Below are 66,919 nucleotides of genomic sequence, written 5' to 3' on the forward strand. Positions count from 1 at the left end.
ACTGGAAGCACCGTGGTTAGTAAACTGTTGCATATTTACAGGGCATTACTGGAAGCCCCGTGGTTAGTAAACTGTTGCGTATTTACAGTGCATTACTGGAAGCCCCGTGGTTAGTAAACTGTTGCATATTTACAGTGCATTACTGGAAGCCCTGTGGTTAGTAAACTGTTGCATATTTACAGGGCATTACTGGAAGCCCCGTGGTTAGTAAACTGTTGCATATTTACAGGGCATTACTGGAAGCCCCGTGGTTAGTAAACTGTTGCATATTTACAGGGCATTACTGGAAACCCCGTGGTTAGTAAACTGTTGCATATTTACAGGGCATTACTGGAAGCCCCGTGGTTAGTAAACTGTTGCATATTTACAGGGCATTAATGGAAGCACCGTGGTTAGTAAACTGTTGCGTATTTACAGGGCATTACTGGAAGCCCCGTGGTTAGTAAACTGTTGCATATTTACAGTGCATTACTGGAAGCCCCGTGGTTAGTAAACTGTTGCATATTTACAGGGCATTACTGGAAGCCCCGTGGTTAGTAAACTGTTGCATATTTACAGGGCATTACTGGAAGCCCCGTGGGTAGTAAACTGTTGCGTATTTACAGTGCAGGTAGCTAGTGCCATAACAGGCAGTAATTCTGTTACATGTATTTGATATATGTATTTCAACACTTTCAAAACCTATTTTGTCATTTGAATTTTGCTGACCTGAAATACAATTCATGCAGACCTTTTTGTAAGCATTTCATTATTTTACATGTAATGTACATGTATTTTGTATTTTCTAATTTTAAAAAACATACTTGCTACTTGTCCACTATAACATTCTCATTAACGGTAACGCCATCTTTTTATTTGCTATGACTGGGGTATATTCTTGTTTAACTTAGTTTCATTCACTGACTGTAAGTCGCTCTGGATAAGAGCGTCTGCTAGATGACCAAAATGTCAATGTAAAAATGAAAACTTAGAAAGCACTGCTGGGTATTATTCTAATGACCTCTGCCCCCAAACAAGGCCACATTTGATCAAAATACAAAATAGTTGAGGGCAGAGCTCATTAGAATAATACCCACCAGCAGTATGCTTTGCAAATGCTCTTTTTTAACATTTCCATTCTGGTCATTTAGCAGACTCCCTTTACAGAGCGACATCCAGTCAGCACATTCATCTAAGGTTGATTAAAAACACAGATCACAGTCAAATCAAGTACAAAGTATATTTGACTGTTACTGTTGTAGTTAAGGATACATTGGTCTTAAAAATATACTTCATTTGTAAAAATAAAAATAAAACTTTTGAATGTATCTTTTCCCATCCTGGCTAGTGCTAAGTATACTGAACAAAAATATAAACACAACATGCAACAATTTCAAAGGTTTTCCTGTTACTATTCATATAAGGAAATCAGTCAAGGGGGTGTGGTATATACTTAAGCAATAAGGCCCGCGTTGTGTCGTGCTTAAGAACAGCCCTTAGCCGTGGTATATTGGCCATATACCTCCCCCTCTCGGACCTTATTGCTTAAGAACAGCCCTTAGCCGTGGTATATTGGCCATATACCTCACCCCCTCGGACCTTATTGCTTAAGAACAGCCCTTAGCCGTGGTATATTGGCCATATACCTCACCCCCTCGGACCTTATTGCTTAAGAACAGCCCTTAGCCGTGGTATATTGGCCATATACCTCACCCCCTCGGACCTTATTGCTTAAGAACAGCCCTTAGCCGTGGTATATTGGTCATATACCTCACCCCCTCGGACCTTATTGCTTAAGAACAGCCCTTAGCCGTGGTATATTGGCCATATACCTCACCCCCTCGGACCTTATTGCTTAAGAACAGCCCTTAGCCGTGGTATATTGGCCATATACCTCACCCCCTCGGACCTTATTGCTTAAGTATACCTTACTAAAAAAAATGCATTTGTATTACTCATATGAAGGTAGTACTGCTCACTTGAACTATTTCTTTTTACATATTTTTTTTTTTAGGTCATCGGTTTCCTCAACATTTTTGAGTAGCCAGAACTTATCCAGGTTTATAGTGTACCATGCCACCCACAAAAGGTTTTTGGCGTTCCAAAATTACAGCATGGTACTGTATTCTGTGGGGGTGGTACTGAATTACAGTAAATTACTGGCAGCAAAGTAGGCAGTAAATGACCGTAGATTTACAGGAAAAGGTTTTTAGATTCCAAAAATACAGTATGGTAATGTATTTTGTGTGGTGGTACTGAATTACAGTAAATTACTGGCAGCACAGTAGCCAGTAAGTTACTGTAGATTTACAGGACACATGTAAAACAATATATGGTATGGTACTGTATTCTGTGCGGTACAGCATTCTCACTGATGGGTGCAACAAATTGCTATAATTTTACAGCAATGTAGCAGAATTCAATAGAGCCCCCATAATGTATTGCTCTTTACAGTATGGTACTGTAATATAGAATTACAGTAGCTAACTGTAAAAACAAAAAACAAAAAAATTATATGAACTTAATATGTTGCTCAAATGTAAGTATCTTTTATGAGGACAACCAAAGACAGAGAAAATAGTATGTTTACATCAAACTATTATATATATTTCAATGTTAAACTGATTATGGCAGTAGGCAGATTATGCATTAGTCCTGTAAACACCTTACTCTGCTTATCTTAATCAAACTAAGGTCAAAATCTAAGTAAGCATACGCTGATTAAAACACCTGGTTTTCTGAGCAATCTTTTAAATGATTAGTACATGTAAACACCTTTAATCTGCATTCCAGCAGTGTATTTGTGTGCACCAGCTGAACAAGCCTCCCTCTTTAGCGCCAGTGAAGTGTGTTTGGAACAACTGAATGTACAGTATGTGTCTTAGAAGTAGTTGTCACATGCAAACTTTATATGTCCGAACTCAGAATCAAATATGCTTCCAAAAATAACATGATCGCTGTGGTAGAACTTTTCTTTTGATTACCGATTTTCTGCATTGCTCTGATTATGGGTAATTGAAATGTTCTAAACTTTATGATTATTTTACACAATGTTGTATGCATGTTTGAAGGGGAAAAAAAGTATACTTCAATGTTAGTATTAAATCAAATCAAATTTTATTGGTCACATACACATGGTTAGCAGATGCTAATGTGAGTGTAGCGAAGTGCTTGTGCTTCTAGTTCCAACAGTGCAGTAATATCTAACAAATAATCTAACAATTCCCAACAACTAACTGATGCACACAAATCTAACAAGTAATCTCACAATTCCCCAACAACTAGCTAATACACACAAATCTAAAGGGGTGAATGAGAATATGTACATATAAGTATATGGATGAGCGATGGCCGAGCGTCACAGGCAAGGTGCAGTAGATGGTGTAAAATACAGTATATACATGTGATATGAGTAATGTAAGATATGTATACATTATTAAAGTTGCATTATTTAGAGTGCCATTGTTTAAAGTGACGAGTGATCCATTTATTAAAGTGTCCAGGGATTGGGCCTCAATGGGCAGCAGCCTCTCTGAGTTAGTGATTGCTGTTTAGCAGTCTGATGGCCTTGAGATAGAAGCTGTTTCTCAATCTCTCGGTCCCAGTTTTGATGCACCTGTACTGACCTCACCTTCTGGATGATAGCGGTGTGAACAGGCAGTGGCTCGGGTGGTTGTTGTCCTCAATGATCTTTTTGGCCTTCCTGTGACATCGTGTGCTGTAAGTGTCATGGAGGGCAGGTAGTTTGCCCCCAATGATGCGTTGTGCAGACCGCACCACCCTCTGGAGAGCCTTGCGGTTGAGGGCGGTGCAGCTGCCGTATCAGGTGGTGATACAGCCCGACAGGATGCTCTCGATTGTGCATCTGTAAAGGTTTGTCAGGGTTTTAGATGACAAGCCAAATTTCTTCAGCCTCCTGAGGTTGAAGAGGCACTGTTGCGCCTTCTTCACCACACTGTCTGTGTGGGTGGACCATTTCAGTTTGTCTGTGATATGTACGCCCAGGAACTTAAAACTTTCTACCTTCTCCACTGCTGTCCCTTCGATGTGGACAGAGTCAGCGTATAGATCAATGTCGTTCTCTGATTTCTCAGAAAGACTGCCTTTAATCAGTGGACACCACTCGTTTTTATTACAACACACCTGTCATAATTGTTTTCTTCATTGATAAGGCTAGGCGTCCCGCTAGCGGGACACCTGTCGACAACATCCGGTGAGATTGGAGGGCATGCAATTCAAATAAATAATCGTAATATTAAACATTTATGAACATACAAGTATCTTATATCGTTTAAAAGCTTAAATTCTTGTTAATCTAACGCCATTGTCCGATTTACAATAGGCTTTACAGCGAAAGCATACCATGCGATTGTTTGAGGACGGCGCCCCACATCAACATATTTTTCAACCAGCGCAGGCTTTATAAAATCATAAATAGCGATTAAATAAATCACTTACTTTTGAAAATCTTCCTCTGTTTGCAATCTCAAGGTTCCCATCTACAACATGAATGGTCGCTTTGTTAGATAAAATCCTTCTTTATATCCCAAAAAGTCAGTTTAGTTGGCGCCATCGATTTCAGTAATCCACTTGTTCAACATGCAGACAAAGGAGTCCAAAACGCTACCGCTAAACTTTGTTCAAACAAGCCAAACTACGTTTCTATCTAATCCTCAGGTACCCTATAATGTAAATAAACTATAATATTTCATACGGGAAAAAGTATGTTCAATAGAAAAGTAAAATTAGCAGGTGCGCCTCCTCTTCGTCACGCGCCGACAGACTGATTTTCCACTGTGACTCTTTGGACCAAAACTCCAAATTCTTCCTCGTTTTGGAATAAACAAGTCTGAAACCTTACACAAAGACTGTTGACATCTAGTGGAAGCCATAGGAATTGCAATCTGGGAGCTAGAATTGCATAGGGCCCATAGCTTTCCATTATAAGAGCCTGGGACCGCAAAGGAAAACAATTCTGGTTGTTTTTTATTTGGATTTTCTCCTACCATATCAATTGTGTTATAGTCTCATACATTATTTTAACATTTCTACAAACTTCAAAGTGTTTTCCATCCAATGGTACCAATTATATGCATATCCTGGCTTCTGGGCCTGAGTAACAGCCAGTTTACTTTGGGCACGTCAGTCAGGCTGAAATTCAGGAAAATAGAGCCTAGCCCTAAGAAGTAGAGGTAAACATAATTTTTTTAGCAAGAGATAGCACTTGTATAGCCTAAGAAAGTAGCAGAAATGTGCAGAAAGTAGTTTGAATACATTTTATTGAAGGGAAACCATAACAATATTTAACTTTTTTGGCAACATAGTGATATATTCTTATATACTGTACAATGAGGAATTCAACTACAAAATACTAGTCTTCTCCCATTTTTTTTACCATTGCCCCCACCCAAAAGGTGTATAAACAACAATAATAAATAAGAATAAAATAAGATAATAGATACAAAACAAAAACGTGAAGAACATAAATCAATCACCTCTAATTAGCACATGTAGGACAGTATGCAAGTGTGTGTGCATGGACTTTGCAGATGTATTTCTCACAAGTGCCGCACATAGTATTTGTTTCACAGTCCTTCTTTTGGGGGGGCAGAATTGGCATCCCCTCCTCTTGCCTGCCCCAGCTGAAGGCTCAGGTGGATCAGGACAAGATTCAGCTCTCTGAACAGCTTTCACAAGCGCTGCAGAGGCTGCTGTGCTTTGAATATGTGGGGTTAAAAGTGCCTTTCCCAGCTGCTCCAGGAACACCCTCCTCTTGTTCTGCTTACCAGGCATCCACGTAGGGTTGATCTTGTTCCATATCACGAAGGCATTGTATGAGGACACATGAATGATGTTATGGAAGATGACCAGGGGCCAGCGGACAGTCATCCTCCTGCAGCTGTAAGTTCCAATCACCTTGTCCAGGTTGTCCACGCCTCCTTTGTTGTGATTGTAGTCCAGGATGATGGCTGGCTTCCTGTTCTCATGATCACTGATCTCAGCCGTTTGGTGCAGTGTGCTCAGGAAGACCACATTCTTGTTCCTCTTTGGGAGCTAAGAAACTAGAGTGGTGGTGGGGGTGAAGACAAACTTTGATGAGAAGGCCTCTCTCCCCTTTGTTGTGAGGAGTGCAGCGGGAGCTCAGGCTTGTTCTTTCTAACTGTGCCAACCATGGTGATCTTCCTCTTCAGGAGCTGCTGGCTGAGTTCAATCAGTAGCACACACAATTTCTCATTGTGTGTGTGTGTGTGTGTGTGTGTGTGTGTGTGTGTGTGTGTGTGTGTGTGTGTGTGTGTGTGTGTGTGTGTGTGTGTGTGTGTGTGTGTGTGTGTGTGTGTGTGTGTTTTTTTGTGGTGTGTAAATTATTTTATAACTGCCGGGTCAAAGATGACCTGAAGACAACCTTTGTTCCCTGGTGGTGTACAGCTTTCATGGAAATATGAACAAAGGCGATGTTTCACTTTTTCTAATGTTGGGGTCACTCTAGGAAAAGTCATCAAATTTCAAGTTGAAAAAATACAATTTGGGGGGTTTTCCCTGCTGTTAAACATAGTGGCGGGTCATTTTTGACCCTTAAGACAACATAAGGGTTAAGGTTTTGTCTCATTCGTGTTTGGTGGCAACTCAGTTGTCACTAGTTTTGGTGTTACAAAGCCATAGCCGCGGAAAGTACTTTGAGGGTGGGTGTGCTGCAATTTTTTTATTATTATTATTATTTTATTCTGATTTCGCAGGGGGTGCTGCAGCACCCTCAGCACGCCTACTCCCCACGGCTAGGTACAAAGCACTTCATTTTAGCAACGTCAAATCAAAGCAAATCAAATTGTATTTGTCACATGTGCCGAACACAACAGGTGTACCGTGAACTGCTTACTTACAAGCCCTTAACCAACAATGCAGTTTTCAGAAAATAGAGTTAAGAAAAGATTTGCTAAATAAATTAAAGTAAAAATAAACACAATAAAACAACAATAACAAGGCAATATACAGGGGGTATGGGTACCGAGTTAATGTACGGGGGTACAGGTTAGTTGGGGTAATTTGTACATGTATGTAGAGGTAAAGTGACTATACCTAGATAATAAAACAATAGTAAAAACAAAGGGGGGTGGAGTGTCAATGTAAATAGTTCGGGTGGCGATTTGATTAATTGTTCAGCAGTCTTATGGCTTGGGGGTAGAAGCTGACTTTGAAGTCTGGTACCGTGCGGTAGCAGGTACCTCTGCGGTAGCAGAGAGAACAGTCTATGACTTGGGTGACTGGAGTCTTTGAAAATGTTTTGGGCCTTCCTCTGACACCGCCTACTATTTAGGTCCTGGATGGCAGGAAGCTTGGCCCCAGTGATGTACTGGGTTGTACATACTACCCTCTGTAGCGCCTTACGGTCGGATGCCGAGCAGTTGCCATGATGCAACCGGTCAGGATGCTTTCGATGGTGCAGCTGTGAAACTTTTTGAGGCTCTGAGGACCATTGCCAAATCTTTTCAGTCTCCCGAGGGGGAAAAGGTGTTGATGTGCCCTCTTCACGACTGTCTTGGTGTGTTTGGACCATGATAGTTTGTTGGTGATGTGGACACCAAGGAACTTGAAACTCTCGATGTTAATGGGGGCGTGTTGGGCCCTCAGTCTTGATCACGTTGCAAAGGAGGTTGTTGTCCTGGCACCACACTGCCAGGTCTCTGACGTCCTCCCTATAGGCTCTCTCATCGTTGTCGGTGATCAGGCCTACCACTCTTGTGTCGTCAGCAAATGTAATAATGGTGTCATGCTTAGCCACGCAGTCGTGGGTGAACAGGGAGTACAGGAGGGGACTAAGCACACACCCCTAAGGGGCCTCCGTGTTGAGGATCAGCGTGGCAGATGTGTTGTTGTCTACCCTTGCCACTTGGGGGTGGCCCGTCAGGAAGTCCAGGATCCAGTTGCAGAGGGAGGTGTTTTAGTCCCAGGGTCCTTAGCTTAGTGATGAGCTTAGTGGGCACTGTGGTGTTTAACGCTGAGCTGTAGTCAATGAACAGCATTCTCACATAGGCGTTCCTTTTGTCTAGCTGGGAAAGGGCAGCGTGGAGTGCGATTGAAATTGAGTCATCTGTGGATCTGTTGGGGCGGTATGCGAATTGGAGTGGATCTAGGGTTTCCGGGATGATAGTGTTAATGTGAGCCATGACCAGCCTTTCAAAGAACTTCATGGCTACCGACGTGAGTGCTACTGGGCGGTAGTCATTTAGGCAGGTTACCTTTGCTTTCTTGGGCACCAGGACTATGATGGTCTGCTTGAAACATGTAGGTATGTTGAATCTCAAATATAAAATATATTTTGATTTGTTTAACACTTTTTTGGTTACTACATGATTTCATGTGTAGTTTCATAGTTTTGATGTCACTATTATTCTATAATGTGGAAAATAGTAAAATTAAAGAAAACCCTTGAATTAGTAGGTGTGTCCAAACTTTTGACTGGTACTGTCTGTTCAAATGTGAAATGTCACATTTTAAGTGTTCCAAAAACACGTTTTCACATGTGAAATATCACGTGAAGTGTTACAAAAAAACGTGTATGGTACTTGTTTAGATGCTGTGGTAGACCGTGGGGTGTTGGGTTGAGCGTGCAGAGATTGACACAGAGACAGGGAGGTTTTAGTCCAAAAAACAACTTTACTAAGACAGAAAATAAATATATCAAAGAAATAACTTAGGTTTTGCTCGGTCGTCCTTCTCTCTCCCATCTCACCTGCGGTGTGCCATTGTGCTCCTTTTATTTAGCCTCCACGGCTGGTTGGCACTTTCCTCTAATTACCTCCACTTAGCTGTCCGTGTCGGGGTGCCCAGCTCCCGTATTCCCAGCAGAGGGAGCCAACATCGCCTCACGTACCTCCCCTCTATTACCATCCCCCGGGGTAGACCTCCAGGGATACCACAATGGCCTGATGGCTTAATATTTTTTATTTAAATCCTGTAATTTTATTGTAAGTTACCGGCTACTGAGTTATGGTGAAATAGTGTTAACAACTATAATGTATTTCTACAGCTGAACTGTATTTTGAATATAATGTACAACAACTAACTGTATTCAGGAAGTTAACAGAAATTCTAATTCCACTTATTTTCAATGACCAGTTGTGAAGTCGTAAATACCAGTTGAATACATTCAGGTGATTTGAACTCGTTGAGAAACACCGATTGGCTAAAGGCCAACAAGCTCCGTCAACCATAAACTAAAAGTACAGCTATCACGCTTGTAAACACATGATAGAGTTCAAAAACCATATTACTAATGTTGTTACATTTAACTGCCGAAAATGCTGTTATCGAGGTCATTTCCTTAGTAGGTGATGTCAGAGGTCAGCATGTGGGAGAAGTAGGAGGTCAGGGATGATATACGTATTTCCCACTGGCAATTACCAGTTGCAGGGCAGTTGAAGTGGATTTTTCCCAGTTGTGTGTTGTAAATTCCCAATTTCCACCTGGTTATGAATCGGTACTGCAAAATCAGAATAAAATAATTTTGAAATGTACGTTTGTGCGGGCAATGTGCTCATTAGCATATTTGGGGGCATGGTAAAAAAAAACATCCGTGGAAATGTTTTTAAGCGTTTTTATCATTATTTTGATAAAGGTTGAGCACCTCTTTTGACACTGTCAGTTCTGCAATCTGTGTACAAACTTGTGGCAATCAAGAGTTGCAATGTTAAGAGATTATTGTGCTTCTTCCAACCTGTCACAGTCACTGTGGTCTGGTAGGTAAGAAGTGTAACAATAACATGTTGGCTTCTATGAATGAAATATCATATGGCTCTTTAGTATAACATACACTTTATGAAGCTGCAGACCTGACAGTATGCAAGCTCAGTATTTTCTAGCAGAATACAACAGACCAGATTAGCTGGGATGACATTCCCTCTCACGGGAGACCAAAATGAGCTAGCTGAAAAGCCACGCCTTGAATAAGCCACTCTTGCAATCTTCTAATAGGCCGCCGCTGATAAAGTATGCTGCCAATCAGCAAGGGATGTGCATGTTGTCAACAGAAACATCAGTGATGGCCCAGTAGGCTGGCAAGGATTGCTAGCGGGCAGCAAGTGTCTTGTAAGTTACATTTTGCCAATAGGTTATTGTTTCCAGTAAAAAAAATACAAATTCCCAGCAACTTCTGGCAACAAGTTACCATTAAGTTAACAGAAAAACCACTTGTAAGGATAGCTACTAAAGTTTCATAACTGTATGTTCGTTAATATGAAAATATGGCAGTTTTTTCCGTTTCCTGAAAAGTTTCTGTTCTGGAGATAAGAGGTTTTTGTCTGACAGCGATCTACAAGATGGCACCGAAAGATATTTTTGCCCTGTTCCTAGCTCATAGCCAACTTAGCAGCATTTTATTTTTTTTGTGATATTTCTTACATTATTTGCTCAGAACATTTCTTGCATTATTATCTACAGCCGAAAATAACTTTGGGATATTCGCTCGGCAGTCACTCACCAGCATTTTGACCAGAAATGTAACTTTCTTGAACCTTTGTTCGTAGCCCCTGAGGAGCTGCTACAAGACGCCGCAAATGGAGAAGAGGAATACGGAGTGGGATTTTAGTCAGACTCAGGAGGCATGCACACCATCTACTGCTTCCGAGTATATTACTCACTAATGTTCAGTCCCTGGACTTTAAAATAGACGAGCTCAGGGCGAGGATCTCCTTCCAGAGAGACAGTCTGTTTCATGGAGTCATGGCTCTCTCCACATATACTGACCCCGTCAATACAGCTTCTCCATACATTCTGTGGACAGGAAGAAAGAACTCTCCGGGAAAAGGAAAGGCGGAGGTGTATGTTGCATGATTAACTACTCATGGTGTGATTGTGGTAATGAACAGGAACTCAAGTCCTTTTGTTCTCCCGGTCTGGAATATCTCACTATCAAATGCCGACAGCATTACCTCTCAAGAGAATTCTCTTCTGTCATCGACACTGCTGTGTATATTCCCCTTCAAACCGAATAAAGCGAAATTGCTGAAAACACTACTGAAGTTTTATCAACACAACGCCTGCGCTACTTGTTCATCAAGAATTTGGGACCATTTCCCCCTTCCGGGATGGCTATAAGGTCCTCCCTCGCCCTCCATTTGGCAAATCAGATCGCGCCTCCATTCTGCTCCTCCCTTCCTATAGACAGAAACTTAAACAGGAAGTACCTGTGGTAAGGACTATTCAACAACTTTGGTCTGACCAATCAGAATCTATCACATGGACTGGGATATGTTCAGGGTTGTCTCTGAGAAAAACATTGACGTACATATACACTGACTCGTGACTGAGTTCATCAGGAAGTGCATAGAGGATGTTGATCCCATTGTGACGATTAGAACTTATCCAAACCAAAAGGCGCTGATAGATGGCAGGATTTGCGCAAAACTGATGACGCATCTGGAATACTGTAAGAATGCTGTTCACCAGACTACAGCTCAGCCTTTAACCCCATAGTGCCCTCCAAGCTCATCACTAAGCTCGAGGTTCTGGGTATGAACCCCGCTCTGTGCAACTGGTTCCTGGACTTCCTGATGGGCCGACCCCAGGTGATGAAGGTAGGCAACAACACCTCTGCTTTGCTGATCCTCAACACGGGGGCCCCACAAGGGTGCATGCTCAGCCCCCTCCTGTACTCCCAGTTCACCCATGACTTTATGGCCCCGCACGTCTCCAACTCGATCATCAAGTTTGCAGACGACACAACAGTGGTAGGCCTGATTACCAACAACAACAATACAGCCTACAGGTAGGAGTGGTCCATCCACATGGACAGTGTGGAAGGCACAACAGCGCTTCTTTAACCTCAGGAGGCTGAAGGAATTTGGCTTGGCCCCTCAGACCCTCACAAACTTTTACAGATGCACCATTGAGAGAGCATCCTGTGGGCTGTGTCACTGCCTGGTACAGCAACTGCACCGTCTGCAACCGCAGGGCTCTCCAGAGGGTGGTGCGATCAGCCCAACGCATCACTAGGGGCACACTGTCATCCCTCCAGGACATCTATAGCACCCGGTGTCACAGGAAGGCCAAGAAGATCATCAAGGACCTCAGCCACTTGAGCCACGGCCTGTTCACCCTGCTACCATCTAGAAGGCGGAGACAGTACATGTGATTCAAAGCTGGGACCAAGACACTGAAAAACAGCTTCTTTCTCCAGGCCATCAGACTGTTAAATAGTCACTATTAGCTGGCCTCCACCCAGTACCCTGCCCTGAACTTTAGTCACTGTTACTAGCCAGCTCCGACCTGGTACTCAACCCTGCACCTTAGTACTGCCCTATGTACATAGTCATTGAACACTGGTCACTTTAATAATGTTTACATAGTGTTTTACCCACTTCATATGTATATACTGTATTCTAGTCAAGGCTCATCCTATATAACTACTACTGTGCATCTTTTTTTTATTCATATACTGTCCATCATTTCTAAACAAGCACAGGAGGTTGGTGGCACCTTAATTGGGGAGGACCGGCTCATGGTAATGACTGGAGCGGAATCAGTGGAATAGTATCAAATACATGAAACATATGGTTTCCATGTGTTTGACGCCATTCCATTGACTCCGTTCAAGCCATTATTATGAGACATCCTCCCCTCAACAGCCTCTACTGATATACACCATCATATACATATAAACTCAGCAAAAAAAGAAATGACCCTTTTTCAGGACCCTGTCTTTCAAAGATAATTCGTAATAATCAGAAAAACTTCAAAGCTCTTCATTGTAAAGTATTTAAACACTGTTTCCCATGCTTGTTCAATGAAGACAGGACGGACAGCTGATTGTCCTCGCAGTTGCAGACCACGTGTAACAACACCTGCACAAGATCGGTACATCAGAACATCACACCTGCGGGACAGGTACAGGGTGGCAACAACAACTGCCCAAGTTACACCAGGAACGCACAATCCCTCCATCAGTGCTCAGACTGTCCGCAATAGGCTGAGAGAGGCTGGACTGAGGGCTTGTAGGCCTGTTGTAAGGCAGGTCCTCTCCAGACATCACCAGCAACAACGTCGCCTATGGGCACAAACCCACCGTCGCTGGACCAGACAGGACTGGCAAAACGTGCTCTTCACTGACGAGTCGCGGTTTTGTCTCACAAGGGGTGATGGTCGGATTTGCGTTTATTGTCGAAGGAATGAGCGTTACACCGAGGCCTGTACTCTGGAGCGGGATCGATTTGGAGGTGGAGGGTCCGTCATGGTCTGGGGCGGTGTGTCACAGCATCATCGGACTGGGCTTGTTGTCATTGCAGGCAATCTCAACGCGGTGCGTTACAGGGAAGACATCCTCCTCCCTCTTGTGGTACCCTTCCTGCAGGCTCGTCCTGACATGACCCTTCAGCATGACAGTGCCACCAGCCATACTGCTCGTTCTGTGCGTGATTTCCTGCAAGACAGGCATGTCTGTGTTCTGCCATGGCCAGCAAAGAGCCCAGATCTCAATCCCATTGAGCACGTCTGGGACCTGTTGGATCGGAGGATGAGGGCTAGGGCCATTCCCCCAGAAATGTCTGGGAACTTGCAGGTGCCATGGTAGAAGAGTGGGGTAACATGTCACAGCAAGAACTGGCAAATCTGGTGCAGTCCACGAGGAGGAGACGCACTGCAGTACTTAATACAGCTGGTGGCCACAGCAGATACTGACTGTTACTTTTGCCCCCCCCCCCCCCCCCCCTTTGTTCAGGGACTTGTTCAGTTTGTCTCAGTTGTTGAATCTTGTTATGTTCACACAAATATTTACACATATTACATTTTCTGAAAATAAACATTTCTTTTTTTGCTGAGTTTATATTTATATTCCGCGCTCTGACATTGCTAAGTTTTTCTATATTTCTTCATTCGTTTATTTTTGGGGAGACGATTTGTGTCTATTGACAGGGAAAGGGCATACCTGGTCAGTTGCACAACTACATGCATTCAACCGAAATGTGTCTTCTGCATTTAACCCAACCCCTCTGTTTTGTATTGTTAGGTGTTACTGCACTGTTGGCGCTAGGAACATAAGCATTTTGCTACACCAGCGATAACATTTGCAAAATATGTGTACGCGACCAATAAAATTGTATTTGACTAGTGTAACAGACCAAGGACATGCTGTTGGTCATACAAATAGGTATATGGCTCTGTATTCTAGTCTTGTCTCCATCTAGTGGTCTCAAGGAGGAAGTGCGTCTGCCAACATAATGACATCTCATTGTGGCCACCAGACTGCGCTGTTTCACATGACTTGATACCAGTTTATGTTCACGCAATGATGAAATAACACGTTGCAAAAAGCAGTCAGACTCCGTGTATTACAACGCTTTATGCTTTGTAGAACAACCACCAACTCTAGTCCAATAATAAATAAACTCATAACAATTATATCAACTTCATGTATTTTCATAAAGTACATAATTGTCAATTATAAACCAACAAACAGGCCTTTACAGTGCTTCAAAGGACCTTCTGTACAATTTCCCTGACATCAGGTGAATAATTTATTTACAGATAGACAAACAGACTGGGAAGGTGCACTAAACACCATGATTGTCAGAAAAGCATCAGAAGAGAGAGAGAAAGAGAGAACAAAAGAAAGATACGAGAGAGATGGATGTTCTGCACATTGTAAATATCGTGTAGGTCTGTTTCAGACAGCAAACTCTTATAACATAACAAAAATAAATATGTCCATATGAATTCTCTGTGAAATCCAAGCCCCTTAGTAGCATGTATCCCGTTATCAATGGGCAGAGTTTCAGATGTCAGAGTCAGAGTCGCTGTCCATTACCGAGAGGATCATCTCCGGGCTGCATGCACTTCCGGTGGGGCTGCATTCAGTCCTGGCCAGAGCGAGCATGGCTCCCGGTCGCATCCCGTGGTGCGCGAGCCTGGGAAATAACACACACATAGTTGTATTACCCATATCACAGTTCACCACCCAAATGTTTATAGACCTAGACACACACTTGGTGCAAATGTTGCAAAATAGGTAAAAGTTCTATACACATCAGTGCGTCCAATACAAGATGTTAATCCAGAACTCATGTAAAAGTCCAAAGCTTTCCATTTGGGTTCACTTTGCAGAATCAGATTTCCCGTCTATTTTTAAACAATAGCGTACATTCTCCCTGAACGGAAGTTGTGGATTATGATATAATCACGTTTATTTATGTATTGTATTAACCTGTTCTTGTTGGCGGCTGCGCGGTCTCTCTGTCTCCGGTTCTTGAACCAGTTCCCGACCTGTGTTGGAGTGAGCCCGGTGGCGCGCGCCAGCTCCCTTTTCCTCGCGGGGTCTGGGTAGGGGTCCTGGAGGTACCGTTCCCGCAGCAGGCCCCGCGTCCGCTCCTGGAAATTATCATCAACAACATCATAAACTGTAGGCTATTTATGGGAAAACAAATAATAATGTCATCCAAACAATACGTAAATAAATCGAAATTAGATGTAGGCTATCCATAACAATTAAAGTGTAGAATTGGGCTACAACTCCAGAAAAGCCATAGCCTGATGAATATTAAACACCAATGAAAACAAACAAAAAACCTTGAAGCAGTGTGTGTTCGTCTCGCCGTCCCAGATGGTTCTCGGCAAAGGGAACTTCTTCCTGATACGGTACTTGTCCACCGGGCCCAGCGACCGCCTGCGCAGCCTCTCAGCCTCCCGGTAGTGCGCCTCGAGCCACATGGCCTGTAGTTTACCGTGCGAGGCGCGGCGCATAAAGCTGTGGTTCTCCAGGATGCAGTAGAGTTCGCGGTAGTTCCCGGTGTGAAAGGCGACCACGGCACGCGCCCTCCAGACGGACTCATGCTCTGTAATGAAGCATGCACCACCTGGGGCCACCGGCAGGGACCACAGAAACCGCGCGAGCCGCTCGACGTCCCCGGTCTCCTCCAGAGTCTCACACACACCTGCCACCTGACAAGAACAACAACTGTCATCTCCAAAAGTATGACACACACCACAAACAAATAAACACACACACACACACACACACACACACACACACACACACACACACACACACACACCTGCGCTGCGGAGAAACGGAGCCCAGGGAGAGCAGAGGCAGGTGCGCAAGCAGGGAGTTCCTCCGGTAAGAGCATGCGGGGCAGGAGGAGATGGGCGGGAAAGAGCTCTAGCGGGGATCTGAACACCATCGGGTCAGAGTAGAGGAGAGAAGAAAAAAATAGAAAAAAAGCCAGTTGTCCGTTATGAACTCCGTTATGAGCTCGACAGTCTGGTGGAGTCTTTCTATAGCTCACCTGATGGGCGGGGTGGGACCCTAGGTCTGCATCTCCATTGGGTGCCCTGGTGAAAAGGGCGGGGCTGTGAAAGCAGCAATGCCCATAACAGCCTAGCAAGCAACAGACCCTTTCCCCTCCGGAGGACAAACACACATGAGGAGGAGGATGAGGAGTGGAGAGTGTTAGAAAAGGGTTACAGTTTATCCAGAAAAAGTGTTCTGAATTCAACGAAATCAATAGAAAATCTCAATTGGATTTCCTTGATTCTTCTCATCCTCTCCTCACCTTCTTTCTAAAAAGGTAATCGAGGAGAAGCAGCGAGGAGAGGATGTGGATACAAACGTGCTTGTAAGAAATTAGACTCTCATCCACTACCATGTCATCACGCAAGTGATGTTTACAGAGGTGGAATCCCAAAATACATGTGTAAAGTGGTAAAAATATATGTAGCTAGTTATGCCATAGGTGAAATTGCCACTGGGGATGGGGGGAGGTGTAGAATTTCAGGCAATTAGCTTTAAAAACAAAAACATTCACAACCCTTCCCCTACTATTTTACCCTTGTTGGCCCCCCATTCTCATTGGGTCATAGCACTGTCAATCTGGCTCAGACTGAAAAGGAGAAAGTGCATTCGTTCTGGTTTTCCTGTTGGCTGGGGGGAAAAAATGTGGGCAGCACCCCTGGTAGGTTAATCCAATCACACCCGACACTTCTGCGGGTTAAACCGAACACACCCAGCACGCCTGGCATGCTAAACCTAACGCACCAAAATAGTACCCCGTCATCATTGGCATTTCTGTCATTTGAAATAAAAATTGTTCAGAATGACCGAGATGCTGACAGAATACGGGCAGGTTGACGTTTATTGGGACGAATCTCGTCCCTGAGATTGAGTGATTTCCACTAGATGGGCCAGCTGCAAAGTCAAATTTGTAAATCTCTTTTTGGTCTTCAGTTAAGGTTAGGCATTAAGGTTAGCAGTGTGGTTAACATGAGGGTTTTTACAAAATGTCCTTAATTTAACTTGGCAAGTCAGTTAAGAACAAATTCTTATTTTTAATGATGGCCTGGGAACAGCGGGTTAACTGGCTTGTTCAGGGGCAGAACGACAGATGTCAGCTCGGGGATTTGATCTAGCAACCTTTTGGTTACTAGTCCAACGCTCTAACCACTAGGCTACCTGCCGCCCCGGTCTACCTTGGTGAGGCAGAGGTCCTGAGTTCCAGCCTCGGTATGACCTAGTGAGGCAGAGGTCCTGAGTTCCAGCCTCGGTATGACCTAGTGAGGCAGAGGTCCTGAGTTCCAGCCTCGGTATGACCTAGTGAGGCAGAGGTCCTGAGTTCCAGCCTCGGTATGAGCCGAATCAGGAGGAAGTGGTACTCGGTAAGCATGCAGCGCGGCCTCCTTTAAACAAGGAACGTCAACCCAAGTCCCTTTCATATTCTACACATGACTACTTCTGAACCGAGTGCCTACACTCCAATGTCATGGCTAAATGGGTCATCCATTCAAGCAGTCCCTGGGTACTATCCAGCTGTTACCTGTGTATGCTTTATGTTGAATGCACTGTAGCTGATCATACAAAGTGAATATACAGACAAGGGTCTACACACCAGGGCATGGGTGGACTTGAAAAGAGGTGCAAACATGCCTTATTCATGACTTTATTGTAAACATACAACCTGCAGAGGTGGTTTCATATTGAAAGTGGATCTCATCTCATTTTCCTCTGACACACTGGTTGAATCAATGTTGTTTCCACGTCATTTCAATTAAATTAAAATGAACCAACGTGGAATAGAAAGTTGAATTGACGTGTGTGCCCAGTGGGTCGATATTTATACCTCATTTGAGTGTCACTACAGTACCAGGCATTTTGTTGATGTGAATGAGAAAAAAGTTAACTCTAGCCAAGGCTGGAATTAATTGTTACATTCTTAGATTTGTGTTTAGGGGACATAGTTAGGTTAAATAAATTAATACCCTGGATTCTGGAATGTATTAATGATCAATTATAATCTCATAGACCGACACAAACTGTAAATTGGGCTCCCGAGTGGCGCAGTGCTCTAAGGCACTGCATCTCAGTGCTTGAGACGTCATTACAGACACCCTGGTTTGAATACAGGCTGAATCACAACCGCCCGTGATTGGGAGTCCCATAGGGTGACGCACAACTGGCCCAGCGTCATCCGGGTTTGGCCGGTGTAGGCTGTCATTGTAAATAAGAATTTGTTCTTAACTGACTTGCCTAGTTAAATAAAGGTTCAAATAAATAAAAGTTGCTCTGGATAAGAGTGTCTGCCAAATGAATAAACTGTCTATGTAAGATGATGTTTAGCCTTGGCTAGACCTGTGTTTTGTGCATCTCTTAGAAACGGGGTATTCTTATATGATTATCACATTCTTGATGAGAATGAATACCCATCTGTTCACTATTTGATGATGTACTGGCATTTCAATAGCAAAACAGCTCAACCGTCCATGTCCTTGTTCGTAAAAGCTTGTCCTGTTGTTATGTGACATGCATGCCCCCATTTTGAAACACCATTGTTACAGGATTAATTGTGTAAAGTCTCCCATTGGACCTTTGGCAGTAACATCAGCTGTCAAGGTCTGGGCTCTTCTTCCAGCCAGATACTCTGGTTACACCTGGCTCCTACTAAGTATGTGAAGACAGCTGTCTAGAAAACTAGCACCTTAAATGTAATATATACAGTTGAAGTCGGAAGTTTACATACCCCTTAGCCAAATACATTTAAACTCAGTTTTTCATAATTCCTGACATTTAATCCTAGTACAAATTCCCTGATTTAGGTCAGTTAGGATCACCACTTTATTTTAAGAATGTGGAATGTTAGAATAATAGTAGAGAGAATTATTTATTTCAGCTTTTATTTCTTTCATCACATTCCCAGTGGGTCAGAAGTTTATATTCACTCAATTAGTATTTGGTAGCATTGCCTTTAATTTTTTTTAACTTGGGTCAAACGTTTTGGGTAGATTTCCACAAGCTTCCCACAATAAGTTGGGTGAATTGTGGCCCATTCCTCCAGACAGAGCTGGTGTAACTGAGGCAGGTTTGTAGGCCTCCTTGTTCGCACACGCTTTCTCAGTTCTGCCCACAAATTTTCTTTGGGATTGAGGTCAGGCCACGCCAATACCTTGACTTTGTTGTTCTTAAGCCATTTTGCAACAACTTTGGAAGTATGCTTGGGGTCATTGTCCAGTTGGGAGACCCATTTGAGACCAAGCTTTAACTTCCTGACTAATGTCTTGAGATGTTGCTTAAATATACACAATATTCCTGCCTCATGATGCCATCTATTTTGTGAAGTGCACCAGTCTCTCCTGCAGCAAAGCACCCCCACAACATGATGCTGCCACCCCCGTGCTTCACAGTTGGGATGGTGTTCTTCGGCTTGCAAGCCTCCCCCTTTCTCCTCCAAACATAACGATGGTCATTATGGCCAAACAGTTCTATTTTTGTTTCATCAGACCAGAGGACATTTCTCCAAAAACTATGATCTTTGTCCCCATGTGCAGTTGCAAACCGTAGTCTGGCATTTTTATGGCAGTTTTGGAGCAGTGGCTTCTTCCTTGCTGAGCGGCCTTTCAGGTTATGTCGATATAGGACTCATTTTACTGTGGATATAGATACTTTTGTACCCGTTTCCTCCAGCATCTTCACAAGGTCCTTTGCTGTTGTTCTGGGAATGATTTGCACTTTTCGCACCAAAGTACGTTCATCTTGGAGAGGGAACTCATCTCCTTCCTGAGCGGTATGACGGCTGCGTGGTCCCATGGTGTTTATACTTGCGTACTATTGTTTGAACAGATGAACGTGGTACCTTCAGGCATTTGGAAATTGCCCCCAAGGATGAACCAGACTTGTGAAGGTCCACAATTTTTTTTCCTGAGGTCTTGGCTGATTTCTTTTGATTTTCCCATGTTGTCAAGCAAGGAGGCACAGAGTTTGAAGGAAGGCCATGAAATACATCCACAGGTACACCTCCAATTGACTCAAATGATGTCAATTAGCCTATCAGATGCTTCTAAAGCCATGACATCATTTTCTGGAGTTTTCCAAGCTGTTTAAAGGCACAGTGTACTTAGTGTATGTAAACTTCTGACCTACTTGAATTGTGATACAGTGAATTATAAGTGAAATAATCTGTCTGTAAACAATTGTTGGAATAATTACTTGTGTCATGCACAAAGTAGATGTCCTAACCGACTTTCCAAAACTATAGTTTGTTAACAAGAAATTTGTGGAGTGGTTGAAAAACAAGTTTTAATGACTCCAACCTAAGTGTGTGTAAACTTCTGACTTCAACTGTACATATACAGACCATTTTATTTATAATATATGTATGTGTGTCTGTCTTTTAAAACAAGCATATGTTCCATGGTTCAGGAAGCCTGACCTAGAGCATACTGCTGAGCCTAACTGGATCTGTGTTAATGCAGATTGAATGTGTTTATCAGACTAATGTTAGATATGATAATCTGACTATAATAGAATGGCTTAACACTCAAATGATGAATATGATAAAGCAGAACAGTGGTTAGAACAATGGCTTATAGGTAACGGCAGAACACAGAGTAACAGTGTGGTCGAGGTGAGATTCTTCTCCACAATGCCCCCGTAGCTGATGTTTGCCATTACCGGTATTAATGGGGCAAGCTGCTTAACGGTGATATAGTGGACAGAGGTCACACCCTGGACCTGCGGTTTATTTCATCATAATGATAATTGTCTGTGTGCATGTATGCGCATGTGTCCAGTGTGTGTGTGTGTGTGTGTGTGTGTGTGTGTATGTCCACTACCTTGCGATGCAGACATCACACAGTGAGATTTGATTTCAGAGGGCTAGATGAAGTTCTATATCTATCTACAGGAGTGCCCATGAGGTCTGGGGAGTTGATTTGGGATGAAGCCAGATTGTTGTGCCCTGTCCAAAAACAACCGTACACCAGAAAGGTGATTGACACATCTGATCACTTACGACACATCATTGTTCTTCATGCTTCCAGATTAATCAAAAAACAACAAGAAAAAACACATACACACACAGGCCCATGCAGATGTGTCAGTGTGGACCGGGGGGGGGGTGGGGGTCACTGCACGGCTCAAAGGGTTAATGCATATTACCCCCACATGCAGATGGACCTGTCTGAGCCTTGTCAGTGTGTGTGTGTGTGTGTGTGTAGTGTTCTGCATTGTCTAGGAATGTGTTGATGGTTTATTCACTCAGGAGGATGCATCTGAACCAGGATGTCAGGGCTGTATCCATTCTCTAACTCTCTCGTTCTCTCATAAACACACACTACTTTAAATGTCTTAGCTATTGATCACAGTCTGTCAGATCCACTGTGGAGTCTAAAGCAGACTGGTGGATCTATAATAGAACTATACCACCAGGTAGGTGTGTCTACTTGTGGTGTGTGTCTAGACACACAAAGATACGCTGGTATCAATGTTCTGTCCGTATAAGCTGTATATCAGGCTGGTTCTATACTCAATACACATCTATTGTCCCCAATCTCCCCATAGAAAAATATGAACCATACATCACATTTAAACAGGAGGCCAAATATGAGGAGGAGAAGAGGAGTAGAGAAGGGGAGGAGGAGCAAAGGGAAGGAGAGGAGTTGCCTGATGACTCACTGAATTTAATAAAAAACTAAAACAGTGAGAAGTAGGCATTGGTCTGAAGCCGAAAAAGGACATTCACGAGCACAATGCGTTACTCCACCCATGCTCAACCAAGGTTTTCCAGCACACAGCCTTGACCCACTACAGTAGCTATGTTGGTCTATTGTACTTCCAACAATGTGTAGGCAGGTTGCTTAGGATTCAAACCTTCTCAAAACAGCCCAATTCATACTCTGAGGCTCTCCCACAATAATGTGATTTGTACCACATACAAGGTAATGTGTTGCATTCTTCCACCCCACACTAAGACATTCCAATACACTACATGACCAAAAGTATGTGGGAACCTGCTCGTCGAACATCTCATTTCAAAATCATGGGCATTAATATGGAGTTGGTCCCCCCTTTGCTGCTATAACAGCCTCCACTCTTCTGGGAAGGCTTTCCACTATATGTTGGAACATTGCTGCCACAAGAGCATTAGTGAGGTCGGGCATTGATGTTGGGCGATTAGGCCTGGCTCGCAGTTGGTTTTCCAATTCATCCCAAAGGTGTTCGATGGGGTTGAGGTCAGGGCTCTGTGCACGCCAGTCAAGATCTTCTACACCGATGTCGAAAAAACATGTCTGTATGGACCTCACTTTGTGCACGGTGGCATTGTCATACTGAAACAGGAAAGGGCCTTCCCCAAACTGTTACCACAAAGTTGGAAGCACAGAATTGTCTAGAATGTCTTTGTATGCTGTAGCGTTAACATTTCCCGTCACTGGAACTAATGGGCGTAGTTCCAGACCATGATTCCTCCTCCACCAAACTTTACAGTTGGCACTATGCATTCGGTTAGGTAGCGTTCTCCTGGTATCTGCCAAACCCAGATTAGTCCGTCAGACTGCCAGATGGTGAAGTGTGATTCATCATTCCAGAGAATGCGGCTAGATTTACACCACTTCAGCCGACGGTTGGCATTGCGCATTGTGATCTTAGGCTTGTGTGTGGCTGCTCGGCCATGGAAACCAATTTCATGAAGCTCCCGATGAACAGTAATTGTGCCGACTTTGCTTCCAGAGGCAGTTTGGAAGTCAGTAGTGAGTGTTGCAACTGAGGACAGACGATTTTTTACGCACTACGCGCTTCAGCGGTCCCGTTCTGTGAGCTTGTGTTGCCTACCACTTCGCGGCTGAGCCGTTGTTGCGCCTAGACATTTTCACTTCAAAATAACAGTACTTACAGTTGATCGGGACAACACTAGCAGGGCAGAAATTTGACCAACTGACTTGTTGGAAAGGTGGCATCCTTTGAAGGTGTTGAAAGTCACTGAGCTCTTCAGTAAGACCATTTTATTGACAATGTTTGTCTATGGAGAATGCATGGCTGTGTGCTCGATTTTCTACACCTGTCAGCAACATGTGTGGCTGAAATAGCCAAATCCACTAACTTGAAGGGGTGTCCACATACTCTTGTATATAAAGTGTACGTCAACTTGACACTTGAAATGGACAGTCTGGTGACGACAGCACACGTTAGTTACAAAATGTGTTTGTTCATTTACTCTGTTTATTTCGCTTGCTTGTCTGTCTAAAACAGTTGTGTTGGAAACAAGTTAGCAAGCATGGATGGCATTGTCTTTTGACTGCACACAGGTCGCACAAGCAATTAACATTGTGATGTTTTACCTGGGTGCTTCGTGTGTAACCCACACCCCTGCTACTTTTTACTGGGTGGATGGCGACTTCAGGTTTTCAGGAACACATTGACAAGTAACTTGACACTGTACTGATCAGTCAGTGTAAAGTTGGATTATAATGACAAGAAGAAAATGTCATTGACAGAGGAAGGAGTGTACTGAATTAACGCGTAAGGGATAGAATTTAATGGATTTTCCAACAGCGACACGTCTGTTCTGGTGTGTGCGTCTATTATACATTAGCAGCGTTGCAGTTTTTCTAAAGTTCCCAAAGTTTGGTGTATCTAACGTAAACTCGTACATCGCCTTGGTCAGTACAATTGCCCATATTTTAGCGCCCCAAAAACGTAATACTTCCAGATCAACTGTAATGTCAATACCATTGTAAAGCACAATTTCTCCCCTTTCCAACAGAATCAATTACATGACCTAACCGCTGCCTGTTTCTGCATAATTCAAGCAGGCAATGAGCCCCGTCGGGTCTTTAAAAAAATGGCGGGTGGGGAAGCGAAACTAATGCGTGATAGTGAGAAGGAAATTGCTTTTCTCCCCACTTGATCTGTCCAACTTACCACCTTTAAAATGTAAATAAAACACTATAAAGAGTTTATATAATGTGTCATTACATACCTATTTGAAGGTTTGTGTCAAATTTGAATCTGGTTTTTAGGGCGGTGCTAAAGTGATCTTAGAAGTAAACAGCGGCTTGGAGAATGATGATCGCATGCAATGATGACACAAAAAATGACTAGGTATCCCCCCCTTACCCCGTCACTGTCCATTTCTTGTTTTTAAACGATGAGAGAAGTGCTACACCTGATGGAGAGAGATTGTAAGACAGAAATAGTTGCTTTATGCGTGCTGTACGTTACGACATGACACGATGTAACGGAGGGTCAGTTTTTCAACTTTTCTCCAATACTATAGAGCCATTACCATGTCGATCAACGCTTGAATAGAAACCTAGTTCACACCGCCGATTTTGAAGTCAACACAGTCGCTACAGTCCCATTAGTTTTCTTTGTAGCCTCGTTTGAATGTTGCGGACATTTGTACGGAATGGGGTGAGTTTACGTTAACTGGCTCTGATAGCTGCCACGGACGTTCTCTAGCTTGTTTGTTTGTGCTCGGATTACGCAGAAGTGTCCAGGTCAGCAGTTAACACATTACTTCAGCCATATGAAAAACCTTCCATAGTCAAATATAGCTACCTTTTGCTTCTCATCCAACTGGTGTTAGCTAGCTGCTACTATTGAGTAGCAACCGAGTTGCACCCAGTTTTAGAACTTGGCTGAAAAGATGTTAGCATTGTCAGAAATGCTACATAAAAAGGTAGCACATCATTGGTTTGTATTGGGCAGAAATGTGCACGTGAGAGCCGTAAATCGGGTTTTTTTTTTTTTTTTTAACTGTTGCACCAAATCCAAATGTATCCAAATCTAAAAGGTCACTTTATGGATGCTGTAGACTTGTTTTAATCTGACGTCTACAATTTGAGCAAAACTATTTCTGACGACCCTAATGCTAGCAAACCTGTATAAAAAAGTTATCGGTAACGATGGGACAGATCATGACGAGAGGCGGGGAGTGTGTTGCATACCATCAATTAAGTTCATTTGTGAATTTTCATCGACATGTGTCATACTGGCTTAGATATGACGGTAGGAAAATGTGAATTCAACACGGAGCTTCAACCGGCACAACTATAACTAATCTCTCTCTACATACATTGTCAGACTGCCCTCGAAGTCCTTTCTGCTGATGTCCAAGTGAGGGGCGTTGTACTTAAGTCATCAGTGATTGGACCAATCAGAGTATCAAAGCCAATAACTATTTAATAAACGCTGCTTTACTCACCTGTTCAGGCTCTGGCCCAACCCATCTGTTTCTGGGACCAATCAGAACGGTTTGAATGTGTTCACATTCGAGAAGTCTTCAGGGAAGAAATCAAATCCAGCCTCACGGTGGAAAAGAAACATTAGTGGGCCTGGTGTTTGGACAGAGCAATGTGGATGAGTACCCACTCAATTAAACACAAACACCCATCACACACCCAAAAGCATAAACACTCACCTATTAACACAAAATTATAAGATTATAAATAGATCATATGTCCCAAAGTCCTCCTCTGTGTGTGTGTTAGGGTAGGTTGAACTGGGCAGATGTTAACTCTGTAATTAAATAATTATCCAGTAATATGGTGACATCACACTAACAAGGTTGTTTTTAATGACTGTGTGGACAAAAACACAAACAGCTGGAGGAACACACAGCTGTCTACAGCTATTTGTATTCAGTACTTTCAAATAGGCAAGAGAAACTGTGGAAAAAGAGAGGGGACAGGAGAAACTGTGGAAAAAGAGAGGGGACAGGAGAAACTGTGGAAAAAGAGAGGGGACAGGAGAAACTGTGGAAAAAGAGAGGGGACAGGAGAAACTGTGGAAAAAGAGAGGGGACAGGAGAAACTGTGGAAAAAGAGAGGGGACAGGAGAAACTGTGGAAAAAGAGAGGGGACAGGAGAAACTGTGGAAAAAGAGAGGGGACAGGAGAAACTGTGGAAAAAGAGAGGGGACAGGAGAAACTGTGGAAAAAGAGAGGACAGGAGAAACTGTGGAAAAAGAGAGGACAGGAGAAACTGTGGAAAAAGAGAGGGGACAGGAGAAACTGTGGAAAAAGAGAGGGGACAGGAGAAACTGTGGAAAAAGAGAGGACAGGAGAAACTGTGGAAAAAGAGAGGGGACAGGAGAAACTGTGGAAAAAGAGAGGGGACAGGAGAAACTGTGGAAAAAGAGGGGACAGGAGAAACTGTGGAAAAAGAGGGGACAGGAGAAACTGTGGAAAGAGGGGACAGGAGAAAAAGTAAAGGGGCGAGAGAAGAGGGTAAGGAAAAAAGAGGGGAGTTGTAATGTTTACTGTTAATTTTTGTTTTTTTCTATCAACTTCACTTGCTTTGGCAATGTAAACATGCGTTTCCCATGCCAATAAAGCCCTTGAATAGAATTTAGTTGAAAACAAGGAGGGTCGGAAGAAAAATGGAGGAGGAAGGGACAGAGGGCACAGGAGTAAGGTAGGAGGGAGGCAGCAGGCAGGGGAGGGGCATGGCGTGTCTTTGTGCGTATAATAAATCTGCTCTAATCCAGAGCGTGTTAACCCATCTGAGCAGTCAAAGCAGATTATCCCTCTAACAATGGCCTGACCTCATCGGCTAAATGACTCCACTAGAAATCATATGCTGTCACACACACACTTCTACTATCTATATGCAGAACCCTCCACAAAACAAAGAATAGCGGGACAATGTCCAGTCATACCTCTGCCCTAGGAGAGGAGCTGGTGTGTGTTACCATGAGAAACAGATGAATAAAAAAGGAAGATGTAGAAAATATGAATAACTGAAGATCCTCTGACCCCGGGGGTTAGAGTAACCAATCACAAAATTAAACAACTCCCCCACAAAAATACACAAACGGCCCATAATCCCCTAATCCAGCTCAGATTAAGAACACCTTAAAAGATGTGATTTCAATTGGAGATTATGGTGAAATGATGATTGAGAAACAGAGGGTATTTGGGGGGGGGGGGGGGGGGGGGGGTCTGCAGTTTGATTCTCCCTGAAGTGTACACTACATTCATTGTCCCTCCATGAGGAGGCGTGAGTGTCCACTTCCAGAAAAATAAGTGAAAATTTGAACGCACATAAATAGGGTAAAGTAAACACACTACCCAGAGACTGTGGCCACTGGTCCTTGGCAGGTATTTTATTTCATATATAGACGCTTTCTGTAATCAAATGTGAGTGCAATCAAACAGCAAAAACAAAACATTACCGATGTAGTCGGAACCAGGAACACAGGGTTAACACTGGGACTCGACCTGGGTTAAAAGGTACATGCCACAATTTGACTTCGTCATACAGTGAGGGCAGCACTCTGCTTTAAAGAGAACAGCAACAGAATATTAAGTGTCAGTTTTGGCAGATTTTAATTGTGTAACCAGGAAGTTGCCCTGCAGTGTATGGTGACGTCACATTGCGGGGTGCACCTTTAAAACTAGAAGCCTGGGGGCCAACTGAGTCTACCAGAGGGTATGTCGTCACAAAGCAGGATCAAATGTTTAGGTAACGTTCCTAAATATTCTCTAAATCCATATTTCCTAGTTTAAAAAAAGAGACAGATTTGAATTCAACTTCAGCTTTTGTAATAATTTGTCAAATAAACAGCTACGTGTGACTGTTGATCAAAGTGACCAGGTTAACTATTGATCCTGCTTTGATCAGGGGGCGGGGAAGAGCAGCAGGGCGTGAGACAGCGGGGTCTAGGAGAGGTCTGTTTTAGACACAGCAGGTCCAACAGTGACAGCCCTACTCCCGCCCTCCCTCAGTCCAGCCAGTGACATCACACGGGATGATATCTTCACACAAAACCCACCCCCTCAGAATCCACCATTGTGAGCCCATTCCCACCCGAGAGAAGAGAGCCTTATAGTCCTCTGCTGAATCCCAAACCAGTCCCTTGCCTCTACCAACTCACTGAGGTCCCTCCATTGTCACACTTGCTGACAAAACAGAGGCTGATTTTCAGCACAACGAAGTGATCAATGAACCCCATCACACATGACTTGCATGATATTCTAATTGAGAAATGTCCCATTGTTTCAATATATAGTGTAAATCGTAGTAAATTGAACATTTAATTTGGAAGGTATTATAATTCATTACGTCAGACCAACAAATGTATGTGACAAATTGTGAAAATGCGTGCCTAATTATGAAATTACACTAACTCCAAAACATGTCGTGGTGGGTGTCGGTACACTACTTTTCTGTGAAGTATCAAAGTGTAACAGAGGGTCGAATTAGCCCCTAATCCCACAATATTTTCACTCCCTCAGCTTTGGGAAACTTGTGCACATGGCTGGCACGAACGCGCAAATCTAGTGCCGAGGGGGAAGGAACTGGTTTGGGATTCCACTTTCTCTCCTCCTTCCTTTATCTGACAGCAAACAAGAGGAAAAAAACATCACAAATCTCCATCCATCAGCAGGAGCCAATCAGAGGCAGTCAGGTGGGATCAGTTTTAACCAATAACTGTCCAGTAGCGGTGGAGTTTTGCAGAGGGGGTAGTATAACCATCAACATGTAGCACGTGGACCCTCCTCTGAGTGTGTGTGTGGTACATGCATGTGCAGGGTGTGGTGTGTAAGGTTGAAGGGTGTGTGTGTGTGTTCGGGTCCAAGACAAGAGCCAGATTGAACCAGTCTGGTTCCTGGTCCCCACCTCAAAGCTTTCTTTCACACACATACACAAATACACCTCAGGTCCTCATGTCCGTGTGTAGTCGGGTGATCAATGTCAACAACATCAACAAAAAAAAGAATAAAACACCAGAAAACCTGGAAGGTAAAAACCATCTTCTACCCTCCTGACGTTTCATCAGTCCTTAAAACCGCCTCCAAAAACACACTCCTCCCAGGTAACAGCAGAGCGTGTGTGTGTGGGTTCGTCCTCACACACATGCACGTCGTCCACTGGGCGTGTGGAGGAGGCAACTCCCCCTCTGGGTGGCTAGACCAATCACAGGAGGAGACCGGGGTCGCCGTTACCACGACTACCAGTGGTCCTCCAGATCACACTGAGAGAAAGAGGGGGACAGAGAGAAGGTGTTTATGAGGTGGCATAGGAAATACAATATAAATCTGATGTTGAGAAGTGTGTGTGTGTGTGTGGATCAGAAGCTAAGAATATGAGGGGTCGAAATGTGGGTCAATAGGTGGGATGAGTCGATCTTGGACTCATCTGACGGTGGCCTACTGAAAGGCCGGCTGTGTCTCAATTCTCATACTAGGCTACATCCCATTTAATAGGATTTTTGTCAAGAATATAACATTTGTACTGAGTATGCTAGAAATGCCAGGATGCCATGTAATAGGAATTCACTGTACACTATTCAGCACGTGAAGAGCCATTTGACCCACAATGGAATGTTTACAGGAAAAAGTGTTTCTATAATCAGAACAGAAAGACTGTCAGACACCGACCAAATCTGACAGACAAGAGACAAACCAAATCAGATACAGATCTTAGTATGATTATTAAATCAAATCATTTTTATTATTTTATTTGTTCACAAATCGCTGTATGGAACAGATTCAGCCCCCCCATAGCCTTTTTACAAGTGAGGACTGGCAAAATGTCCTCAGTTCTCTCAATTTTAGTTCGTTTACGATTCTTGTGAGGACTTCTGGTACTCAGACGTATAGTAAAACGTGGATACACACAAACCATCATTTTGTGCCTTGTTGCCCTCATGTACGAAGTGCCATATTCTGAGATAAATACAACTCAGTATTTAGAAATACAACAATGATAGGGGACACACTTTTTGAAAAGCAAGTATCTTAAAAACTTCTGTATTTTGAACTTTGCATTCTTTTAGAACATTGTATTTTCCTGAATTTTGAAGTAGAACTTACAGTACTGAAGTGGACACACACATCTCAACACACATTCTACCAAATACACACACTGGCACGCACAGCCGACCAGACAGACAGGCAAGACAGACACAGACAGGTGGTTTATGGGAACTTGTGCTTTTATAAATGCCAGTCCAGTAGAGGAGCGAACTCCTCTCACTCAGTCGGGTAGAGGTCCATACATGATCGGCCCCTAGACTTAGACCACTCATCTTTCTATCTGTCCCATTATGGTGTCTGAGAGCGCGGATGGGGGGGGCTGGTTGGTCGAGGTCTGCAGCTAGAGGATCTAGTTGGACGAACTCTTTCGGAGCCGCCGGAGGATCTGGTTGGTCGATGTCTGCCAGAGCTGCTGGAGGGGCCGTGTCTTTGGTTCTCTCTGCGTCCCGGGGGGGGTCTGGCGTCTCGACGACGGCGGGTTAAGGTCGGGGAGGGCGATGGGGAGTCAGGGAGGTCATCTGCGGTAAAGGAGGAGGATTCCTCACGTGTGGGCTGTATTTCCTCCAGCACCGAGCGATACTGCCCCCGGTGGTGCAGGCGGAAATGACGCGCACTTACGCACGCACACGAACGCTTCTCACACCATACTAGCCCTACCCCTGTGGCCAGCTACCCGTAGTGACATGGTCTTTGTCCAGTGAGGAGAGGAGAAGCCACCAGTGCCTTCCAATACCCCACTACGAGTCCCAATGCCCAAAACACAGACACAGTATGGACAGACTAGACTACGCCATATAGCTAGTTACTGTTCTTAAGACATCCTGGACTTTGGTGGTATTTTCTAAAAGGTTTGGACATGGCAGGAACATCAGGGAGCAGTTTTCATGTCATGTGAAACAAAGTCTTGACTCTGGATCAAATACTCCATTTTGATCACGCTTGGTAATCGAAGGTCCTCGAAGCCCATTCACACTCCGGCCCAGAGGGTGGCGCTGTTGTGACTGGGCTGGAGTGGGTAATTGTGGAGGTGGGAGGTCATGGGTCAAAGGAGAGTTACTCACCCCTTCCTCTTCTCTGTGTGGGTTCAGCCTGCTGTACACCGCCTCGATCACACTGCGTCTGAATACACACACACAGATTATACATTATCGTTTGTGTGCATTAGTGAAGATTGATCTGAAAAGAAAATGGACAATGAAGTACATTTCTTCAGTGTGCGTGTGTGTAATATTTACTTGCTGGCCAGGCCTCCACCAGGAGGTAGGTTGGGGATGTTCTCAGAGGCGATGTACCTCAAAACAGACACCAGGTCAGGAACCCCCTCTTCTCCACAGCCACCCAGCAAGTCTATGGACAGACACAGGGTTAAAGTGGAAACAGAAAGATGGACAGCCGGTTGCCTTTGAACAGATTCTACATGTTGAATCGGCGCAAACAGCCATTGCTCGTGGCTCGCTAAAACACACCGCAGAGACAGCTAGCGATAGGGCGGCTGGCTAAAACACACTGCAGCGACAGCTAGCGATAGGGCGGCTGGCTAAAACACACCGCAGCGACAGCTAGCGATAGGGCGGCTGGGTAAAACACACCGCAGCGACAGCTAGCGATAGGGCGGCTGGCTAAAACACACCGCAAAGACAGCTAGCGATAGGGCAGCTGGCTAAAACACACCGCAAAGACAGCTAGCGATAGGGCAGCTGGCTAAAACACACCGCAGCGACAGCTAGCGATAGGGCGGCTGGCTAAAACACACTGCAGAGACAGCTAGCGATAGCTGTTCTTCGGTGCAGTGTGTCCAAGCTCTCAGAGAGGATGTGCGTGTTCTCACCCTCTACACGTGTCTCCAGGTATTTGTCCAGTTCCTCCTCTTTCTTCAGAGCTTGTTCAGACACCTTGGGAGCTCCCGGTAAAGTCACCAACACCACACTCATGTTATCCCTACTGCCCTGGACACACACACACAGAGACAGAGGGTTAGAACGTCAATTAAAATCGTATAGGTCACATGTGCTGTATACAACAGGTGTTGATCTTACTGTGAAACGCTTACTTACAAGCCCTTAACCAACAATGCAGAAAATAAAATGAAGAAAATATTTACTAAGTAAAAAGAAAGTAACAATAAAATAACAATAACGAGGCTATATACAGGGGGTACTGAGTCAATGTGCGGGGGTACAGATTAGTCAAGCTAATTGAGGTAATATGTACAGTTGAAGTCGGAAGTTGACATACACTTAGGTTGGAGTCATTAAAACTCGTTTCTCAACCACTCCACAAATTTCTTGTTAACTTCTTATGGCTGCAAGTGAGTATTGAGTAGCTTGGATGAAAGGTGCACAGAGGTGCCCAGAGTAAACGGCCTGCTCCTCAGTCATAGTTGCTAATATATACATATTATTATTAGTATTGGATAGAAAACACTCTGAAGTTTCTAAAACTGTTTGAATGATGTCTGTGAGTATAACAGAACTCATATGGCAGGCAAAAACCTGAGAAAAAATCCAAACAGGAAGTGGAAATTCTGAGGCTGGTCGATTTTCAACCAAGATCCTATTGACATCACAGCGAGATATGGATGAGTTTGCACTTCCTACGGCTTCCACTAGATGTCAACAGTCTGTAGAACCTTGTCTGATGCCTCTACTGTGAAGGGGGGCCGAATGAGAGGGGAATTAGTCAGGTCTGCCATGACCTGACCATTCTTTGACCATGCGCGTTCACATGAGGGACATCTGATCCATCGCTCATCTGAAGTCAATGTAATTCTCCGGTTGGAACGTTATTCAAGATTTGTTAAAAACATTCTAAAGATTGATTCAATACATCGTTTGACGTGTTTCTGACTGTTACGGAATTTTTGGACATTTCGTCAGGTTTAAGTGAACGCGCTTCCTGACGTTGGATTTGTTTACCAAACACGCTACAAAAGTAGCTATTTGGACATAAAAAAATTGACATTACCGAACAAAACGAACATTTCTTGTGGGAGTCCATTCCGACGAAGATCAGCAAAGGTAAGTGAAGATTTATAGTTATTTTTATGAGTTTTGTTGACTGCACAATTTGGCAGGTAACTGTATGGCTTGCTTTTGTGGCTGAACGCTGTTCTCAGATTATTGAATAGTGTGTTTTGCCGTAAAGCTTTTTGAAATCTGACAGCGGTTGCATTAAGAACAAGTGTATCTGTAATTCTATGTAAAAGATGTATCTTTCAAAGTTTATGATGAGTATTTATGTTATTTGACGTGGCTCTCTGCAATATCTCCGGATATTTTGGAGGCATTTCTGAACATGGCGCCAATGTAAACTGAGGTTTTTGGATATAAATATGAACTTTATCGAACAAAACATATGTATTGTGTAACATGACCATCTATGAGTGTCATCTGATGAAGATCAAAGGTTAGTGATTAATTTTATCTCTATTTGTGCTTTTTCTGACTCCTCTTTGGCTGGAAAAATGGCTGAATTTTTCCGTGAGTTGGTGGTGACCTTACATAATCGTTTATGGTGCTTTCGCTGAAAAGCCTATTTGAAATCAGACACTTTGGTGGGATTAACAACAAGATTACCTTTAAAATGGTATAAGATACATGTATGTTTCAACTGTTCTGCCTGCGGCTATGGAACCCTGACCTGTTCACCGGACGTGCTACCTGTCCCAGACCTGCTGTTTTCAACTCTAGAGACAGCAGGAGCGGTAGAGATACTCATAATGATCGGCTATGAAAAGCCAACTGACATTTACTCCTGAGGTGCTGACTTGCTGCACCATCGACAACTACTGTGATTATTATTATTTGACCATGCTGGTCATTTATGAACATTTGAACATCTTGGCCATGTTCTGTTATAATCTCCACCCGGCACAGCCAGAAGAGGACTGGCCACCCCTCATAGCCTGGTTCCTCTCTAGGTTTCTTCCTAGGTTTTGGCCTTTCTAGGGAGTTTTTCCTAGCCACCTCTTCACCTGCATTGCTTGCTGTTTGGGGTTTTAGGCTGGGTTTCTGTACAGCACTTCGAGATATTAGCTGATGTACGAAGGGCTATATAAATACACTGCTCAAAAAAATAAAGGGAACACTTAAACAACACAATGTAACTCCAAGTCAATCACACTTCTGTGAAATCAAACTGTCCACTTAGGAAGCAACACTGATTGACAATACATTTCACATGCTGTTGTGCAAATGGAATAGACAACAGGTGGAAATTATAGGCAATTAGCAAGACACCCCCAATAAAGGAGTGGTTCTGCAGGTGGTGACCACTTCTCAGTTCCTATGCTTCCTGGCTGATGTTTTGGTCACTTTTGAATGCTGGCGGTGCTTTCACTCTAGTGGTAGCATGAGACGGAGTCTACAACCCACACAAGTGGCTCAGGTAGTGCAGCTCATCCAGGATGGCACATCAATGCGAGCTGTGGCAAGAAGGTTTGCTGTGTCTGTCAGCGTAGTGTCCAGAGCATGGAGGCGCTACCAGGAGACAGGCCAGTACATCAGGAGACGTGGAGGAGGCCGTAGGAGGGCAACAACCCAGCAGCAGGACCGCTACCTCCGCCTTTGTGCAAGGAGGAGCACTGCCAGAGCCCTGCAAAATGACCTCCAGCAGGCCACAAATGTGTATGTGTCTGCTCAAACGGTCAGAAACCGACTTCATGAGGGTGGTATGAGGGCCCGACGTCCACAGGTGGGGGTTGTGCTTACAGCCCAACACCGTGCAGGACGTTTGGCATTTGCCAGAGAACACCAAGATTGGCAAATTCGCCACTGGCGCCCTGTGCTCTTCACAGATGAAAGCAGGTTCACACTGAGCACATGACAGACGTGACAGAGTCTGGAGACGCCGTGGAGAACCTTCTGCTGCCTGCAACATCCTCCAGCATGACTGGTTTGGCGGTGGGTCAGTCATGGTGTGGGGTAGCATTTCTTTGGGGGGCCGCAGAGCCCTCCATGTGCTCGCCAGAGGTAGACTGACTGCCATTAGGTACCGAGATGAGATCCTCAGACCCCTTGTGAGACCATATGCTGGTGCGGTTGGCCCTGGGTTCCTCCTAATGCAAGACAATGCTAGACCTCATGTGGCTGGAGTGTGTCAGCAGTTCCTGCAAGAGGAAGGCATTGATGCTATGGACTGGCCCGCCCATTCCCCAGACCTGAATCCAATTGAGCACATCTGGGACATCATGTCTCGCTCCATCCACCAACGCCACGTTGCACCACAGACTGTCCAGGAGTTGGCGGATGCTTTAGTCCAGGTCTGGGAGGAGATGCCTCAGGAGACCATCCACCACCTCATCAGGAGCATGCCCAGGCGTTGTAGGGAGGTCATACAGGCACGTGGAGGCCACACACACACTACTGAGCCTCATTTTGACTTGTTTTAAGGACATTACATCAAAGTTGGATCAGCCTGTAGTGTGGTTTTCCACAAATTTTGAGTGTGACTCCAAATCCAGACCTCCATGGGTTGATAAATTTGATTTCCATTGATCATTTGTGTGTGATTTTGTTGTCAGCACATTCAACTATGTAAAGAAAAAAGTATTTAATAAGAATATTTCATTCATTCAGATCTAGGATGTGTTATTTTAGTGTTCCCTTTATTTTTTTGAGCAGTGTACATTTGATTTGATTTGTTTGAGGAATTTTAATTATGAGATTTCTGTTTGAATTTGGCGCCCTGCACTTTCACTGGCTGTTGTCATATCATCCCGTTAACGGGATTGCAGCCATAAGAAGTTAAAACTATAGTTTTGGCAAGTCTGTTAGAACATCTACTTTTTTGACATCACTTGACACAAGTCATTTTTCCAACAATTGTTTACAGACAGATTATTTCACTTATAATTCACAGCATCACAATTCCAGTGGGTCAGAAGTTTACATACACTAAGTTGACTGTGCCTTTACACAGCTTGGAAAATTACAGAAAATGATGTCATGGCTTTAGAAGCTTATGATAGGCTAATTGACATAATTTGAGTCAATTGGAGGTGTACCTGTGGATGTATTTCAAGGCCTACCTTCAAACTCAGTGCCTCTTTGCTTGACATCACTGGAAAAATCAAAAGAAATCAGCCAAGACCTCAGAAAAAAGAATTGTAGACCTCCACAAGTCTGGTTCATCCTTGGGAGCAATTTCCAAACGCCTGAAGGTACCATGTTCATCTGTACAAACAATAGTACGCAAGTATAAACACCATGGGACCACGCAGCAATCATACCGCTCAGAAAGGAGACGCGTTCGGTCTCCTAGAGATGAACGGACTTTGGTGCAAAAGTGTAAATCAATCCCAGAACAACAGCAAAGGACCTTGTGAAGATGCTGGAGGAAACACGTACAAAAGTATCTATATCCACAGTTAAACGAGTCTTATATTGACATAACCTGGGACTGGTGCACTTCACAAAATAGATGGCAGCATGAGGAAAGAAAATTATGTGGATATATTGAAGCAACATCTCAAGACATCAGTCAGGAAGTTAAAGCTTGGTCGCAAATGGGTCTTCCAAATGGACAATAACCCCAAGCATACTTCCAAAGTTGTGGCAAAATGGCTTTAAGGACAACAAAGTCAAGGTATTGGAGTGGCCGTCACAAAGCCCTGACCTCAATCCCAAAGAAAATTTGTGGGCAGAACTGAAAAAGCGCGTGCGAGCAAGGAGGCCTACAAACCTGACAAATGGGCCAAAATTCACCCAACTTATTGTGGGAAGCTTGTGGAAGGCTACCCAAAACAATTGACTCAAGTAAAAAATAAATAAGGCAATGCTACCAAATACTAAATGAGTGAATATAAACTTCTGACCCACTGGGAATGTGATGAAAGAAATAAAAGCTTAAATAAATCTACTATTATTCTATTATTTCACATTTTAAAAATAAAGTGGTGATCCTCACTGACCTAAGACAGTACATTTTTACTAGGATTAAATATCAGGAATTGTATATATATATATTTTTTAAAGAACTACGTTAAATGTATTTGGCTAAGGTGTATGTAAACTTATGACTTCAACTGTACATGTAGGTAGAAGTAAAGTGAATACGCATTGATAATAAACACAGTAGCAGTAGCGTAAAAGAAACGGGGGGGGGTATTTGATTAACTGTTAAGCAGTCTTATGGCTTGGGGTAGAAGCTGTTAAGGAGCCTTTTGGAGCTATACTTGGCACTCCAGTACCACTTCCCATGCGGTAGCAGAGAGAAGTCTGACTTGCGTGGCTGGAGACTCACAATTTTTAGGGCCTTCCTCTGACACCGCCTGCTATAGAGGTCCTGGATGGCAGGAAGCTTGGCCAAAGTGAAGTACTGGGCCGTGCGCACTACCCTCTGTAGGGCTTTGCGGTCGGATGCTGAGCAGTTGCCATACCAAACGTTAATGCAACCAGTCAGGATGCTCTCGATTGTGCAGCTATATAACAACTTTTGAGGATCCATGCCAAATCTTTTCAGTCTCCTGAGGGGGAATGGGCGTTGTCGTGCCCTCTTCATGACTGTCTTGGTGTGTTTGGACCATGATAGTTTGTTGGTGATGTGGACACCAAGCTCTAGACTTGCTCCACCACAGCCCCATTGTGCTTGGCCACGCAGTCGCGGGTGAACAGGGACTACAGGAGGGGCCCCAACATTGAGGATCAGCATGGCAGATGTGTAGCCTACCCTTACCACCTGGGGGTGGCCCATCAAGAAGTCCAGGATCCAGTTGCAGAGTGAGATTCTGTCGCGGGGGCCTTAGCTTATTGATGAGCTTTGAGGGCACTATGGTGTTGAACGCTGAACTGTAGTCAATGAACAGCATTCTCACCTAGGTGTTCCTTTTGTCCAGGTGGGAAAGGGCAGTGTGGAGTGCAATAGAGATTGCATCATCTGTGGATCTGTTGGGGCAGTATGTGAATAGGAGTGGGTCTAGGGTTTCTGGGATGATTGTGTTGATGTGAGCCATGACCAGCCTTTCAAAGCACTTCATGGCTACAGACATGAGTGCTACAGGTCGGTAGTCATTTAGGCAGGTTACCTTTGCTTTCTTGGGCACAGGGACAATGGTGGTCTACTTGAAACATGTAGGTATTATAGACTCGGTCAGGGACAGTTTGAAAACGTCAGTGAAGACACTTTCCAGTTGGTCAACACATGTTCCGAGTACACGTCCTGGTAATCCATCTGGCCCTGCAGCCTTGTGAATATTGACCTGTTTCAAGGTCTTACTCACATCGGCTATGGAGCGCTTGATCACACAGTCGTCCGCACCAGCTGGTGCTCTAATGCATGCTTCTGTTTCACTTGGCTCAAAGCGCACATAGAAATAATTTAAGTCGTCTGGTAGTCTCGTGTCACAGGGAAGCTCACGGCTGGGCTTCCCATTGTAGTCCATAATAGTTTGCAAGCCCTGCCACATCCGACTAGCGTCAGAGCCGGTGTAGTAGGATTCAATCTTAGCCTGTTTGATGGTTCGTCGGCGGGCATAGCAGGATTTCTTTGAAGCGTCCGGGTTAGAGTCCCGCTCCATGAAAGCGGCAGCTCTACCCTTTAGCTCAGTGCGGATGTTGCCTGTAATCCATGGCTTCTGGTTGGGGTATGTCCGTACGGTCACTATGGGTGCAACGTCACCAATGTACTGATTGATGAAGCCGTGACTGATGTGGTATACTCAATGCCATTGGATGAATCCTGGGGGCGGCAGGTAGCCTAGTGGTTAGAGCGTTGGACTTGTAACCGAAAGGTAAACTTAAAAAGGTACAAATCTGTCGTTCTGCCCCTGAACAAGGCAGTTAACCCACTGTTCCTAGGCCATCATTGAAAATAAGTAATTGTTCTTAACGGACTTGCCTAGTTAAATAAAGGTAAAGTAAATATTACAGTCTGTGCAAGCAAAACAGTCCTGTTTAGCATCTGCGTCATCTGACCCCTTTCATATGGAGCGAGTCAACGGTATTTCCGGATTCAGTTTTTGTTTGTAAGCAGGAGGATAGACTTATGGTCATTTGCCAAATGGAGGGCGAAGGAGAGCTTTGTATGCATCTCTGTGTGTGGAGTAAAGGTGGTCTACTGATTTTTTTATCCTCTAGTTGCACATGTTACATGCTGGCAGAAATTAGGTAAAACAGATTTAAGTTTTCCTGCATTAAAGTCCACGGCCACTAGGAGCGCCGCCTCTGGATGAGCATTTTCTTGTTTGCTTATGGCCTTACACAGCTCGTTGAGTGGGGTCTTAGTGCCCCACTCTTAGTGCCCCAGCATCACTTTGTGGTGGTAAATAGACAGACACGAAAAACATAGATAAACTCTCTTGGTAAATAGTGTGGTCTACAGCTTATCATGAGGTACTCTACTTCAGGCAAGCAAAACCTCAAATATGAGATTTCGCGCACCAGCTGTTATTGACAAATAGACAAACCACCACCTCTAATTTTACCAGAGGTAGCTAGCCTGTCTTGCCAATGCACGGAAAACCCAGCCAACTGTATATTATCCATGTCGTCGTTCAGCCACGACTTGGTGAAACATAAGAGATTACAATTTTGGTTGGATAATCTCGAACGGAGCTCATCCAGTTTATTCTCCAATGATTTCATGTTGGCCTATATAATGGAAGAGGCGGGTTACCCACTCGCCAACGAATTCTCACAAGGTACCCGGATCTGTATCCCCTGTATCAGTGCCATCTCTTCATGCGAATGACGAGGATTTGGGCCTGGTCCAATTGCAGTAATAAATCCTTTGCATCTGACTCATTAAAGAAGAACATCTTTGTCCAGTTCGAGGTGAGTAATCGCTGTTCTGATATCCAGAAGCTCTTTTCTGTCGTAAGAAACAGTGGCAGAAACATTGTGTGGTGTGTACCTTGTGCAGGCAGGTGTCCACCACAGCGTTGCAGACTCTCTCCAGGTCGTCAAACACCTGTAGCCGGGACCTGACGAAGTCGCACAGCTCCTCGTTAGACATCACATCCCAGATCCCATCGCACGCCAGCACCACAAACTCATCCCCCTCCGCAGCACGCTCCAACACACACACCTGGGGGAGGAACACACACCTCAGCCTGAGAGATCACACACACACACCTCAACAAGGACAAAGAACTATAAGCTGTTCCAATCAACATGCTACAGTAATAAAGGCTTTTTAAAAACACACCTCTGGCTCTGGGCTAACCAGCTGTTCTGTGGGACCCTTCCCATCCACACACTTGTAGTCATAGTCCCCCAGGGCTCTGGACACAGCCAGGGAACCATTCACCCTCTGGATCATCACTGACCCCCCTGCGTTCTGGATACGCTCCTTCTCTCTGGGGTTACACGGCTTGTGGTCCTAAAAGGGGGGGGGGTCATATGTGCATCCCAAATAACTACTCATGACATGATCAAGATTAGAGATTCTGCACCTCACCTAGCTCAAACTGATCCCCTAAAAATACATGATTAATGTTACTATCGCTCAGTCTCTTCATCAATCCCACCCTCTCCCCTTACTCACCCTCAGTATTGTACCTGTGTAGAAAATCCCTCCTTCCACCCACTCTCCCTTTGAGTGTGTGTGTATCCCAGTATATATATATATATATATATATGTGTGTGTGTATAGTATTGGACCATTATATATCTGGAGAGCTACTCTTCTGTAGGTTCACTCCAACCCGTTGTAACTAACCTGGTTAGGCACATCAACCAGCTAACTATTAGAGTCAGGTGCTCTAGACTAGAGTTCGAGTGATAACCTCCAGGACGGTTGCTATCCAGGAATAGGGTTGGAGAGTCCTGGTCTAGTGCGTAATATTGTACCTGTGTAGAGAATCCAACTCGCCCTTCTCGGCTCAGCACGGCCCGGGAGTCGCCACAGTTTATGAAGTAGAGGTGGGAGGGGCTTAGCAGCACACCCACTGCCGTGGAGCCGCTGCGATCCAACCCATGCCGCAGGTCCGAGAAGTTGCGCATGTACTCGTCGATCCTCAGGAAGCCGGCGCGGATCCCATCCTTAACGCCCTCCACTGAGCCCATCCCCGGGGTGAACTCTGCCCCCCCTAGCAGGATGTGCTCCAGCAGGTGGGCAGAGCAGTAGTTGGCGACGCGGGAGCCGGCGTGCCCGTCATAAACGGCAAAGAAGGACCAGTCGTTGAGGCCTTGGGGAAGGCCCACCATGGCAGTGTGGGCATCCTCCATCTCCACCCGCCAGCCCTGCATGCTACTCAGGCCATAGTGCAGCCCGTTGCCCTGGCCATGGGCCGTGTGCTTCTCGGTCTTAGGCTTGTCCAGGAACGCCCCCATACCTACACACTGCTGACAGACAGAGTACATAAGGTACATTATAAACATAGTCACACGTTAATATGTCAATGTTACCTTTAGGAAGTCTAGACACTTCACTTATGTCCATGAGGTACAGGTTTTAGACTAACTTTTCCCACAGGTGCTACCATTTCCACAGGTGCTACCATTTCCACAGGTGCTACCATTTCCACAGGTGCTACCGGTTCTACTATTTCCACTGGTGCTACTATTTCCACTGGTGCTACTATTTCCACTGGTGCTACCGGTTCTACTATTTCCACTGGTGCTACTATTTCCACTGGTGCTACCGGTTCTACTATTTCCACAGGTGCTACTATTTCCACAGGTGCTACAGGTGCTACTATTTCCACTGGTGCTACTATTTCCACTGGTGCTACTATTTCCACAGGTGCTACAGGTGCTACTATTTCCACTGGTGCTACTATTTCCACTGGTGCTACTATTTCCACAGGTGCTACAGGTGCTACTATTTCCACTGGTGCTACTATTTCCACAGGTGCTACAGGTGCTACTATTTCCACAGGTGCTACTATTTCCACAGGTGCTACTATTTCCACAGGTGCCACTGTGGCAATAATGACCTGACCTGTGTGGTTCATACAATTAATTTGACTTTGTTCCTAGTAATCATTTATTTGAATAGTAAATCTATTGATAAACTGCGTAAATCAAGATGTAGCCTAGGCCTATTCGCAATGCAGGTGAATGCATAGTGAATAGGCTGATTTCATGGGGCTACAGATGAAAAACAATTTTCCCTTTCATTTGTGACTTATTTTATTGTTGTGATCAACAACATTTGCATAGAAGAAGCAATGTCTTCTTTTGTACACAGTGAGAGAGAAGAGACGCGAGGGAGACTTAAGGCGTCCGCGTGCTTCCCAGCCGAAACAGTTCGGTGGAGTTCGTGGATATATTATGACGTTTTGGACTTTGGTGAGGGATTCTTTTGGTTGTTCGGGCACACACAAAATATTCTGGAGGCAATCCGAAATTCTGAGGCTAAATCTACACCCCTTCGTGGGTGATTGGTCAACAGTAAGGATTATTCAATAAAGTCTGTTGTCATTCAACGAGACGACTCGTTTTCATGCACGTTTTTTCATGGCGAAATACTGCAAACATCTTAGTTAGATGTAAAATTGCACGACTAAGATCTCCTAAGCAAAAACAGAAAAACTCATGAAATCTGTCATTATTTTGACGAAGTTCATACTAGCTACGGCGTCTCAAAATGTTAAAATTGATTTAGATTTCCCTCTGAAATTTAATTTAGGTGAGGCTGCTATTGGGTCAATGTAGGGCTGCACGATTAATCCAATTTTGATAAAAATTGCGATATTGATATGTGCCATATGGCAAGAGGCCGTGATATTTTGAAGGGAGTGGCTCCTAATCCGTTACCAGATTTAATACTTCTGGGGCTCCGTATCCATGAGCACACAAATTCTCGCAGTATTTTGTGGGAATTTGGGACTTCACCCATTCTCATACCGAAACCAGATTAGATACATAGCTAATTAAATCAGAGTTAAATGCCCAAAAGATGACATTCGCAATGTCACTAACCAAAAAACTAACCAAACAGCAATAGCCACTACAATGTCAATATGATTGTCATGAATTCAAAACCATTTGCTTGATTTTGCAGACCCACGACTATGGTGTGTAGTCATTTGCTAGCGATGCTAACATTAGCTAGCTAGCCAGAGTTTGCTACGTAGCAAAGAGGCACTGAGTTTGACGGTAGGCCTTGAAATACATCCACAGGTACACCTCCAATTGACTCAAATGATGTCAAATTAGCCTATCAGAAGCTTCTAAAGCCATTACATCATTTTCTGGAATTTTCCTAGTTGTTTAAAGGCAAAGTCAACTTCGTGTATGTAAACTTCTGACCCACTGGAATTGTGATACAGTGAATTTATAAGTGAAATAATCTATCTGTAAACAATTGTTGGAAAAATGACTTGTGTCTTGCAAAGTAGATGTCCTAACCGACTCGCCAAAACTATAGTTTGTTGAAAAACGAGTTCTAATGACTCCAACCTAAGTAAGTGTATGTAAACTTCTGATTTCAACTGAATGTGAAATACATAATAATAATAAACAAATAAGATGAGGTTGGTAACTACATAATATACTTACACCAACCTAATACGTACAGTTCAAGTCTGACATTTACATACACTAAGTTCACTGTGCCTTTACACAGCTTGAAAATGACAGAAAATGGTGTCATGGCTTTAGAAGCTTCTGATTGACTCAAATGATGTCAATTAGCCTATTGGAGATGTACCTGTGGATGTATTTCAATGCATACCTTCAAACTCAGTGCCTCTTTGCTTGACATCACTGGAAAAATCTAAAGAAATCAGCCAAGACCTCAGAAAAAAAAGTAGACCACAAGTCTGGTTCATCCTTGAGAGCATTTTCCAAACACTTCACAAAATAGATGGCATCATGAGGCAGGAAAATGATGTGGATATATTGAAGCAACATCTCAAGACATCAGTCAGGAAGTTAAAGCTTGGTCGCAGATGGGTCTTCCAAATGGACAATGACCCCAAAGCATACTTCCAAAGTTGTGACAAAATGGCTTAAGGACAACACAGTCAAGGTATTGGAGTGGCCATCACAAAGCCCTGACCTCAATCCTATACAAAATGTGTGGGCAGAACTGAAAAAGCGTGTGCGAGCAAGGAGGCCTACAAAACCTGACTAAGTTACAGCAGCTCTGTCAGGGGGAATGGGCCAAAATTCACCCAACTTATTGTGGGAAGCTTGTGGAAGGCTACCCGAAATATTTGACCCAAGTGAAACAATTTAAAGGCAATGCTACCAAATACTAATTGAGTGTATATAAACTTCTGACCCACTGGGAATGTGATGAAAGAAATCACTCTATATACTATTATTCTGACATTTCACAGTCTTAAAATAAAGTGGTGATCCTAAAACAGAGAATTTTTACACAGATTAAATGTCAGAAATTGTGAAAAACTGAGTTTAAATGTATTTGACTAAAGTGTATATAAACTTCCTCCTTCAACTGTATATTTCTTAGAAGAATGTATTTTCTTCAGGATTGCTCTGTCTTTGGCCAGCTTCTCCATGAACTCCTGGCAGGGGAGGTAGAAGTTTGTCTTCACAATAAGCATGGCCTTGATGCTAGGAAGAGTGAACCTATTTCTTGCTGCTGTCCATATATCATTCATTTGGGAGAACAATCTCCCGACTGGTGCTTACCTGGAAGTAATGCACATGACAACAGAAGCTAATCTAGCCAAGTTAGGGTGTGGGATGTCATTCCCTTTGAAGTGGGTAACCACCGTGCTCCATCTCTGACTAAGCGGTGTCTCAGATGTTTTCCATTCTTCAATCGATCTCCCCTTCAGGAACTCTTGCAGGCCAGTAACCTTGTCAAACAATGCATCCACATTGCTGGTCACATTGGGGTATTTGTCCTGCAGTCTCCTGGATCTCTTCACATTGAGGTTGCCTTTTTAAAAGGAGACAACGTAAATCTTTTAGATTATCTGTGTGCTTTCCCCATGCTTGCAAGTAGTTCACAGCCACAGTGAAGAATAACTGGGATGTTTTGAGAAAGCTCTCTTTAGACATGGCTCCATTTTCCTCTAGCTCTCTCAGAAGTCCTCATCACGTCTTGCAGTCAATTTTGCCTCAACGTTTCTCACAATTGCAGCGGACTCCACAGCACAGCGGTCCTGGCCTTCAAGCATCTTGATCATGTCATTGAATACAGTCAAGTTTCCATGGACAAAGGCCAGCCAAAGTTCAGTCAGTGGCTTTTCGAACATTGTTCGCAGGACAACAGGGCATTTGTCTTAAGAAAAAAGGATTTCAATCGCACATACATTTTCAGCACTATCTAGAGCAGGGAGCATGGACAACTAGCGAACATTGCTGTGTCCTAAAATGTTATGGTACTCCTGTCCAACACACTCACAAAAGCTCTTCAGTCTTTCTACTCTGACGTGAAAATATCTTTGTGAGCAGGTACTCAACATCATATCCAAAGCTGTTCTGGCCGTGTTATGAATGATGTGGGCAGGACAACCTAAGCCAATCCCCTCCCGCTGCAGAGCATTTTTAACTTTGGTATGGACATTGACCCTCCCCAGCCTATTCAGTCCACCAAAGTTGGTATTTGTGTTGTCGGCAGAGAATGTTTTCCAGGTTACATTTTTGGATGACCACCAGGACCTCAGCTGCAATTTCCTCTGCTGTTTCTCCATTCAATTCAACAAAATCAAGCAGTTTTGTTTCCACAGATGTGCTGCCATCATATATCTTACTATTGGCAGCAGCTTTACATGTCCATGATTGGACGCATCAATGGACAGGGACACACATTCAACCTGGTCTAGGTCCTGTGTTTGCCAAAGAAGTTGCCCATGGTGCTAACACGTTACTCACTATGGCGTCACATTTTGTCCTAGCACATGTACACTTTGACTCATAAAGCTTCCGTGTCAGTTGTGCTGTAGAGTCCATAGATCATTAACTATGATTATGTATCATAGTGTGGTATACAAAGACACCCTCCTGCACAGCTAAATCATATTCTTCTTGGGAAGGCTCTACCTTCTTGAAGAATGTGGTGACAGAGGGCATACCAACACGGGCAATCAGAGAGGCTTTATGCTTTTTCGTCTGTTGATGTTCTACCACTGCCGTTCTTCCCCGGCTGTCAAATGAAAGAGGAATCACAAAGGGTGCAGAGAGGAATTACAAAGGGTGCAGAGAGGAATTACAAAGGGTGCAGTGAACAACTATTGTCTGGACCTGAGAGTATAAATGGAAATTCTCTCATGTCATAAAAAGTGCATTTCTGTTTCTTGGAAAGAACCATTGTACCTTCGTCTGCTCTTCTTCACTCTCCTTGTGTCACTCTTCATACTCTTAACTTTTTATTCTCCTCTTTTCTTCACTCGTCTTCCTTCTCTTTACCACCTCACTCTTCTACACTCGCTTCACTCTTTTTACTCCCTTAATTTTTCCTTCTCCTTCCTTTCCAATCTTGAAAAATAAGTAGTACACTATTAGATAAAACAGATTCCCATTGCTTGCCTCATTTTTGTATTTATCTCAAAAACATTGTTTGGAATAATAAATTGGCAGGCTCTAATCATATCTTTACCTTTCCTCCTCTATCTCCTTCACCCTTCTTCCTCTCCACTGCTAATGTTATCCATGAAAACACCCTCCATCCAGCCATCATCCCTCTCCACCCACTAGCCCATCCATCCCTCCACTAGCCCCTGCATCCCTCTCCCTCCTCCCTCCATTAGCACTTGCATCATCCATCCCTCCCTCCCCCCTCCACTATCCCCTGCATCGATCCCATCCCTCCACAAGCCCCGCATCCATCCCTCCACTATCCCCTGCATCCACCCCTCCCTCCACTAGCCCCTGCATCCATCCCTCCCTCCACTAGCCCCTGCATCCCTCTCCCTCCATTAGCACTTGCATCATCCATCCCTCCCTCCCCCCTCCACTATCCCCTGCATCGATCCCATCCCTCCACAAGCCCTGCATCCATCCCTCCCTCCACAAGCCCCCGCATCCATCCCCCCTCCACTATCCCCTGCATCCATCCCTCCCTCCACAAGCCCCCGCATCCATTCCCCCTCCACAAGCCCCTGCATCCATCCCTCCACAAGCCCCCGCATCCATCCCCCCTCCACAAGCCCCTGCATCCATCCCTCCACAAGCCCCCGCATCCATCCCCCCTCCACTATCCCCTGCATCCATCCCTCCCTCCACAAGCCCCTGCATCCATCCCTCCCTCCACAAGCCCCTGCATCCATCCCTCCCTCCCCCCTCCACAAGCCCCCGCATCATCCCCCCCCCCCCCACTACCCCCTGCATCGATCCCATCCCTCCACAAGCCCCCGCATCCATCCATCCCTCCACAAGCCTTGAAACAGGTCAATATTCACAAGGCTGCAGGGCCAGATGGATTACCAGGACGTGTACTCGGAACATGTGTTGACCAATTGGCAAGTGTCTTCACTGACGTTTTCAAACTGTCACTGACCGAGTCTGTAATACTTACATGTCTCAAGTAGTACACCATTGACCCTGTACCCAAGAATGCTAAGGTCACCTGCCTAAATGACTACCGACCTGTAGCACTCATGTCTGTAGCCATGAAGTGCTTTGAAAGGCTGGTCATGGCTCACATCAACACAATCATCCCAGAAACCCTAGGCCCACTCCTATTCGCATACTGCCCCAACAGATCCACAGATGATGCAATCTATATTGCACTCCACACTGCCCTTTCCCACCTGGACAAAAGGAACACCTAGGTGTACTGTTCATTGACTACAGTTCAGCGTTCAACACCATAGTGCCCTCAAATCTCACTCTGCAACTGGATCCTGGACTTCTTGATGGGCCACCCCCAGGTGGTAAGGGTAGGCTACACATCTGCCATGCTGATCCTCAACTTTGGGGACCCTCCTGTAGTCCCTGTTCAACCGCGACTGTGTGGCCAAGCACAATGGGGCTGTGGTGGAGCAAGTCTAGAGCTTGGTGTCCACATCCCCAACAAACTATCATGGTTCAAACACACCAAGACAGTCATGAAGAGGGCACGACAACGCCCATTCCCCCTCAGGAGACTGAAAAGATTTGGCATGGATCCTCAGTTATATAGCTGCACAATCGAGAGCATCCTGACTGGTTGCATTAACGCTTGGTATGGCAACTGCTCAGCATCCGACCGCAAAGCCCTACAGAGGGTAGTGCGCACGGCCCAGTACTTCACTTTGGCCAAGCTTCCTGCCATCCAGGACCTCTATACCAGGCGGTGTCAGAGGAAGGCCCTAAAAATTGTGAGTCTCCAGCCACGCAAGTCAGACTTCTCTCTGCTACCGCATGGGAAGTGGTACTGGAGTGCCAAGTATAGCTCCAAAAGGCTCCTTAACAGCTTCTACCCCAAGCCATAAGACTGCTTAACAGTTAATCAAATACCCCCCCCCGTTTCTTTTACGCTACTGTGTTTATTATCAATGCGTATTCACTTTACTTCTAACTACATGTACAGTTGAAGTCAGAAGTTTACACACACCTTAGCCAAATACATTTAAACCTCGTTTCTTTTACAATTCCTGACATTTAATCCTAGTAAAAATGTACTGTCTTAGGTCAGTTAGGATCACCACTTTATTTTTTAAAATGTGAAATAATAGAATTATAGTAGAGATTTATTCCAGCTTTTATTTCTTTCATCACATTCCCAGTGGGTCAGAAGTTTATATTCACTCATTTAGTATTTGGTAGCATTGCCTTAATTTTTTTTTTACTTGAGTCAATTGTTTTGGGTAGCCTTCCACAAGCTTCCCACAATAGGTTGGGTGAATTTTGGCCCATTCCTCCTGACAGAGCTGGTGTAACGGAGTCAGGTTTGTAGGCCTCCTTGCTCGCACGCGCTTTTTCAGTTCTGCTCACAAATTTTTTACAGGATTGAGGTCAGGGCTTTGTGATGGCCACTCCAATACCTTGACTTTGTTGTCCTTAAGCCATTTTGCCAAAACTTTGGAAATATGCTTTGGGGTCATTGTCCATTTGGAAGACCCATCTGCGACCAAGCTTTAACTTCCTGACTGATGTCTTGAGATGTTGCTTCAATATATCCACATAGTTTTTCTGCCTCATGATGCCATCTATTTTGTGAAGTGCACCAGTCCCTCCTGCAGCAAAGCACCCCCACAACATGATGCTGCAACCCCCGTGCTTCACGGTTGGGATGGTGTTCTTTGGCTTGCAAGCCTCCCCCTTTTTCCTCCAAACATAAAGGTGGTCATTATGGCCAAACAGTTCTATTTTTGTTTCATTCATTCATTCATCATTCTCCAAAAACTACGATCTTTGTCCACATCTGCAGTTGCAAACCGTGGTCCGGCTTTTTTATGGTGGTTTTGGAGCAGTGGCTTCTTCCTTGCTGAGTGTCCTTTCAGGTTATGTCGATATAGGACTTGTTTTACTGTGGATATAGATACTTTTGTACCTGTCTTTTCTCCAGCATCTTCACAAGGTCCTTTGCTGCTGTTCTGGGATTGATTTGCACTTTTCACACAAGTACGTTCATCTCTTGGAGACAGAACGCGTCTCCTTCCTGAGCGCTATGACGGCTGCGTGGTCCCTTGGTGTTTATACTTGCGTACTGTAGTTTGTACAGATGAACGTGGTACCTTCAGGCGTTTGGAAATTGCTCCCAAGGATGAACCAGACTTGTGGAGGTCTACAATTTTTTTTTTCTGAGGTCTTGGCTGATTTCTTTAGATTTTTCCAATGATGTCAAGCAAAGAGGCACTGAGTTAGAAGGTATGCCTTGAAATACATCCACAGGTACACCTCCAAATGAGTCAAATGATGTCAATTAGCCTATCAGAGGCTTCTAAAGCCATGACATAATTTTCTGTAATTTTCCAAGCTGTGTAAAGGCACAGTCAACTTAGTGTATGTAAACTTCTGACCCACTGGAATTGTGATGCAGTGAATTATAAGTGAAATAATCTGTCTGTAAACAATTGAAAAATGACTTGTGTCATGTACAAAGTAGATGTCCTAACCAACTTTCCAAAACTATAGTTTGTTAACAAGAAATTTGTGGAGTGGTTAAAAAGAGTTAATGACTCCAACCTAAGTGTATGTAAACTTCCAACTTCAACTATACATTCCTCCCTCCCTACTAGCCCCTCCATCCATCCCTCTCCCTACTAGCCCATCCATCCCTCTCTACTAGCCCATCCATCCCTCTCTCTCTACTAGCCCCTCCATCCATCCATCCCTCTCTCTCTACTAGCCCCTCCATCCATCCATCCATCCATCCCTCTCTCTACTAGCCCCTCCATCCATCCATCCATCCATCCCTCTCTCTCTACTAGCCCCTCCATCCATCCATCCATCCCTCTACTAGCCCCTCCATCCATCCCTCTCTACTAGCCCCTCCATCCATCCCTCTCTACTAGCCCCTCCATCCATCCCTCTCTACTAACCCCTCCATCTACACCCACTAGCTCATCCCTCCCTCTACTAGCCCAGCCATCCCTCCCTCTACTAGCCCAGCCATCCCTCCCTCTACTAGCCTTCCCTCCATCCCTCCACTAGCCATCCCTCCCTCTAGCCAGCCATCCCTCCATCCCTCCACTAGCCATCCCTCCCTCTACTAGCCATCCCCCCTCCCTCCACTAGCCATCCCTCCCTCTACTAGCCATCCCTCCATCCCTCCCTCTACTAGCCATCCCTCCATCTACTAGCCATCCCTCCCTCTACTTGCCCCTCCATCCCTCCACCAGCCCATCCATCCACCTACTAGCTCTCCACCCACCCACTTGCCCCTCCAACCATCCCTCCAATAACACCTGCAGCCATCCCTGCCTCCCTCCACTAGCCCCTCCATCCATCCACTAACCTCTCCCTCCCACTAGCCCCTTCCTCCCTCCATCCATCCATCCCTCCCACTATTCCCTATCCCTCCATCCACCCACTAGCCCCTCCATCCATCCAGCCATCCCCTAACCCCTCCCTCCCACTAGCCCCTTCCACCATCCCTCCCACTATCTATCCATCCATCCATCCCTCCCCTATGCATCCATCCCTCCCCTATGCAGCCATCCCTCCGCATCCATCCACTAGCACCTCCATCCCTCCCCTACGCAGCCATCCCTCCGCATCCATCCACTAGCCCCTCCATCCATCCACTACGCAGCCATCCCTCCGCATCCATCCACTAGCCCCTCCATCCATCCACTAGCCCCTCCATCCCTCCCCTACGCATCCATCCCTCCCTCCATCCACTAGCCCCATAACTCAATCACCTTTACCTCTAGGCTACCTCTTCCTCATTTGGGTGTGCTTTGTGGTCCACATTTTGTCCAATCCAAGAAATCACATGCACATGGTTTTGTAATGTTAAAACAATATATCACAGTGTATTCTATCCCTTTTCCAGCAGGCAAGGTCTCCATCTTTCTGTCTATTGTATGAACCCACGCAGTACCCCACCCTGCTTTCACCACTGTAGCTTTGAGACTCTCTTCCAGCACTGACATACGCACAGAACTATGAAAAAAAATATATATACACAACCGCTCCCAAATGCTGTGACCACCCGCCAATGTGGCTAGTAAGAATATACATTCTTACCAGACAATCTAGCATTTTGCTGGTGGCTGGTGTTGATTTCCCACTCCGTCAGTGTCTCCCTGTCATGTTAGGCAGCAGTACTACTCTAAAAATAAAACAAACTCACTATGCAGTTCAGGCTTCATTCAGCTACCTCAGTTCATACAATCTCACAAAATGGGAGCAGTGTGTGTACTGTGTAAGAGGTAGTCGCATAGCCCAGCCTGAAACGACAGGGAAACACCTGCCACACACACACACACACGTGACATAGGTATAGCTGTTGAGACACATACACCCCCTCACTTGGACGAAAGCACAAACTCGACCATTCAACCCTCAGACCGAAAGCAGATTTCCCACACAGAGGCTTTTTTCTGCATTACAAAAGTAGAAAAGTGATCAAAAGGGGTGGCAAAACATTTTCTGTGGAAATTTCAAGTTAGTCAGCGGACGTTGCACAAGCTGCACGGCAAATATTGCGATGAGCGAGATACAAGACTTCACTCTCAAAGTCAAACATAGCCGTGCACATGCACATGCACCGATACTTCGCTTCACACACACAATGTGAGAGCCAGGGGACCTAGACAGCGGCGAAGTTAAGCCTCGCACTCCAACGCTCTTAGTTGTTGCTGAAATGTACCCACTACGTGGTTTACTTTGCGCATCCACGTCATATCGCTGAGTCCACCTTTAAAACGACTAAATCCAGATAAAAACCATGTAGGAAAGATAATGAACCTATAACTTGTTGATAAAAGCACCAAGATGACAAAAATGTTCCCCCCCTCGTTTTTTTTAAGGCCCCATTGATTGTGTTATGTTTGAGTCACTCAGATAGGATAAGAAAATGGCATGAACCATGGCAAAATGTGTAGAATTGCAGGAAATTTGCTTTAAAAACGGCAACATTTGGTCTCTGCGGCCAAGAGGGGCTCAAAAATGTACAGTCGGCGACCGCGCCATTGGCCAAGCCCACTATGCCCCGGCCCGGTCACGCCCACCACCTAAGCCCCATTTTGATCCTGAAAAATCCCTGACATGGCTGCCAAGATCCACTGGCTCTGCAGAGGGAATGAGCTCTGAGTTCAGCTCTGTGGTCACACACAAATACACTTTTTTAAACTGTTCACAGATCCATTTAGAATCTTCCAATATACTGATTCTTGTCTATAGGCTCCACTCACTTAATCACCCAGTCAACACACACACCAAACCACATTCTGGGTTTGAGTCATTCTGGCCAACACCCAGACACACCCATCTCATGGCATATAATGTACACACACAACCTTCTGCAGAAATTGCTCATCTTGCCCAGACCCCTCTGGCCTCAAGCCCAGCCAAGGAGCGAGAGTTAGCATCTCACCTTTAGGACATCTGCTGTTCTACCAGTCCATACTAACTGGGCCCATCTAATATATCAACTCTGCCTAACCTGGTTCTAGACCCTACACACTAGGGATGGTTAATCGAATATCCGGATATACGAAAGGACGTTAGTATTTGATTACTTGATGTGTTCAGTTTGAGAAAGAAAATGGTATGCCTATTTTAACAATGAAAAAGCCTTGTCTAAATGTAATTATACTTGACATTGGCATGACATTTGAGATTCTTAATTTTATTTATAAAACAAACGTTTGAATATAGTGTTTACAAAGGTGCGCTGCACATAGCCCTCCAGGCTACCCTGACAGTATGCTATTTTCCCCATTTCAAATAGCAATTACAGGTGAGTTTCCAAAAGACATGTAACAGAGCAATGTAAAACACTTACCATAAAACCCTTTTGTAACAGAATTAGGTCTATCAGGGCGAAAATCAGACTTCTCTTTCGCTGTTGACAACTTCACGAAGAAAAGCACACTGTTTTACCTCTGCGTCATTCGGACTGGTAATTTTTTTTAGAATGACAATTGCTATTTTAGTTTTTTTTAAAGCATAGAAAGTCTTGGGCAGACCACCTAAGTGTTTATCCGGGCCGCCTATGTCCAAACAGTAAAAAAAAAAAAAAATAATAATCTATTATTCAGGGTGAAAAAAAAGATTTGTGAAAACTTAAAAACGACTAAAACCAGGGAGAATCTAAAACTCTAAAAAATTATGCATTTGAGTATTTTTGTCATTGATTGTTATAATTTAACCTTTAACTACGCAACTCAGTTAAGAACAAATTCTTATTTATAATGACGGCCTCGCCCGGCCAAACACTAACGATGCTGGGCCAATTGTGTGCCGCCCTATGAGACTCCCAATCACGGCCGGTTGTGATACAGTCTGGAATCGAACCAGGGTCTGTAATGACACCTCTAGCACAGATGCAGTGCCTTAGACCGCTGCGCCACTCGGGAGAACCCGGAGTCAGATTAGCAATGGCAAAATGTGTAGAATTGCAGGAAATTTGCTTTAAAACAGCAAAATGTCACGGTGGCCAACAGGAGGGCCTGTACATTTTTGGGTTGACAGCCTCACCATTGGCCCCGCCCTTGACACACCCTGCTGACAGCAGGAATGTCGAAGAGAGTTTTTGCCAGAGATTTTAATCTTAATTTCTCTACCATAAACCACCTCTAATCTCGTTTTAGAGAATTTGGAAGTACGTCCAACCGGACTCACAACCGCAGACCACATGTAACCACGTCAGCCTGGGACCTCCACATCCGGCTTCTTCACCTGCGGGATGGTCTGAGACGAGCCACCCAGACAGCTGATGAAACTGGGTTTGCACAAACTTCCAGAAACAGTCTCACCGGGGTCTTCACCAGACTGTAGTTCGGCATCGTAACAGAGTTCAGTGGGAAAATGCTCACCTTCGATGGCCACTGGCACGCTGGAGAAGTGGCAGACGTGTGGGTGAGCGGTTTGCTGATGTCAACGTTGTGAGCAGAGTGACACATGGTGGTGGCCGGAGTTATGGTATGGGCAGGCATAAGCTACAAACAACCAACACATTTGATCTATGGCAATTTGAATGCACAGAGATACCGTGACAATATCCTGAGGCCCATTGTCGTGCCACTCATCTGCCACTGTCACCTCATGTTTCAGCATGATAATGCACAGCCCCATGTCACAAGGATTTGTACACAATTCCTGGAAGGTGAAAATGGCCTGCTTACTCAGACATACCACCCATTGAGCATGTTTGGGATGCTCTGGGTCGACTTGTATGACAGCGTGTCGCAGTTCACGCCAATATCATGCAACTTCGCACAGCCATTGAAGAAGAGTGGGACAACGAGAGATATTAGCTGATGTACAAAGGGCTATATAAAAATAAACTTGAAAAATAAAAATAAAATAAACTTGATTGACAACATTCCACAGACCACAATCTAGTATGATCAACTCGATGCGAAGGAGATGTGTCGCGCTGCGTGAGGCAAATGATGGTCACACTAGATACTGACTGATTTTCTGATCCATGGCCCCACCTTTTAAGGTATCCATGACCAACAGATGTATAAATGTATTCCCAGTCATGTGGAATCCATAGATTTGGGCCTAATGACTGATTTCCCTATATGAACTGTAACTCAGTCAAATCTATGTAATTGTTGCATTTATATTTTTGTTCAGGAAACATTTGACCGTCGTGCTTATCGGTCTATTTGCATAATATAGTGGAATTAAATTGGCGTGTGTGTATTCATTAGTCATCGTGTAGCCTTGTGGTTAGAGCATTGGACCAGTACCCGAAAGGTTGCTAAAACAAATCCCCGAGGTGACAAGGTAAAAATCTGTCATTCTGCCCCTGAACAAGGAAGTTAACCCACTGTTCCCCAGGCCGTCATTGTAAATAAGAATTTGTTCTTAACTCACTTGCATAGTTAAATAAAGGTAAAATAAAAAATGACTTATACAACTATGACACACGCACATCATACACAGCCCGCTTTTGTACAGGATTTCTCCTGCAGCTGCTCAGCTGATTGGCTGCTGGACTAAAACCTGCTTTTATAAGCCCATTTATTGAGCAACAATTGTAAATGCAAACGTGTTAAAAACAGTTTTGTTGCATGATTAAAAATAGCTACTATTTTCATTTCTCAACTGGAAGCCTAATTGAAGCGCACCTCCCATTCACCATTCAAGTGCTGTCAACAGGCTCTCGGCGCATCACCATCACTTTACAAAAGGGAGCTGGAGGCAGCATGCATTTTGAAAACATAGGCCTACTTAATTATCTGAAACCTGAATGTTTTAATACATATTACGAGGCATGTCTTACCTTGCTTCAAATTAGCCTATAGGCAAATACGACCATGGAAACACGGGGGCAAATATTTTATAAGAACTTCATAGTCGGCGTGTGAGTTTCAAGTTTGGGGAAGCTTACAATTTATCCTACCATGTCTACTGATCTGCATGCCAGTTATCATTTTCTATATGTACATTTTCATGGAACAGTTATTTCATTAATAACTTATTTCAAGATAATTGTCACGTGGTTAATACACCGTGATCACCAGCCTCTGCCATATGGACACATTAATACACCGTGATCACCAGCCTCTGCCATATGGACACATTAATACACCGTGATCACCAGCCTCTGCCATATGGACACATTAATACACCGTGATCACCAGCCTCTGCCATATGGACACATTAATACACCGTGATCTATTGGCGGCTAAAATGAGCGCATAAAACTCAGCCTATAGGCCAATGTAGCAGTAGGCCAAAAACTTCCATTGTCAAATAAGTCAAAACACAAAGCCGACAAAAAGTTTAAAAAAAGATAAATTCATATTCTTTCAAATGTAATTAATCTCTACTCAGCCTGTCTGCCTCACTTTCTATGTCTTGAGCTGCTCTTTTTATCAATTCCCCATTACATACGTTTACTACCAGTGACAAATGTAATGTGGAATTGATCAAAACAAATAAAAGGGCAAACAATTCACACAACGAAACGATGAATGTGCAAGAATTGGCAGGAGACAGCTGAGCCATTCTGGCGAGAAACGCGCCTATATCTTCGCCCCCCCCCCCCCCCCCCCCCACGTCTCAATTTTAAATTATACTCTAGACACATCTTCACACATATTTCAGATGTTTTCCACTGATGGCCGCAACTCAATAATCAGCAAGGCCTATTGTCACATGCTCTGGCCAAATTACACGATTCCCAAATAGGCATAGGCCTACAAGCTTGTGATTTTAAACAATCCACAGCTATAAAAAAATAAAAAAGCAAATGATCCTCAATTCCTCTGTGGCTAAGTCATGCTTTCTGGTGATGTTTTTTATTTTCTGTTTAGACAGGAGTAATGATAGTATTTTTGTTAATTTCTTTCAATAGCCTACACATCCTTATTCTCCTGAAGTCAAAGGCACAATCCTAGTCATATTAGCAAACCATCTTAGTTGTTGCATCTTTAGATTTCCCCTCTAAGTTTCTAATGGAGATGCATCTGTCACATGGAAAAGCTCTCAAATGTGCCGTTTAGAATGGAGTTTTCCTGCGAATTGGCAAATGTTTGAAAATTAAGTTTTATTGGTTGCTTCATTAGAGGAGATGCATGTTCTGTTAAGATTAATTACCATAATTGAAATGTGATTTTTCATTCTGAGCACCGTGGGTGGACTCCCTCATGGGTTATGTACACCATTCCCTGTCAAGTTGTCGGGCACCACATTTTCCTAACGGAAACCCTGGTACGGCCGTACAGAGATTGTATGTCCAAACATAACAGATTGAGCCAATGGAGTCATCCATTCGGTCGGTGGGGGGGGGGGGGGGGGGGGGGGGGGACAACGAATGATTACACCAACAAAAAAAAATATATATATATATATATATATACATATATATATATCCACCTTTGTACGTATACGCTGTACCAGTCAAAAGTATGGACACACCTACTCATTCAAGGGTAGTTTTTTTTACACTTGGTAGAATAATAGTGAAGACATCAAAACAATGAAATAACATATGGAATCATGTAGTAGCCAAAAAAAGTTAGATTTTTTCAAATATGTTATATTTGAGATTCTTCAAATAGCCACCCTTTGCCCTGATGACAACTTCGCACACTTGGCATTCTCTCAACCAGCTTCATGAGATAGTCACCTGGAATGCATTTCAATAAACAGGTGTGCCTTGTTAAGTGTGGAATTTTTTCCCTTCTTAATGCGTTTGAGTCAATCAGTTCTGTTGTGACATGGTAGGTGTGGTATACAGAAGATAGCCCTATTTGGTAAAAGACCAAGTCCATATTATGGCAAGGATAGCTTAAATAAGAAAAGAGAAACGACAGTCCATCACTACTAAGATATGAAGGTCAGTCAATCTGAAAAATTCCAAGAAGTTTGAAAGTGTCTCCAAGTGCTACGATGAAACTGGCTCTCATGAGGACCGCCACAGGAAAGGAAGACCCAGAGGAACTCTGCTACAGAGCATAAGTTTATTCGAGTTAATTGCACCTTAGATTGCAGCCCAAATAAATGCTACACAAAGTTCAAGTAACAGACACATCAAGATCAACTGTTCAGAATAGACTGCTTGAATCAGGCCTTCATGGTCCAATTGCTGCAAAAAAAACACTACTAAAGGACACCAGTAAAAAGAAGGGACTTGCCAAGAAACACAAGCAATGGACATTAGACTGGTGGAAATCTGTCCTTTGGTCTTATGAGTCCAACCGCCGTGTCTTTGTGAGACGCAGAGTAGGTGAACGAATTATCTCCACATGTGGTTCCCACCGTGAAGCATGGAGGAAGTGTGATGGTGCTTTGCTGGTGACACTGTCAGTGATTTATTTAGAATTCAAGACACACTTAACCAGCATGGCTACCACAGCATTCTGCAGCGATACACCATCCCATCTGGTTTGTGCTTATCGTGACTATTGTTTGTTTTTCAACAGGACAATGACCCAACAAACCTCCAGGCTGTGTAAGGTATATTTGACCAAGAAGGAGAGTGATGGAGTGCTGCATCAGATGACCTGGCCTCCACTATCACTCGACCTCAACCCAATTGAGATGGTTTGGGATGATTTGGAACTCAGAGTGAAGGAAAATCAGGAAACAAGTGCTCAGCATATGTGAGAACTCCTTCAAGACTGGTTGAGAGATTTCCAAGACTGTGCAAAGCTGTCATCAAGGCAAAGGGTGGCTACGTGGAATCTCAAATGTATTTTGATTTGCTTAAGATTTTTTTGGTAACTACATGATTCCATCTGTGTTATTTCATAGTTTTGATGTCTTCACTATTATTCCACAATGTAGAAAAGAGTAAAAAAAATAAAGAATAACCCTGGAATGAGTAGGTGTCCAAACTGTTGACTGGTTCATCTTACTCTCAGAATGGGTGGAAACCTATCCAGTCGAATTAGATCTACAGCCCAGCACCAACACACCTGATACAGCTAACCGAGATCTTGCTGGGAGTTGATTAGTGGAACCAATCATGTCTGTTAGTGCTGGTCTGGAACTAATACCTGCACACCCTATATCTCTCCAGGACCAGGGGAGAAGATCAGTGTCTGTTCAGAGTCTAACACTTTGGTTTCAGAACATTTAGAGTTACATTCAGCCTGAACAGAACCTTTCATCCTCTCACTCCATTTCCCTGCCTTGTCTCTTCTCCCTATATTCTCCATCTTAGTTCCAGTAGTGATAAAGATAGGGCTGTATCAATGCTAAAGGGCTGTGTCAATGCTAAAGGGCTGTGTCAATGCTAAAGGGCTGTCCAAGTTAACATAACACTCATCCATCCTAGAGTCACTGCATATTTCTTGTGTTTTTATCTTATTTAACTCTGCATCATTGGGAAAGAGCTTGTAAGTAAGCATTTCACTGTAAGGTCTACACCTGTTGTATTCAATGCATGTGACAAATACATTTTTATTTGAGTCACTACTCTGTGTATATCTTTAAATACCTGAAGAATAGATAGGGGGTCAGAGTCTAGGTGACGTTACACAATCTGGGTCAGCAGGTGACAGACCTCGCCCACTGCTCCTCTCAAGGGTCACCCCTTGATGCCAAATGCCAAACACACCCCACCTGGCCCACTGCTACACCGACGCCAAACCATAGAGGCCCTGCTCTAACTGTGCAGTAGCAGGGGTTTGTAGCATGGTGAATGGACCAGTCCTAGGTTAAGATTCTACCATGGCTGGGTCACAAACTATAAAGCTACATTTATGGTAGTATTCTAAAATCACCCAGACTGGCCATCACAGACCAACAGCATTGCTTTAGTTAACTAGTTGGATAGTTATCTAACTGTAGTCAATGGTTAACGTCAGTTAGCCAAATGCCTGTATGTGTCTGACTGAGTTATAAAATATGCAATGCTAATTTAACGCAGTTGAGGAGAAAGCGCAGCAAAATGTGGAGTGGGGGAGGCGATTATATAATTAACTGTGCTAATAATATTAAATTTGATCCGATTAGGTTAAACGCGTTAAACACAACTGCCAACAAACCAAACGATACAGTTAACTGGCAAGGTGTCACCTGAAAAATAGGTGACTAACGTTAGTTTGCTAACTAGCTAGCTAAATTGTTGGCAAAACAATGACATTTCCCAGCCCACGCACGGAATTGGAAAACAATTGATGCACCTTTTAGACGACGTTGACAGTCAAACGCAAGTAGCCAAAGCAGCTAACTTGTTAGCTAATGTTAGCTGCTACCCAAACTAACGTTACACAACAGCATGCGAGAATCAATAGAGTAGCTATCTCTGCGATAACGTCAGATGCTAAATGCTAATAGGCCATGCTAGGCTAACTTTAGCAAGTTAGCCAACAACGATTGACCCACCAGCTAAACCTCTTCACTTAAACTTACGTTTCCAACTGTAAAACGAATGTAGATGTTTTTGAGGTCCCTGTGTAGTGGGTATTTTCGTGGTGGTGTGTCGAGCTAGCTGACGTTATCTTGTTTTGTTTCCTTATTTGACAAAACAAAATCGGCGAGTTTGGCCTCAGATGAGTGGCGATAATTCCTTTCTCGGCGGTTCCCTGTTCGGATGGCGTAGATTTTTACGCATGTTTGACACTAACTAAGTTTGTCACATCAAGCAAAAAAAAATATATATTCTGTACGTTTCTACACATATATGGGCAGTCAATAATAGTTAGTTAGCTATAATAGACAACACAGACGAATCTCGCACTTTCGTCCTTTGGGTGCTGAACAAGAGGCGGTGCTATTTTCAATATTCGTTCGCTGATTGGTCAAAAATTCTCGAGGACGCTAACATTGATTTGTTGAAATCACTCTCAATCAGTTCTGCCCCCCCCCCCCCCGTTCAAATCTGCCGTTTCATTGGTTGTTGTGTGTTCCTCTAACAGTCTGACGTTTCGCAAAGTTGCGCTCGTTTTCCCCGATGGCGTGTCCTGAGATCCGTAGATGAGTTTAGGGGTCAGTTACAACAAAACATTGGTTTTTAGTTAGACGAGATTAACAACTATATGATAAAAAAAACACAACTCTACACTACAAATTCTCCAGTGTTAAAAAAACAACCAAATTAAAACTGAGAGTGTTAAATCAACACTGAACGTGTGGAGTCTGTGGACCCATAGATACCGAAACAGTGTTAAATGAACAAACTGCTTAGTGTAAAGCCTTATTCAAATACTTCCCAGAGTGCCTTGCCTTTGTGGACCCAAGAAGAGTAGCTGTTGCATGTGCAGTAGCTAATGGGATCCAAGTAAGCTAAATTTACCGGTATTTGGAGTAAATTGTAGTTACCACGGTTTCCATTAGATAGCACAGCCACAAAGTCAAAATTGCCTATGTCGTAAAAATAAAAAATGAGGTTAGTGTTAAGCATAAGGTTAGAAGCGTGGTTAAGGTTAGGGTTAACACTAGGGTTGGGTTTAAAATCACATTTTAAGAAGATTCAAGAAGATTTAAGAAGATTTTAAGAAGAACTGTAGAAATAGGTGGGGGGTGTTTATGGCTTTGTGACTGTGGTAGTTAGTGACGACCAGTTACCACCCATAACCGTATTTGTTAGTGACAGAGCCATGGTTATTACATTAATTCATTTTCAGTCCTATGAACTTCACCAAGTGAGATCCCAAGCGAAAATGTTATCATAAAAATATATGTTTAACGTAATACCATATATATTTCATGAGGCCTTATTTTGAGGGCCTAGTTTTTATGTATGTATTTAACTAGTCAAGTCTGTTATGAACAAATTATTATTTACAATGACAGCCTACCCCAGCCAAACCCTAACAACACTGGAACAATTGTGCACCGCCCTATGGGACTCCCAATCACAGCCAGTTGTGATACAGCCTGGAATTGAACCAGGGAATCAAACCAGGGTTTGTAGTGATGCCTCTAGCACTGAGATGCAGTGCGCCATTCTAATCCAGGGGCCTGAAACGCATACACATCACTTTGAACCAAAACCACACCCATCGTTATCATATTTCCCAGCATGCTCTATTGCAGGTAGATTTTTTAAAATTGTTTGTTCCAATATCTATGTTAAATCTTATCTAATTAATCTTACGCTACTCAAATATAAAATACAACAATTTTCTAAACTAATTCAATATGTTACTGGGATTTATGTTACTGAAATGTTTGTTCCAGTTCACATGGTTTAGGTAGTCTCATAATTGAATCTTGCGCCCGGAGGGGGTTTGAATATGGAGGATGAGGACAGGAGGTTGATAGGCGTCAAGTACAAAAGTGGAAATTCGTAGCTCGTAAGAAAGCAGAAAAGTTGAAGAAACAAAAAAAACCTGTGACAAGAGAAGTTATTGAGAAAGAGAAGTAAAAAAAAAAATGAAATTGCGCTACAGCAGTTCGGATGGTGAAACTGACAAGAGGAAGGTGGCGGCAAGGTGGAGGGAACAAGGAAAAAACCTGGGCAAATCAAATGTATTTATAAAGCCCTTTTTACATCAGTAGATGTCACAAAGTGCTTATACAGAAAGAGATGTTGGGTGTCAAGTACAAAAATGGAAAACTGTACTTTAGTAGCTCAGAGCATGAATCTGATGAGAGTGACATGGAGTTTGAAGGAGTTGAAGAGAGACAGGTTGACAATTTTTTTTTATGGAGGAACAAATTCGGATTCGGAGCAGCAAGGTGTGGAGGTTGATATGTCTGTCAAGAGTGGGAAGAAACGAAAGGATGGCAAAGATGATTTTGGCCCAGTGGAAGTGAGATTTTGGGGAGAAAATGGATCCTTGCCTTCTGGCTGGTCCATATCTGGTGTCCTGTTGGGTGGAGAAGAGGTTTGGGGACTGTTGAGTCGGTGAAAGTACCTCGAAGTGGACTCAGTATTATTTTTTGCATTCCTTCCATCCAGAGAGAGCGGGCGCTCCTTACCACGTGCGTAGGGATAAGAACTGTGACTTGCTTTGCTCTCCGGAGCAGGGCTCCATTGAAAGGAATGATAACTGGGGTGACGTTAAGTGTTGGAGAGGATCAACCAAAATGGATGATTCCCGGTGTCTGTGACACCCGCTGTTTGGTGCAAAGCAGACCATCCTGCTGAGTTTGATACAGAGTCTTTACCCAACAAAGTCAAATTAGGATGTGTCAGTTGTCCCGTGAGAGCTTTTGTCCCGAACTCCTTACGGTGTTTTAGGTGCCAAGCTTATGGTCATGTTGCAGGAGGTTGATTCCTAGATGTTAGAAATGTACCGGAGGGCATGAAACAAAATAATGTTTAGTATCGGTGGGATAAGTTGTGTGTATTTATATTTGTATTTATTATGGATATCCATTAGCTGGGGTCCCCATCTTCCTGGGGTCCAGCAACATTGAGGCAGTTACAGTGCATTCAGAAAGTACTCCAACCGCTTCCCTTTTTCCACATTTTGTTACGTTACAGCCTAATTTAAAACTTTTTTCTTTTACATTTATTTAACTAGGCAAGTCAGTTCACTGACGTATGGTACTTATGGTACTGTAAGCACCTGTTGTATTTGGCGCATGTGACAAATAAAATTAGATTTGAAGAACAAATTGTTATTTACAATGACGGCCTACACCTAATTTTGGGAAAGTTATCAGAATTTTTACATTTTTACAGATTTACAGCCCTACCTGTAAATCACATTATGCTGAGGAGACTACCGAATGCGTTTAAACTGGAACCATTATTCAGTAACTGGGCCAAAAATTCATACTAACTGATTGGATTAGTTTATACAAAAGTATGTTATTTATATTTGTGTAGCATAAGATTAATCTATCAATCAATGCACAAACATAGATATTAAAACAAACATTTTAAAAAATCAACCTGCAGTAGAGCATGCTGGGAAATATGACAATGATGGCCGGGGTTTTGGTTCAACGTGATGTGTATGAGTTTCAGGCCCCTGTGTTAGGGTAAAACTAGGCCTTATGAAATACTTATGGTACTATGTTAAATATATATTTTTTATGATAAGATGTTTGCTTAGGATCTCACTTGGGGAACTCCATAGGACTGAAAATGAATGAACGCAATAACCATGTGTCTGTCACCATTGGAGGCTGGTGGGATGAGCTATAGGAGGAGGGGCTCATTGTAATGTCTGGAATGGAATTTATGGAAGGGTATCAAACATATAAAACCAACTCCTATATCTTCTCTCGCCAGCCTCCTCTGTCCATCACTAACAAATAAAGTCATGGGTGGTAACTCTACAATTTACTCGAAAGGCAAGGCACTCTGGGAAATATTTAAATAATGCCTTACTCTAAGCAGTGTGTTAATTTAACACTGTTCCGATGTCTATATGGGTCCACAGACAACACTTTCAGTGTTGATTTAATACTCTGTGTTAATTTTGTTTTTTTAACACAGGAGAATTTGCTGTGTACCCTAAACCTAACCCCTAAGCTTAAAATAGCCTTTATCCTCATGGAGATGTGGGAAATGTCCCCACAAGGCAGAATTTGCCTTGTCTTACTATCCTTGTGGGGACTTTTGGGGATTTTAGGTCCCCACAAGGACAGAAGAACCAACCCACACACACAAATCCAATCAAATCAAACTTTATTTGGCACATGCGCCGAATACAACAAGTGTGTACCTCACCATGAAATGCTTACTTACAAGCCCTTAACCAACAGTGCAGTTCAAGAAGAGTTAAGAAAATATTTACCAAATAAACTAAAGTAAAAAATTATAAAAAGTAACACAATAACATAACAATAAAGAGGGTACCGAGTCAGTGTGCGGGGATGCAGTTTAGTTGAGGTAATTTGTACATGTAGGTGGGGGTTAAGTGACTATGCATAGATAATAAACAGCGAGTAGCAGCAGTGTACCAAACAAATGGAGGGGGGGTCAATGTAAATAGTCCGGTGGCCATTTGATTAATTGTTCAGCAGTCTTGCTTGGGGGTAGAAGCTGTTAAGGAGCCTTTTGGTCCTAGACTTGGCTCTCCGGTACTGCTTGCCGTGCGGTAGCAGTGAAAACAGTCTATGACTTAGGTGACTGGAGTCTCTGACAATTTGATGGGCTTTCCTCTGACACCACCTAGTATATAGGTCCTGGATGGCAGGAAGCTTGGCACCAGTGATGTACTGGGCCGTTTGCATTACCCTCTGTAGCGCCTTACGGTCAGATGCCGAGCAGTGGCCATACCAGGATGCAACCAGGATGTTCTCGAGGGTGCAGCTGTATGATAGGCAGTGCAGATAGACAGTCTGAGGTCTTTAGGATTAATATCAGAGATTACCCCTCCGTGTAAGACTCAGGGGAGCCTGTTGTCATGTAGTGTTTCTTGGTGTTTCCCAGCAGGATTAATATCAGTCTTATTATGAACAACTCATCAGATACCACAGCAGCTTTTGCCGAGGCCAACAAGCGTTGTGACACACAGCCACAGGCCAGTGTGGAGTGGGTATTTCATTTGCTGAAATGTAGGATTCTCATTGGTAGAATTCGATCATTCTACTCTGATCTCAGGATGTTCAATCTCAGCTTACCCCCCAAACAGACACAGACAAACACACACACACACAAGCTCCGGGTCGGCTGTCGGGTTAGGGGTGTGTGTGTGTATGTCTGTACAGTGCATTCGGAAAGTATTCAGACTCATTTTGTAACATTATGTCCTTATTCTAAATTGGATTAAATAGTTTTTCCCCCCTCATCAATCTACACACAATACCCCATAATGACAAAGCAAAAACTGAATATCACTTTTAAATAAGTATTCAGACCTTTTACAAAGAACTTTGTTGAACCACCTTTGGCAGCAATTACATTCTCGAGTCTTCTTGGGAATGACGCTACTGTCACGCCCTGACCATAGAGAGCCTTTTTATTCTCTATTTTGGTTAGGTCGGGGTGTGACTAGGGTGGGTAATCTAGGTTGTTTTTTTCTATGTTGGCCTGGTATGGTTCCCAATCAGAGGCAGCTGTTTATCGTTGTCTCTGAATGGGGATCATATTTAGGCAGCCATTTCCCCACAGTGTTTTGTGGGATCTTGTTTATGTGTAGTTGCCTGTGAGCACTCGTTTGCTCTTTATTGTTTTTGTGCGTTTCACGTATAAAAAGATGTGGAACCCATATGACGCTGCGCCTTGGTCCGAATGTTATTCCGACGATCGTGACAGCTACAAGCTTGGCAAAACTGTATTTGGGGAGTTTCTCCCACTCTGCAGATCCTCTCAAGCTCTGTCAGGTTGGATGGGGAGGCTTGCTGCACAGCTATTTTCAGGTCTCTCTAGAGATGTTCAATCGGGTTCAAGTCCGGGCTCTGGCTGGGCCACTCAAGGACATTCAGAGACTTGTCCAGAATCCACTCCTGTGTTGTCTTGGCTGTGTGCTTAGGGTCGTTGTCTTGTTGGAAGGTGAACCTTCTCCCCACTCTGAGGTCCTGAGCGCTCTGGAGCAGGTTTTCATCAAGGATCTCTCTGTAATTTGATCCGTTCATCTTTCCCTCGACACTGACTAGTCTCCCAGTCCCTGCCGCTGAAAAACATCCCCACAGCATGATGCTGCCACCACCATGCTTCACCGTAGGGATGGAGTCAGGTTTCCTCCAGACAAGACGCTTAGCATAGAGGGCCAAAGAGATCAATCTTAGATTCATCAGACCAGAGAATCTTGTTTCTCATGGTCTGAGAGTCTTTAGGTGCCTTTTTGCAAACTCCAAATGGGATGTCGTGTGCCTTTTACTGAGTGGCTTCTGTCTGGCCACTCTACCTTAAAGGCCTGATTGGTGGAGAGCTGCAGAGATGGTTGTCCTTCTGGAAGGTTCTTCCATCTCCACAGAGGAACTCTAGAGCTCTGTTAGAGTGACCATCGAGTTCATGGTCACCTCCTTGACCAAGGCCCTTCTCCCCCGATTGTTTCGTTTGGCAGGGCAGCCAACTCTAGGGAGAGTCTTGGTGGTTCCAAACTTCTTCCATTTCAGACTGATGGAGGCCAGTGTGTTCTTAGGGACTGTTTTGGTACCCTTCCTCAGATCAGTGCCTTGACACAATCCTGTCTCGGAGCTCTACGGACAATTCCTTTA

The 66,919-nt window shown here is 44.0% G+C and overlaps 2 protein-coding genes across 5 annotated transcripts; both read right to left on the minus strand.

The window, feature by feature from the left end:
• Nucleotides 1–14,345: 14,345 nt before the first annotated feature.
• On the minus strand, nucleotides 14,346–16,999 carry LOC120045434 (homeobox protein SIX3-like). Its single transcript, XM_038990315.1, has 4 exons — nucleotides 16,017–16,999; nucleotides 15,532–15,903; nucleotides 15,170–15,333; nucleotides 14,346–14,873 (listed from the first exon to the last, which is right to left on the minus strand). The coding sequence occupies exons 1-4, from the start codon at nucleotides 16,143–16,145 to the stop codon at nucleotides 14,741–14,743; spliced, it is 798 nt and encodes a 265-aa protein (XP_038846243.1). The 5' UTR covers nucleotides 16,146–16,999; the 3' UTR covers nucleotides 14,346–14,740.
• A 10,308-nt stretch (nucleotides 17,000–27,307) lies between these two features.
• LOC120046121 (protein phosphatase 1B-like) lies at nucleotides 27,308–60,613 on the minus strand. Of its 4 annotated transcripts, none has more exons than XM_038991097.1 (8): nucleotides 60,266–60,613; nucleotides 40,778–41,269; nucleotides 40,134–40,307; nucleotides 39,840–40,013; nucleotides 31,819–31,936; nucleotides 31,226–31,337; nucleotides 31,052–31,109; nucleotides 27,308–29,206 (listed from the first exon to the last, which is right to left on the minus strand). In XM_038991097.1, exons 2-8 carry the CDS (start codon nucleotides 41,258–41,260, stop codon nucleotides 29,183–29,185), a joined length of 1,143 nt encoding a protein of 380 aa, XP_038847025.1. In that variant the 5' UTR covers nucleotides 41,261–41,269; nucleotides 60,266–60,613; the 3' UTR covers nucleotides 27,308–29,182. The 4 variants fall into 4 exon arrangements, with proteins under 4 accessions (XP_038847025.1, XP_038847024.1, XP_038847022.1 ...); XM_038991096.1 differs by lacking the exon at nucleotides 27,308–29,206 and adding an exon at nucleotides 29,659–30,508; XM_038991094.1 differs by lacking the exon at nucleotides 27,308–29,206 and having other exon boundaries at nucleotides 29,659–31,109.
• Nucleotides 60,614–66,919: the final 6,306 nt, after the last annotated feature.

This window comes from Salvelinus namaycush, chromosome 4 (genome assembly GCF_016432855.1).
Source record: "Salvelinus namaycush isolate Seneca chromosome 4, SaNama_1.0, whole genome shotgun sequence".
NCBI lineage: Eukaryota > Metazoa > Chordata > Actinopteri > Salmoniformes > Salmonidae > Salvelinus > Salvelinus namaycush.

Excerpts from the sequence above, each read along its gene's own strand:
- LOC120045434 (XM_038990315.1), bottom strand. The coding sequence starts at position 16,145 with ATGGTGTTCAGATCCCCGCTAGAGCTCTTTCCCGCCCATCTCCTCCTG. Across the intron at positions 15,904-16,016 it reads TCCGTTTCTCCGCAGCGCAG|GTGGCAGGTGTGTGTGAGAC; the intron begins GTGTGTGTGTGT and ends TGTTCTTGTCAG. Across the intron at positions 15,334-15,531 it reads CGAACACACACTGCTTCAAG|GAGCGGACGCGGGGCCTGCT; the intron begins GTTTTTTGTTTG and ends GATAATTTCCAG.
- LOC120046121 (XM_038991094.1), bottom strand. The coding sequence starts at position 41,260 with ATGGGGGCGTTCCTGGACAAGCCTAAGACCGAGAAGCACACGGCCCAT. Across the intron at positions 40,014-40,133 it reads TGGTTAGCCCAGAGCCAGAG|GTGTGTGTGTTGGAGCGTGC; the intron begins GTGTGTTTTTAA and ends TTCCTCCCCCAG. Across the intron at positions 31,937-39,839 it reads TGGACACCTGCCTGCACAAG|GGCAGTAGGGATAACATGAG; the intron begins GTACACACCACA and ends GTGTGTGTCCAG.